Source organism: Acipenser ruthenus, chromosome 5 (genome assembly GCF_902713425.1).
Source record: "Acipenser ruthenus chromosome 5, fAciRut3.2 maternal haplotype, whole genome shotgun sequence".
NCBI classification, from domain to species: Eukaryota; Metazoa; Chordata; class Actinopteri; order Acipenseriformes; family Acipenseridae; genus Acipenser; species Acipenser ruthenus.
Window position 1 is genome coordinate 33,697,471 of NC_081193.1, and position 72,089 is coordinate 33,769,559.

General features: G+C 38.2%; 2 protein-coding genes across 9 annotated transcripts; one reads left to right on the forward strand and one right to left on the reverse strand.

Annotated features, from left to right (window-relative positions):
* Positions 1–10,877: 10,877 nt before the first annotated feature.
* Positions 10,878–15,097, forward strand: LOC117402809 (5'-deoxynucleotidase HDDC2-like). Of its 2 annotated transcripts, none has more exons than XM_034004286.3 (6): positions 10,878–11,073; positions 11,523–11,644; positions 12,038–12,140; positions 13,042–13,110; positions 13,405–13,543; positions 14,207–15,097. In XM_034004286.3, exons 1-6 carry the CDS (start codon positions 11,002–11,004, stop codon positions 14,347–14,349), a joined length of 648 nt encoding a protein of 215 aa, XP_033860177.1. In that variant the 5' UTR covers positions 10,878–11,001; the 3' UTR covers positions 14,350–15,097. The 2 variants fall into 2 exon arrangements, with proteins under 2 accessions (XP_033860177.1, XP_058880043.1); XM_059024060.1 differs by lacking the exon at positions 10,878–11,073 and adding an exon at positions 11,110–11,199.
* Positions 15,098–15,616: 519 nt separating this feature from the next.
* On the reverse strand, positions 15,617–55,687 carry LOC117402808 (tumor protein D53 homolog). 7 transcript variants are annotated; one of them, XM_034004278.3, is made up of 9 exons: positions 55,518–55,687; positions 43,601–43,716; positions 41,853–42,001; positions 27,701–27,802; positions 25,911–25,943; positions 23,129–23,143; positions 19,380–19,418; positions 18,642–18,702; positions 15,617–18,011 (listed from the first exon to the last, which is right to left on the reverse strand). In XM_034004278.3, exons 1-9 carry the CDS (start codon positions 55,534–55,536, stop codon positions 17,862–17,864), a joined length of 684 nt encoding a protein of 227 aa, XP_033860169.1. In that variant the 5' UTR covers positions 55,537–55,687; the 3' UTR covers positions 15,617–17,861. The 7 variants fall into 7 exon arrangements, 6 of the variants coding, with proteins under 6 accessions (XP_033860169.1, XP_033860171.1, XP_033860172.1 ...); XM_034004280.3 differs by lacking the exon at positions 19,380–19,418 and having other exon boundaries at positions 15,619–18,011; positions 55,518–55,685; XM_034004279.3 differs by lacking the exon at positions 25,911–25,943 and having other exon boundaries at positions 15,621–18,011; positions 55,518–55,684.
* Positions 55,688–72,089: the final 16,402 nt, after the last annotated feature.

Here is a 72,089-nt window from a genome sequence, read left to right on the forward strand (position 1 = left end):
TTTCAACCTACATATTGAACTGATGATCATTAGCACCTGTTTGGTATAATTGTTTAATCATACACCTGACTATATGCCTACAAAATCCCTGACTTTGTGCAAGTGTACCTAGAAGAATTGATGCTGTTTTGAAGGCAAAGGGTGGTCACACCAAATATGGATTTGATTTAGATTTTTCTTTTGTTCACTCACTTTGCATTTAGTTAATTGATAAATATAATCTATTAACATGTCTATTTTTGAAAGCATTCTTACTTTACAGCATTTTTTCACACCTGCCTAAAACTTTTGCACAGTACTGTGTATATATATATATATATATATATATATATATATATATATATATATATATATATAGTAAAACGATTAGACCCACTCGGGTTAGTTGCCCCTTTAAGAATACGACCCAGCACCCAGCTGACGCGCTCATTTTTAATAAACACAGAAATAAACAAAACACAAAACAAACACCTAACTCCGATTTGGAGCACTTACTACACAGGTATTTCCCTGACTAACTTGCAGGACGGCTAAGCCATTTACCTGGCACTACAAACACAAACAAACTTCGCAGGTCTCCAGCACTTACTTTTCAATGACTGCTTGGAAGCAGAGCACCTCTCTTCTGCTTCCTTCTACTCAGCAGCCCCGTGCAGCCTGGCTGCACGTCTTAAATACCCTGCACCCGGTTCTAATTTTTAATCACCCCCGGGTGCAGGGGATAATACATAATAACACAATTAAATTAAACAATAGAATAATTAACAAAAACTAATTAACAGAAAAGCAATACAATTAAACAATACAAAAGGTGCCATTTTTTTCTTCAGGGAGGTTTTAACCCCCTCCCTGCTGTCTCACATTCCCACTACCTTACAATATATATATATATATATATATATATATATATATATATATATATATATATATATATATATATATATAAAGAAATAACAAAGGGCACAATTCATACTATGACAACTACTGCTTATAATAATAATAATAATAATAATAATAATAATAATAATAATAATAATAATAATAATAATAATAATAAACATTATTAAAATTATAATCTAGTCTTTGAATCTTGTGTAGTTGTGCTGAATTCATATTAAATATGTTCATGATTCATGGGACACCCTATATAACCACCATATACCACAAACAGTACGTTTACATACAGGCCAATATTTTATTATTCAGAATCCTCAGTATTCCAAATAAGTACTAAGAAGTATAGTGTACAGTATTTGTAATAAGACCAGCAGTATTCTGAATATGAGTACTCCGAAAAAGACATGGGATTTTACGCTACATGGTTGCACACACTATAGGCTATAATTTGCAACGTATAATTGTACATTATGTATTTGGATTTATTTACAAAACATTTCCCATTTATAAATACTTTGTTAAACTACACAGCGCCCTGCACCAAGAACAAGGTTAAGTTTCTCATAATGTTATGTGAAGATACATCGGTAAACTAGATGATTCTTGTTATTTAACTGAAGATTAGGACCGACGTCTCTTCTTATTTTCTGCACCCACTCTTTTCTCATCTTTGCTTCTTTGGGAAAGCGATGAAAATATTTTTCTGTCTCGGGATCAGACACACAACAATGCAATGCCACATTTCTCTCAGACTACAACTCCACTGCAGTTTGACTCTGGTGGTCGGAAGCAGACACTGCACACCATGCCTTGTCTGCTGTGAATAAAGTCTATTGGATAAGTGGTTTTCCAAATACATAAAAAAATGTAAGTGTGACATACAGGATGGATGTACAAAGAAATACCATTTGCAATAAGCAATGTGTGAAGTGTGACTTATGTCCAGGCTACGTCCAAAGTACAAAGCCTCATAGCCTCACTTCACATGCTGCAATGGACCCAGGTCTGATTGACCAAAAGTGCAACTTTTCTGCCTTTACAAAGGCCCAGTTCTCGATGGAGCCTGGATAATTTTTATGAGCTCTGTGGTGGACTTCAAGTTGTGCAAGGCAGTAGCAAAGGTCCACAAAGGACAGTGTAGAGCACTGCAAGTTCAGTTGTGATTCATATCGTATTGTAACAAGGTACAACTGAACTTTTTTAAGATGGCCGTGACTGTGGCACAAAATTGCTGACGGAGTCGCTTCACCGTCGCCCCAAAAGAAACAAGCGTAGGGCACCAGAAATAAAAACACATAACAAGTTCAGTATTTCCTGTAGTCATGTAGTATACAGGAAATGTGTTGAAATAAATATGGATAGTACAGTACACCACCCCATAAAAAGATAACTAACAGCAGCAATAACAATAGAAATTTAGGTACAACCACTTTGCAGTGGTAGTATTGTTTTCCCAAGGCAAGCATCCAATTAATTAACACCATGCTAAACTGAACGATTTATCACCAACGTGGTGATGTCCTGCAGCGTATTCAAACATTTGCTTTCAGCAACCACACAGTACTGTAATTACAAAATATCACATGGTCATGCCTAACCACTGCATTAAGAAATTGAAGTAGTCATGCTCTGTGATTGTATTCTCCAAGTCACAAGTCTGACTCTTTTTTACCCAGACTAAAACTCTGAGGTACCAGTCCTCCGTCTTCTCACAAGGTCTGAAGTTCTTTTGTAGGGACATGCTCAGACGTGGACGTCTTTGTCCCCTGGTCTATTTCGGTTTTACCCAACCCCTCCTTTTCTATAAAAAAAAGCCTCCACATAGCCAACGCATTATGCAAACTGGTGGCCCAAGCCAGGAGGGTTGGCAAACAGTGGTGCTCTGTGCTACCTAGCAGAAAGCATGGGGCAGGCTCTTTCAGCGGTGCTGGGAGACTTGCGGCCTGGGGCTAGGTTTCAACCCTGTGGGCTGGCACCAAGCTGGGAACAGTGCGCTCTGTCAGGAATGAAGCCGTGGGAGCAGACCTTGAAAGGGTGATTGCCTGGTGAGACACTCCTTTTCTTCCCTTTATCTGTAAGTCAAAACTAAGAAGTGGGTCACTGACAACTGCCAAAGATAGAATTACAGTTAATTCCGCTAAGATGACTAACTGTTTTTGTTTATATCAAATATGTTATTTGAAAGGTTCAACAAAGATATATATCTATAAATAAAAAACAAACATTAACGAAAACAACCATATGTCTATCACTATGCGTTTGTTTTTGTTCTTATTTATTGGTGTATCAGATTTTCTTTTTACTAAAACAGTACAATCAAGTTACCTTTTAGGGATGAAAAATATAAGCTGTTGAACAGGTCTAGTACAGTACCATATCATACAAGAAAATAATGTTAAAACACATAATTAATATAATTAAATCAACTATAGAATTACTTGAACTATTTTAAAACACTTGGTAACACAATTTCAGGATACATCAGAACATGTGCATGATTAGCTGGAGGGCAATAAGCTCTGTCAATATCAGATGGTTTACCATATTTATGTAAATTTAAAATAACTGGATACTAACATGAATGTTTTTATTACAGTATTATTTTGAATTTCCCCTTTACTGTAAGGCAGACTTTAAAATTGAACTATTGAACTAAACACTATATATTTTAATAATAATAATAATAATAATAATAATAATAATAATAATAATAATAATAATAATAATAATAATAATAATAAAAAACGTGTTTCATTTGAATACATCAATGGTGACATTTCATTTCAAAATGTAAGCTTTCTTCATGTAATGGTGAATAGATTACATTGCATATTTTTTTGGTACATCACTGTAACAATTAGTTATGTAATACATGTAGCTTAGAAGTTCAGTTAGTGTAGTCTATGCAGTAATATTTGTTCAGTTCTATAATGTTTAAAATGCTGGGTAGCACTGTCACCCAACGTGTGGTAGGAAAGGCATACAGTCTTATAGCAGTGTAGGAAATAGGCTACATTGTCCTGTAGTAATTGTACAATACATTTACTTTAAATAATAAAATACATGTTTAGTTGGTTTAAGTTTTATTTAATGCAAGACAATACCAGTCTTCTTTCACTGGGACACATAGTGTGCAATGTCTGGGACTTTTCCAGAAAAGACATTTATAGTAAAAAAAAAAGACAAAAAAATGTTCTATCATGGATCATTTTGAGTGGTCTGAATATATTCAATTTTTTTCATCCAATTAGTGACTGATGAATAAAACAACTCATTTTCTAATTTGAAAGATTTTGAGCTGAAGTGTAACATTGCACAATTAGAAATACAATAAACATTTCATAACGCTGTGACAGTAACCGATTTCTTTTTGTGCATGCCTTCTCAAAAGCAGTAAAAACAACAAAAAACAAAACAAAAGGGGTCGTAAATTACAACCTTCATTGTTCTATTTTCATGTATCATTAACCCTAAAAAAGCTCCCTCTTTCCTGAGGAGTTAAATGCATCCTTTTCCACAGTGAACTGTCTTTAGCCCTGGCAAGGTCACACGCTTCAAGGTCCTGCTCCTTTGAGGTGCAGGGCACTCTACCACCAATCAGTGCCCCATGTTTCACCTGCCCTGGCCCTAACCTTCCTCCATTCACACGACCCACAGGAACAGAGGACTCTGCTGTTTGACAGCATCTCCACACAATGAGCTGACATGGGAGCGCAAGTGATGCCTATTTGTTTGCCACACATTCCACAGAATCAGCACTGAAACAAAGCTCCATTTGGCAAATAGTGTGCTACGGAACCAAGTGCATGCAGCTGGGCAGATTCCAGTGCAGTGGATCTATTACCTGTTGCTCAGGCAACCTACAAAATGGATGTATACTTTATTTACTTGTTGTTGCAATATTTGCCAAAAGTCTGTTTGACGCTGTTAAATTAGGAATATCACAGATAAGACGCCAAATGCCATATCAGCAACTTTATAGTGCAACAGACGCTACATGCATTTCTAACTTGCACATTCTTTAAAAATACGCAATCATTATTTTTACAGTATGAAACCAGAGACACACTAATAACAGAAGCCTTTTTATATCATGAATGCAGCAGATCACTGTTCGACAAGCTTGCATTATTTTTCATTTTGCCTTGACTAGAATAAACTTTGGAAGTGTGGTAAATAACTTTCAGAATAGACCATGCACAAAATTCTAGCCTTATATTTTGTCCGGAAAGGGTTTGATAAGAAATGTATTGTTAACTGTTACCATAACTACTTGCACTTTTCTGTCTGTTTATTCCGATACTACCAGCAGTGTAAGAGTTCAGCAGCATTGCACATGCAGAGTCTCCATGACAAACGGTGTGACCACTGACTGATGGGCTTAAATTGAAAACATCTTGAGATAACACATTTTACAACAAAATTCACAACAACGATCTTGCAAATTTTATGTGGTGGATGCAGGTTTCTGAGCAAAGGCATGGGCAAGGCAAACATACAGGAGAAAACCCATTATCTTGCGCTTCCCAACCTAGCGCACAAAAAGGGCACGTACAAAATGTGTTACTTCCTTCTCTCAGCATGGATTAGTCTCGTTCTGACTCTCAACTGTCCACCTCCAGCACATTATAATATTTTAACCATATTAAATTGATATTCCAAATTATCTGGTCCTCAACTGTATGTTCAAACCATTAACTAGTGATGACTTTTGCTTGTGGAATATTAAAAAAATAGGAACATGTCTTGTTGAGCTATATAGACAGCAGTCACAGACCTTTGATTGTATGGTTATAAGTGTTCGGCGGCTACCTCTGATCAAGTTGAGAGTCTATTTCTTGTGCACTCTTTGCTGTGCTGGGTCTGAGGGTGACATCTACACTCTCAGCGAAATGATATAGTTGCTGCTAATTGGTGCCAGTGGGGATGTGACTTATAATGACTGTTAGTGATGATTTGTACAGACATTGATCAGGCAGCAGTAAAGTAAAAGTTTGGTCTTCAGCGGCTGGTTAAGCACATCGACTGGTCATTACTTTGTTCATCTAGGCAGATCGAATCAATAAACAACATGATGAATAAGCAGGCAGTCCAGAGGACAAAAGGTTAGAATAACAACTAGCACATTATTGCCGGTCTGTGGTGCTCTATAAAACAGTAACTTAAGTGAAGTGAGCAAGATCTAGGCGATCACAATAAACATCCTCCACAAAAAACACAGGCGTTATTGGATTCTCATGAGAAACTGAGCAACATCAGACCATCAACGTCACACAAGTCTGCTGAAGCAGTCTCAAGATGGTTTGAGAACATAGACTACAAACGATTTCCCAGGCTGTTTGCAGTGCACACTTCCAATTTTAGAATAACTGGGGTCAGAGATGGGAGGTAAAGGTTGGACAGGGACAAAACAAGATGTTAAAAATAGGAAAGGACAATACTGTGACTTCCAGCCACGCTGCAAGATGAACAGCCAGCTACTATTCAGGGTTCCCTGGCTTGTCTATTTTCTGCCACAGGGAGACGATAGGAAGGAACAGCTTGTTTCCTGTAAATAGAGAGAAAATTACAGCTATCATTGTTTTGACAACGGAAGCTCAGTGGAGATTTTTTTTCTCTCACTTATGACTGCCGTCATATCTAACCTGCAGAGGAATATATCCTAAGGGTCCTTTGGAAGCCTTCACGCTTTTAAATTAAACGTCTCTTGGTGTCAGATGAAAATCTAAGTAGATGAATGGCACGCTGTTTTAAAGGAATGCAACTCATGTTTTGATAACTACTTAGAACAAGTATTTGCCGCAGCAAGAAACGTGCTGAATCTTGAAGTAGGAAATGTGTCAAATTGTTCATATGGAGAAATATTAATCATTTTTCCCTGAGTACAAATATGGTGGAGTTAGGTTTCATCAGATTTCACTATCTTCCATAACAGCAGCCTTTTTTGTGATTTTGGTGATGAAATGCTGACTGCTGCCCTCTCTTATTTAACCTCAGAGCAAATGTGGAAATGTGACTTTCGCTACAAGCTCCACAAATGTAACCCAGGTCTTTCCTAGAGAGGTCACCGTCTAAGGAGGTGAGAGAGCAGTTTAGTCTCCATGCCAACCCTATAAGACTGAAAATGGCACCTGGAGATAAAGTAGTGTACCAGGTCTAGAAACAGGCCATAAAGATGATCTCGGTAGGCTCTTTGCTATAGTTCAATTGTAAACAAATGCTACTTGTAAAAGGGAACCCTCACTGTTACACTGAAAACCTAAAGGTAAAACAATAGAACAAACTTCAGTGACCTCTTGCTAGATCACAATATCAGTACACACACATTTGCATCATTATTATGGGCTTCATTAATCTATAGTTTGCAAATTTGTATAAAAGTGTATTAGACTATAGCATACTGAGATGTAACCAGAAATGTCTATATGCTAGGCGTCTATAAAAGACTGTACAAGATCTGTGAACATTAAATTCAGTTATCGTCTTCACCGATGAACACATCAGTGCATAACAGTCCTCATTTTGAAAGAGGACTCTAATTTTTTTGTTGTAATAATTATAATGTGCATGCATGATCCTTTGAAAACAGGTATGATTTATGACATTATTTTGTTAGCTACAATTCCAACTTTAAATGTAGTATTATTTTGTAAAATTACTTTTTACACAGTTGTTTTATTCCTCTCAGTAAATTTGCAATTGTTTTTGCACATGCTTCAAAACAGGTTTGGTCGAGTATCTGCTTTGTTAGTTCATGAAATGCATTTTATCTGAACGTCAATCAGTATGTCAGGTAGACTTGAGGCTTCATACATTAAAATGGCTCTTTAAATATCTAAGGGTAATAAATCACATTACTCACACTTAAATTAGTTCATGAATCTATTTTAACAGTGCCTTAGAATTCTTAGTACAGTATTTGGACATGGACAGATTTTTAGTATTGGACATGGACAGATTTTGCAAATAAAGCTACGCCTTTTACTCAAATCACAGTATGCTTTGCACTTTTCTTTTAATTATACAGGACTGCCACCAATGGTCACCAAAATGTCTTTTATGTGTTATAACATCAGCTACCTGCAGTATATTTTAGTCAATAAAAATACGAGGTTGAATGAGACAAAACAAGATGTCAAAGCCTGTAATTTGGAAAATATTTACAGGAAGACCCTAGTTTCTTTGAAGGGTGTGCAGCACCCATTGCAGCGGATTACAGAGATAAGGTGGAAGAATGATGCTGAATACATTAGGAGGAAGAAGCTGACATCCAGGGTCGCCAACCGCAAATGAAATTAACCAGCCAGAGAGACACACAGCTAATTACACCACAAATAGCAGCACAGCTGAACTCATCCAGGAAGGAAGTTGTCTAAATCCATATCCACATTGAAGGGATGACACAAAGCTAAGGGTATGGGTAATGGACATGCAGCAAAAAAAATATATAAAAAGATTATGCAACAAAAGCAAACAATAAAATGATCTTACAATGAATATTGGAAACTGTTGCAGCTCACATTTTAGTTGTTATCATGCAGAGATAAGCAAACAGTTGATCGGTCAAAGATACACTTTTTTAAACTTGCCTCAAAAACTCTGAATAAACTAAAAGTAAAAACAGGTGTGACAACATGCATAAGCTGACAGAAGAAAACAAACAGTGTAACCAACTGGGGGACTCGATGGATTGAATTGGATATGAAGCCTTTGACCTCTAGGTTAGTGTACCATGCCAAGGTCTGTAGTGACAGAAAAAGTGCAATGATTTGTGATGGCCTCAGCCCAGGTGTCTTAGTGTCACCATCACAATAACCTCTATCACAATATCTAAACGTAATGCAGATCTATTAATCTACATACTGTATACTACCAGTTTTGACTTTCCACTTCCCATATACTGTAGTAGGAACCACATCTGTATCTTCGTGTCAAACACCTATTCTCTGCAACAGCACTTGAAATGTAACAATTCAGTCCAAACGTCTCTCTTCCCTCATCTATGTAATGTTCCAGAGTCTTAGTGTAGGGTGTTCATTTGTTTGGGGTCCAAAGCATGAGACTCACAATAAAAGAATTAAGGTCCATATAATCACTGCTGTTTATACAATAGAATAATATACAATATTCTACACATATTTAAGGAGAGCTTCGAACGCTGGGTATCTGTAATCTACAAAACAATGATACATTTTGTTCAGTTGAAATCAAGGACAAAGTGTGCTAAAACAGTGTCTTAGTGCTAAGGGGATGCAAAACAACATACCCAGTTACTGGAAGACTGCTGCTCAGTTTAGACAATGATAGTTCTTTACTTGTAAATTCACATTTAGATGCAAAAAGTTTTTGATTTGAGGGCTACTGGTCTTCAGCAACTGTTATCTTGAACAGTTACATGCATTAAAACATCAACATCAAAAGGGTCTTATCTAATGGACTCCACGTTCCTATTTAATTTGTATAATTAAAAAAATGTATGAGGTGTGGCTACGAGATAAAAATTCAAAGCAGTGAATAGTTTACAGTGTGTGATAGGTCAAAAGCTATCAGCTTCCCTAATATCATCACTGTTACTTGTTAGTACATGAGGGGCTTTGTGCTGTAGCAGAGAAAGTTTGCTCGTTGGTTTAGAAAAGAAAGCCTTGTGTTGTCGAGCACATTTGAGCGCAAAGCCTTGAATACTTTCAACCGTGGTCATTAAACATTTGATTTAATTGGTAAGAAAGGTCAAACAGTTTAAGGAATTCTTGTGCAATTCAAGGTTATTCTTACTCATTAAAACTGAGAATAGGGTATTCTGCCAAACATGTAACCTCAAACCCTGTGCCATCATAAAACAAAATGTCTCTCCATAATACGCCTGCCACACAGATACACTGTTGATAGCTAAACATGAGCATTTGTGATCTGACCAGTATTGAAATTGTAATCTAATTACAGGAACATTTCCACTTAGATGTTTTGAATTTGAGCTTTCTAACAGCAGAATAGTCCGTTTTTTTAAAATTACAACTAGAATGCAACTCAATTTGTTGATAAAAACATTGACACTATCTCACACTTAGCCCTTGAAATCAAATGATCACATCGGTTTTACACTGGTAAAATCATTAAGAATTACACCAGTATGGTTCATTATTTGTTTTGATCTGGTCACTTGGTACAAGTCTGAAATAGAAAGAATAAGGTAAAACAACAAAAACAAAAACAAACAAAAAACATATGTAGAACATTGCATAGGAACACTATGGTGGTTGCCCTTCATGTAATAATTGTAATCCAGACCCCTGTGCTGTACTGTCAACTAGAGTGGTACTCACGTGTGACTCTTCCAGTCCAAACCATTCCATTCCAGTCTTCCCCATGTCCTTAATTATTTAATTCAACAATCCCCACAGCCTTGTTGCAATCACACATTTGCATTTAAGGTAAACATGGCAATAGAAGACACATTCATTTCTAATTAGTCTTTTTTGTGTCAGTTATGTATTAGTACATAACAATAATAATTAAAAAGTGGACATATTACCAGGTCAGATTGACAGTTTGGAGCAAAATCTACTATACACTATTTGTTGTGTTCATTTAACTAAAACAAACTCTCTTTTGGCAGATTTGCATTGTGAAAGTATTGAAGTATGTTGTTAAATCCACTCTACAGTTTTATTTATTTATTTATTTATTTATTTATTTATTTATACATACTATGAATGCATATGCAGTATACCCAATATAAACATCAGCCACTCCCTGGCTTGTGCATAATGTGATAGGCACCGTGTCCAGCATTAATATATGTTGAAGATATTCTGATGATTTTTCTCTGCAGGGGAAAATTTGAAATGTGTAACGATTAGCATAGCATTAAAATTGATTATCTGTTACGTGTTTTTAAACAAAAGCCTACTATCGCTTTAAAAATAAACGTTCAAATACCACTACAAAACGTGTTAACTGTTATAGTCTATTGGACAGGTAGTTTCTATCGCTTTCTTCTTGGTATATTTTTGTCTGCAGCGCCATCTACTGTCCACCAGCTTTAATCCGTGCGAGTCTCTCGCTGTCTCAGGCTGCAAATGTTTACTTCCGGAGCATAGCAAAGACATGGCAGCCTCCACATCGAAAGCCAGCATGCAGAATTTACTACAGTTTATGAAACTTATAGGACAGCTAAAGGTGAATGATAAATAAAGAATCATACGTTAAACTTTTTCGGTGCATATAGATCAGTCGCTAAATTAGGCGAATTAGAGAAACGTTAGTTGTCTTATGAGGAAAGAATGAGTGAATTGGATGGATTGTGTACGTCCAGATTTGTAAAACGTAGTTTTAAAAACATTTTAAAAATTCGTTATATGTGTTGAACTTAAACTTATTTTGAAGTCTGACAGAGTAAACACTTCTTGTAAAATATGGGAGCCTTTGCTGAATAAATGAAAATCGTAGTCTCAAATGTAGTTCGTGATTACTAAAATGTTGTTAATGTTGTATATTTATAATTTACTATGTATAATCTATTTGTCTTTTGAATTATTCCTGTGTGTGGTTTCTTACGTGTGCTATAGTAAGCAGTGAAAATGTTAACATAATACGTTTTTTTTTTTTTTTTTCCTTTTCCATTTCAGAGAGTACCTCGGACAGGATGGGTGTATAGGAATGTGGAGAAACCAGAGAGTGTATCTGATCACATGTACAGGATGGCTATGATGGCCTTTTTAATTGGTGACACAAAGCTCAACAAAGACAGGTGTGCATGAATCATTGATTTGGTTTCTGTAGGTTGGGGTTGGTGTTGGTGTTGGTGATGACTTACTGCAGGTCTTTGAACCCAATTCAGGTATCGTCTTCCCCTCCAGCATCTACACGGTTATTGCATCTTATCTTTACAGAATAGGTTTGTGGTGTAAAAATAAGCAGCCCAGTCTTCAGTATATGCCTGTCTGAGTTTATTTAGGTCTCAGTAGCACTCAGGGTCACATACAGTAGTACCCTTTCAAAGATTTTCATTACAGTCATTGACTCATTTATGTTTGGTATTTTGTTATTATTTTACTCTTTTTTTTAAGACCAATATTATTTGCTGCTCTGAACATACTCTATATATAATACCTTGACAATTTATGTATGTGATATTTTTCAGATGTATAAAACTGGCTCTGGTTCATGATATGGCAGAATGTATTGTTGGTGATATAGCACCAGCAGATAATATCAGCAAAAATGAAAAACACAGAAGAGAAGAAGTAAGTGTTTATTATCCTGTGCTATGTATGTCACAGATAATTGTGTGTATGAGTGTTGCTGGGCTGCAAAGTGGTTTTGGTTCAGTACTTTTTTATATATAAATGTTGTACTAATCTACTGAAATAACCTCAATAATCATAAGGCCCTTTCACACTGGCATGCCCTACCCGGGTCGGAACCTGCCCGGTCAGGTCAGCTACGTGATTTCACACTGCTTTTGATAAAGCAGGGTTGACCAGGGTACACAATACACGTATCAATGCCTCGGAAGCAGCTTGTTACGGACGCGTCTATTCAAGCTTCTCTGGATTGAACCATCAGCCCAAATGTTGATTCGATCAAATGTTTCTTCATCCCTGCTGCAATCTGGCTTATGGTGGGTCTCAATCAACAAATATATGGCTATACAGAAATGTTCCTTGTGGAAGTGAAACCTTCACGCAGGCGTGGCTGTTTGTTACTGCTTTGGCTTATGAACGGCCGTCATGCATTTTGTCTCGCTCAACCTGGGTCAAAGTGTGTCGACCCACATCCTGAGGTGGGTCGCCGCGACCTGGGTTAACCCGGGTACGACCCAAGTACGTGGTTTCATACTACGCAGGATTGTGACCCGGGTAGGAGTGCCAGTGTGAAAGGGGCTTAACTATTAATTGATTTAAATGTTGATAAGCAATCAGATCATTTGTATCTAAATTATTATAATACTTATCTGAGTTCATGTAATCTACCTTGCTGGGAAATAGTGGAGTCACCCATACAGTATGTTCTTACATCACACACTTTAGAGTCTAGAGAACAGCTTATGCAATTGTTGGTTAGAACATTGTTTAGCACAAATTATCTGTATGTATGTCACACGTTTCTATTTGTTTATTGTGTACCGGTATTGCTAATTTTCAGGAAGCAATGAAACATTTGACTGGGCTGCTAAGTGAAGATGTAAAAAAAGAGATTTATGAGATATGGGAGGTGAGTGGTTGGTAAACAATTTGGGGTATAGTTAATGTCGATATTTTTCACAGACCTGTAAAATAGAAAGTTATAAACCATACTGAAAACTGAAGTTCAGCATTTGAACTTAATTGAAACGTAAGAGTTACATAGTACTGTTCAATTAGGATCTGTCTGGTCCTAATTCAAATTACAGGAGATATTTAGATGTTGATTGAAATAATCATTGCACGATTTATTTAGTATATACAAGTATTGGACTATTGAAACATACTAATGCTTTCTAGATTAATAACCTGCATCTTTTTACAGGAATATGAGTATCAATCCAGCCCAGAGGCCAAGTTAGTGAAGGAACTTGACCAGTTTGAAATGATTCTTCAAGCATATGAATATGAGGACCAGGAGAAGAAGCCAGGGCGAATGCAAGAGTTTTTCGATTCCACAAAAGGTCTACGTACAATCTAATCTTTTTATTATATCCACAGTATTTATAATGTGCTAATGTGGGACAGTGCAGAATGCTATGCCTTCATGATACCCACTCATCTCATGTAGGTCAACATACAGAGACTGGCCACAAAACTGGTGACCTACGACCAAAGCCCACAATGCACATTGTTGTTGAGGAAAACTGTGTGTCTTGTCCAGGCTTCTGTTATTTCGGCTACAATAGCATGTCTGTTGTTTGTCAAAATACACTGCACATATCTGTATGCTCAATCTGCCATAACCCGCATGCAAAATAAGGTTTTGAGCTAGTCAGTGTACTATCCTGATGTTGGGACGATCTTGCATGTTTAAAAAGTTTTTTTATATCTGAAAAAACGTACAGTGGGCAGTTCACAGGAAACTATGAGAAATGTATGTGCAAAGATGGATAAGTAAATTATGTAACATTTTTATTAAATATGTAATGGCATATATTTTACATTTTCAGAAAATCTCAAGTTCTGTATCCATTCACACTATAAATCTGTAGAAAGTCCAGCCAAAAGTAATCTTTCATTATGTATTGTGAAAATGAAGTCAAAATATGGATGTCATGGAAGAATTCCTGAAGGGAATAAATAGACGAGTCAATAAAAATAACCCAGTTGCTTTTCTTTTATAGGGAGATTTCATCACCCAGAAGTTGTCCAGCTAGTCAAAAGCTTAAATGAAGAAAGAAATTCCCAAATATCTGCTGCAGGCAGCAGTTCTGAGAGTTCCCTACCACAGGCAATACAGTCACAGCTGCCCAAAGAAACATTATGAGGAACATACACTTTTTAAATACATATGTAAAATACCTCACACTGCTTTTTGTCGTTCCATACACAACACCAGTTTCTGAGGTGCATAGGCATGGAATCATCTCGGCTTTTGCCATTTCAAGCATGTGTTTCAGCTGGGTTTTTATGCTCTTGCAGCTAGGACCTCCTGTAGCAAAGCATTTATTTTCCTGGAGATCGAAGCCCTGCTAATAAGAATAATGGTATGGTTCATTTGAAGAACCATCTTTGAGCTGATTGACCTTGCACATTGATTCTGGGGCCATGATAAAGCTACACTTGTATGCATCATTTCATTTGAATTACCTATTGAATTATTGTTAGTCATGATACACTGACTAAACAGCTATTCATAGAAACATTCCCCTCGTGCTCCCCCGCGAAGAGGATATAGTGGAGGCGGTCAAACGTACATATATCACACTTCACACATTTGTACTGGCGAACTGCCTATCCAATTGTCATTGTCATATTTAGTTTAAGAACATCAGATCCTGGTGATTTATGGAGGGGTTCTGCCAGTAAATCTGTCCATCTTTATGTCTCAGTTACATGTTTGCATTTATCTGAAGAACTTGTCCAGTTGTCAATTGTATTTAGCTTAAGTTATTAAGAATATCATATTCTGGAGATACATATGGATGTCTGTTCATCCATCCGTTTGTATGACATCTTTTTGCATTAATCTGGAGAATAGCTTATCAAATTGTGATTAAACATTTCCGTGCTAATTCTTATTAGAAGCATTCTGTAATACTGTTGTTTTATGTCATGGTCATCAACGTTTTAATAATACGATAGCTCTAGTTTTGAATTTACAGCTGTGACGGGGCATGTATGTTACTGACATACTTCTTCATATTAAACCCTTAAACAAGATTAACTCCATGCAGTAAATAAACACTTATTTTAAAATGTGACCACTTAATTTATAATGATGTTTTTCTGCAGTGCCTCTGCATAACCTTGCTAATTGTTTACTACATATTTTGGCATAGTTGCACGAACAAGGAGTCTCTTAAAAACAAAGAGGCCATAGTTCATGTTTTTATTTTGTCCTGGTGGCTCAGCAATTGCTGGAGCAACTGATTCTGTTTTTTTGTTTTTATTTTATTAACTGCCGAGCTATATTTATTATCGTACTTGGATGTAGGGTGTGAAGAGATTGAATTGCCTTTTTAATTATTAGTCAATACTTTTATAACATACAGTATATTTTAATAACATTATCATAACTGCATATTGTACATCTTATGCACAGGCATTGATATGGTTTGAGCTACAAGATGTTTTTTTTAAATAACACCACAACAATGTATTTTTTTTTTTTTTTTTGTGGTCACAAAGTCCATTGATCTTCACAATAAAATTCACAGGGCGGGAACCAGGGCTGTGAGAAGAAGGGAGTGTTTTGCAACTTGGGATTCGAGGCTCAGCTTCTAGAGCAAGGGAGAGAGAGAGAAGGACGGGCCGGACTCCAACCGAGAGAGCCTTCCCTATGGAGTTGAGGCTAGCCCTAATGGCCTCCGGGCCCCTGAAAAGACAGAGTCCTCTGACTTCTCAGAGAGTCGTTATAGGCTCGGCCTCGTGATTGGGTCCCAGTTAGCTTGATGTAAGGAAGAAAGAATCCGAAAGAACACAAATAAGTGTTAGTTATGGGACTCGAGCACTAAGATAAGGAGGGCCAGGTCCCAGAAGGGTAAAGGAGGAAGTAAAACAGCCTTCTTTTGTGAGGCAAGATATATAGTGCATGAGCTGCGAAAGAATAGTGTGGCCAGTGGTGTCCTCTGACCACATGAAGAACCTGCAGAGTTAATAGAACTCCAGGTCAAGGAAGTGAGACTCACCCCACCCCCAGAGGGGACCAACACAGAGGCCTGCAGCATATGAAAAAAGTGAGGAGGAGGAGGGAAAAGGGAAAAGGCAAAATGCAAGAGAAATAACTGAGCTGTGACTGTGATTAAATAGGGAGTCAGTAATGAGACAGGTGAAATTAGTCAATGATGATAGGCAGGTGAAATTAAGAAGGGGCAAAGCCCTGGTTCATGCCCCCCAAATTTTCACAAGTTAACATTAATAAGGACACGTGCAAACTTACTCTGCAATCCTAAAATAGATTATTGGTAAAAAAACTAACATTTAGAGGTAACCAGTGTTCAACCACATGTAAAACCACAACAAAACCTGAATGTTAAAATGACAGATTTATAACTATAACAATAAAATAATGTGAGCTAGTTTCAATATCCTTGGTAGACAGTAGTATTGGGACAGGTAACCTAGGTATAATATACAGAAATGTGTTGCTGACAAGTGAAAAAAAAACACATGAATTACTAACTTGTTGAACCCTATAAGGCTTGTCTGGAGATAATTACAGTGTGGCGTAGTGGTTAGGGCTCTGGACTCTTGACTGGAGGGTTGTGGGTTCAATTCCTGGTAGAGGACACTGCTGCTGTACCCTTGAGCAAGGTACTTTACCTAAATTGCTCCAGTAAAAACCCAACTGTATAAATGGGTAATTGTATGTAAAAATAATGTGATATCTTGTAACAATTATAAGTCGCCCTGGATAAGGGCGTCTGCTAAGAAATAAATAATAATAATAATAATAATAATAATAATTAGAGACCACTTGGACCACTCTCAAGCCCAGTTTAAGTGATCTGCAACCACAAGCTTCAAAATGCACATTTACACACTTTTAACAGTTTTTTTTGTTTGTTTTACCTGATTTGTTTCATTACCATAATGCATTGCTAGCTTTGACTCCTCTTCCCAGATTGGTTTAGCCACTTAACCATCCATAATCAATCTGTCAGAGTGATGTTGAGACATAGGTTATGGGCCAACAAATGCATAATTATGTGATTTTTTTCATGTTTTTATTACTTAATAATTTGTAGAAACACATTTTTTTTCTCTGCAGCAATTAGCATCCATAAATATGAAAAAAGTTACAATTCATATCTAAATACTTTAAGCATTAAATAGAAATCCTTTAATGATAGGAGCAATATAAAGCAACTGTAGCAGTAAATGTTCTTGTACATATTCTGGACAAAAATAAAAAAAATATCAGCAAAATTACATCACATGCTCAAAACTGGTTGTACAACACTTGATTTCTGACTGATAAATAATTACAATTAGATCATGAAGATTTGTTCCCGTTGTTTATTAAATAGGTATGTTTGCACTGAAAAAGGAATGTTTTTTTAAATATATTAATTTATACTGATAGGACCACTTAAGAAACATTTCATATTCAAAGTACTGCACAATTGTGTTTATAAATATATTAAGTAAAACTGCTTTTGCGGCCACTTTCTAAAGATATGTGTGAGCCTGATGCAAGCAATCTTTTTTTTCACTCTTATAGTCCTTTGTAAGTGACAACAGTGAGGTTTAAAAATACAGGCCTCTTAAAGTAGTTTTACTGTCAGTTGAACCCCTAGGCCTCGTCTCTCTTGGGATCCTCCACCCCCAGCATGTTCAGAATGAGTCAGTGTTCTGACACTGCTGCTCACTGCTCTCTATCAGCCTGGTAGCAGAAGCAGGGGTGTCCTGGGCACTGGCATGGGCAGTGGATGACAGGACCTCTTCAAAACTTCCTCCACTGTTGCTTGGAACTCCCACTTTGGACTGGTCATGGAAGAAACAAACAGAAATTGGATTGTACCTTTCCACGAAACTACCTTGTATATTACCACACTTGCCACATTATACAATGCACAGCCACAGTCGCCCCTTCAAACAGCTCCTCAAAAAAGTCAAAATAACTGCTTCATAATCCTTTTTGCTGCTGTTAATTTTTTAAAACACCAGTCCCCATGTCTCTAGAGGACTTTTACCATAAAAAAAAATAAAATAAAAAATGATAGCTATATATAAGAGTTAGGAAAACACAAAGCTACTTTTAATGTAGGCTTTTTTTAGACTTTTAATGTAGGTTTTTATTACTGACATATGATAAACTTTAGCTACTTTCTGAGGAGGAATATTCCTAAAGTGTGAAGTACTGGACTATACACTAGGGGGCACAATTGAGCCAAATTGTAAGACGTTAAAGTGCAATACCCAAGGCATTAATCATCATGGTGACAAGTGACAAGTCTTGAACACTAAAATATCAACAGCAAAATGGTCTTTAAAAGCATAGTGTATCTGTTACCTGAAATATTATTTAAATTATACTTATCTGTATTAAAATGTCATGTTATTTACATACCAGAAATATAAGACTATATAGACTGGTTCATGCTTTATACTTACCTTTAAAGTGGATACAGTGCTTTCAACCTTCTCTTCAAAGGACTTGAAACTAGGGGAGTTCCTGTGCAGACAAAATAGCATTCAGTCTCTCTGTCTATCTGTCTGTCTGTCTGTCTATCTATCTATCGGTTTTGCATAATTTAGTTTACTAAAGTATACCTTGACAGAAATATTTCTATATAACTGTAATCAACAAAGACTAGAGTGTTAAAGCTATAAATCAGATCCTTCTGAAAGATCCCCAAATACATTTAACAATGACACTTACACTTTCATTCTCTTTTATAAACAGAAAAAACCCAATTAGGAAAACCACTACCTCAATAGAATCTCTCTACTGGGCTGGATACATATCTCAATTTTGTCTACCGCTCCCTGAGGATCTATGTATGTTCTGAGTCCGTAGTGTGGTGCCTTCTCAACAAAATGCATGTGTATTATAGTGTTGTAGTGAGCCATGCATCTGGGGGGGGGGGGGGGGGTCTCTTTCCCTCAACATAATAAACACTAACCTCACCACAGAATAATATTCAGTCTAGAAATATATTGTACCTGAAAGTATAATGCAAGACACCGCAGCAGAATTCATATTTCTGAATAAGAGGAGGGCAGAGATGAAATGATGTGTGTACAGTATGTAGAAAGACACCACACACTCCACACATCAAAGGCAGAGTTTCACTATTAAGACAGTCTTACATGACTACACACTGGAAGATATGCATAGATGACTGTTACCTCATTGCCGGCATGCTCATTGAATGATGGACAGAGTAGCTGCCCCATGAATGCATTAACAGAGTAAAAGAGAATGTCAGCATTAATACAGTATAAAAAAGATGATGACTCGGGACAAGCATTATAATAAACATTAGCTTTGGTAATGCTTTACAAGATTCTCTTCGTTATGAACTAGGATTGGATGTCAAAGAAATGACTATGCACTTGTAAGACAGGCATTAGTACCATGTATTGTAGAATGTTGTTTGCAAGGAATCAGTGTGTGTTGCAGTTGGTACATAACTTACAATCTGCAATTCATATGGACACAAAAGGATTTCATTGTCTGGCACCATGACAGTCAGGTTTCTCACTAGAACTGAATATTTAACTAAGGTCTGAGAAATCCTTAGTCTACTCTGGTTAAACTGGAGGCTCTGGCTGTATAAAACTTTAAAGATTGTATGCCATATTATTACTGTACAGAAAAGTGTCAGTGATGGTGAATCAGTGAATCTATGACCCAGGATCAGTATTCCCATGTTTATCAATTCAGACCTGTATCAAGTCTATCCCATTTTCTTCCTCATTATCCACCCCTTTGCCCATAGCAATATGTAATTCCAAGCTCATCTTGAACCCACTACTGATGTGACAGAAGCATCACTTCTAGTGAAGTCTATACAGGAAGTCGCATTGTTTTGTACTGTATTACATTGCAATAATAATATTGCATCCCCAGAGTGAAGACTGTCATTCAGAGTGTGTATGTGATCATGTCCTACTGTAACAACACGAGCAAACCCATTTCACTTTTAAGCTAACCTCTTCAGATTAAAACTTTAGCTTAGCAAGTTCTGTGTGTTATATTGTGAATTTCTTTTCCGCTGTCAAGAAAAATGGGCATACAAGTGATTTTGGTAATTTTTGACAAAAACACAAGATTAAATATTTAGCTTTAGCATAACAATTTAATGAATTATTAAAACACTCAGGGTAGATGTACTAAGATGGGTCAATCGCAGCGCAACCATACTGCGATTTGCATTTTTCTTTGCGACAATTTGCATTTTGTTAACAGAACCTCGGTTTTATTTATACACAATATTTTGATTAAAATGCTGTTTTATTTTGACTTCAACATTGTAATAAGCAGCCTTACATTGCATCCTAGTCTACACCAGGTACATTTAGATGTCAGAGGATCAAATGACGTTCAAACGTCGCACATTGGTTCTCTGTTCACAAACACATTATCACCTGATTCTGTTGGCCAATCAAAGTCTGATTATTGTTTTAAGTGCTGGGCATAGTAACTAGCTTGAACAAAAACTAAACTGGATACACCACACTCAGTTACACGTCAGTCATGTTTCACCATCCTTGTATTAAGAAACAAATCAATTCCCATTTTATATATGTAACAAATGAATGTACTGACCCGTCACACGCGATTTCCGACTCCATCACCAGTTTTCTGATACAAAGCCCATCTCTTCAATGTTACAATTTATCCTTCACAAACCGTGTTTTTTTGGTGTACAATGCAAATGCAATATTATTTTAAATTGAAACTCAATGATTTTAGCAGGGTTTTTTTTATTATTATTATTTTTTTAACTTGGCCTACTTAGTAGCCTATACAATTAACACAAAATAGATCATGGTGCTGCATTGACAAGTTAAGATACTTACAGGAGGACAGTCAATTCTCGTTAATACGATTTTCTAGGGACCAGCAACAAATTTTGCATTATACCACTAATTAATATTATCATGAGTACATGTATACTGCCCGTTTTTATTTAAGTTAGTCAGTGGTGCAGTGTTAAATTGTGCACAATTGCAAACCAGCTGCACATTAATATAATAGGTGTGTTTCCTATTCATATACAGATGCTCAGAATGAGCTGGAGGGGTTAGCAGCACAGGTGTGCAGTTTATTGCTCCCAAAACACTGGGAAAACCAGAAATGTCATAGAAATGGTTTTCAAAGCTTGTAAGTATACCCTGCTTTTAGGGAAAAATAGGTATTTTGGGTGTTTGCCTCAAAAATGCATTGAGCACAACTGGCAATGCACGAGAAAAAGTGCACTGGGCAAAGGACCCAGAGGCAAGATAATGCAGGGTGGACAATAGTGTGACCACTGATGGGATAGCATTTTCTGGGTGAAAGGCTCCAGGTCATCTTTTAAATCAGACAGCAGCTCAAGAATTATGTGGCTGCCGAGCATGTACCTGTACTTAATTTGGTACGAAATACCCTTTCTCTTCTCATCCTACAAATCATTTGTTCTTGCTGAATACAATGTCTCTTTCTTGCTGCAATCACAGCGGCCATGGTTAGAGGATAGTGTTTTTTCATACTCCCTTTTAAAGGTTGCTAATTGTGACTGTTTAACAAATTGATGCAATTGTAAGTCTCGCATTTGCTGGCAGCTTTAATACATCTCATTATAATATCTGAGAACCTGCATTTGCATCTCCACCCCATTTTTGTGAATTTATGCAGGAACGCCCATAATTACATATGTATTTAAGGCAGAACCACAAAGAAAAACTGCTGCTACAAAGCATTCCCTAAAAAGTCAGTAAAACATTGTGCTTGTTTAGTACTTTTCACCCTAGACTTCCTACTCGTTTGCAACTGGTTTGCAACACTTTAGTACATCTACCCCTCATTCTTTAGAGACTGCAGCCTAATTATTAACTTGGTCTAAGAGGCTTCACTGTTTCTGATAGGGATAGGTAAATAATTAATCACAACTCCCAGAAAACATTTCTGCTCTTGTGCTGATTAAAAAATAAATACCTATTCACCAGCTGCTAAAGAAATATATTGTTGAAAAAGTCTTCTCTTTCTAGACAGTCACACAACTTTGAAACAGTACTTTTAAGATAAATGGCTGACTTTAGGTTTAGGCATCTGGTGTCAGCCTTCAACTAACGAAACAGAAAACAACAATCAAAATGAGGGCTCCTGGCCTAGAAGCCAGGAAGACTGGTTACAGCAGGAAAAAGTTTACTATTAGTGGAACTCAGTTTGGAACACAATCCACAATTGCAACATTATGATTGAAACACACATGTAACAGAGCTGGAAACCTCAAGGTCCACAAGAGAGTACAAAAGGGTCAGATCCATTTACATTGGGAGGTAAGAGTAATTATATCCCATTACCTCATCTTGCACAAAACAAGTGCACTGCCTAACACAGCACAGCCTAGTACTAGAGAGTGGCCTAGCCTCCTCAAGCAATAGAAAGTAGTTTGTACGCAGCTTCCACCTGTGGCAACCCACTTACAGATATTTGCTGTCTGACTGCTTTTCAAAAAAAACACACACACAAAAAAAACCCTTAACGTTGTTTAGTGACAAGGGTTTTGTGGGAAAATAAAACCTGAATTTCGGCATTATCAAAGGATGTCCTGAGCTACATAGAGAAGAGGATTCTATGGAAATAGTCCCAAATCGACACTGTCGACCTATTTACATAAGCATTTTGTTTAAATATTCCTGTCTTTTGTGTTTTTGCAATATTTGTTAAACAAGTGTTTCCAAAACTGCAGCTTATTTACTATACTTTGATAACACCCTGCTTTTAATGTACACCTCATTATAGAGATGCTGAAGTCTCTTAAATGATCAAGAGTATGGGATATTTTCCAACACTGTAAGGTATCAGACAACTTGCTTGAAAAATGTAGCATAACATCATAAAACTGAAAACATTACTTAACTCATTTAATTGAAAAATTGTAACTTACCCAATGGATTGTGATCTATGGCAGCAGGAGGAAAGACAGGTAGAAAAGCATCGAACACAACAGATATCAACAACTTGTACAGTTTTTGTTAACTTTACTCAAAGCAATAGGCCATATAAAGCATTGAAATACCAGTGTTTAGACCTTAAAGGCGTTTCCAGAAACTGCTATTCCTAGACATCTTTTGTTTAGAATAATAAAGATTACTGATGAAGTCAGGTATTTAAATTATTAATATATTTTGAACACATGTGTAAACCCTTTCACACTGAATTCACTTTTAACATAAACTTCTTCAGGGACTTTCCAGATATCTGGACATCTGCCCAATCCCATGCCCAGTCAGATTCAATTTGAAGTGTATTCAAACATTTCCCCCTGCAGAAAAATCAGACAAAAAGGAGTTCTACAGTTCTCTTTTAATTCAGAACGGAGAATCCGCAATGTGATGATATAATGAATTGCAATTGAACAGACAATTTAATGATGGGACCTTATCTATGGGTGCTTGACAGCTACCCGCACGCTGGCCAGCTAGGAGAAAACACGAACGATATCATGAATCCTAGTGCCGCAGATAGGAAGTGGCATGTAGGGCCACCTCCCCCCAAAAGATGAGGCCACCAAACCATGAATGGATAAAAATAATTATTGATGAATGATTGGTGGACTGCCACCTACCCCCAAAAAATATGGGAAAAGGATGAATGAAAGTGAAGCAGCTGAGATACGGGCCCGTCCCTAGAGCACGACTGCACTGGGGAACTAAATACGCCCTGCAGAACTAAATATGAATCGCTCAGCACTCAGGTAAGGGAAAAAACCCTACTCACATTATTTTTTTATTTTCTTTTTTTATGGTAGGGGGAAACCTCAGGGAATGCATGGCTGAGGATAGCCCTTCCTCCAGGCTCTAAGACAGTCATCTCCCGCTTTGGCCTCAGCACGCATGACTGAGAGGCCAAAACAAAAGAAGCGACATGATTGAAAGCCACATGGAGTTTTTTTGGCGCTTGGCGATGACGTGTTGGTTAGAGGCGGATTCTCCTTTCCAAAAAAGCAACCAAGTTTTCAATTCTACAAGTACAGGTACTGTAGGTCGTAGCAGGTCATGCATGTTTGGGTCAATGTCCCTGCAGCTGAAGATATCAAATTAAACCGACCAGGCTACTATGTGCTTGCAGGTGAAGCTCAGTCCACAGGAAGCTGGATTATGACCAAGGCTTCACAAGAAACAAACAAGTATGCCAGTAGCAGAAATCCCTTACAATGGGCGTAAATACAAAATGAGAATAATCAGCATTAAGACGAAGTAAATCAAAAGAATGTCCTTAGCAAGTTTCATAACACCTGGACAAGCTGCGCTCTATCACTATATGCACAGTGGAGGGTAATACAGTTACTTCTTGTAATAAGGAGCAAAATAAAAATGCAGTCTACACAGTCATCATAAAGGCTGAGTAAGAAACAAGTGACATTACTGAAGCACAAACTCTAGTTGGCTGCATTTAAAGTGATACATGGACTGACTAGTTTACAGGCTTTCACATGCATTCCAAACATAGCTTACTAATTTCAAACTGCACTCAATATATTAACTTAGAGTTCATTAGCTAGGCATTAGTAGGACAGAAATTAAATGTTAAATTTAAATGCGGACACTGAAGTCACTGGGCTGAAGTCAATACAGCCACTAGTACAGTTTTGATAGAGTTCAGGCAAATAATAAAGCTTTAATTTAATGAGTGTAACAAATAAGTTTACCTTAGCATTGCAACTATGATCTTAAATAATCACAAAAGCCAGTGCAACACGCCAAGATCGGCAACTGGGAGGGAATGCTGCTTTGGTCTTTAAATTCCTGCAGGCTTAGAGGGGAAACTGGAAAAGGTAAGTTCCAGCGACCACTACTGATCAGACTCCCAACAAGTCCATGAGGATCTATTCAGGCTGTGCCCTTGCCTTCAGGGTTTAGTAGCTTGGTAACATCCGTTGCTTAGGTTTGGTGAGTGAAAAGATGCGATTGGCTTGGCAGTGAAAACTGATGTCATTGATCTTCAGTTCTGATTCGTATGTGGGCTTCAGCAGTGAGGGAATTTTAGATTTGGTAGAAAAAACAGGAGTAAAACTGATCATTTTTTAAATAAAAAATAAAACTTAGTAGATAAAAGTTATTTGGCACTAGGAGTATATGCTTAAATAATCAACCAAACCACACAATTGCATGCCATTACAAACACATCAAACTCATGCAAGAAAAGAAACTTGGAGAATTTTGAAAGACTTTGATTTTGCAATGTAGCTATCTTTGAAGTTTATCTTAAAACCATGATTGCCACACAATAACTGAATACATTTATCTAAATGTTATTAAACAATAACTCTACCCATTACTTATCAGTTAGCCATTCCAAATTGAAAACTGCAGGGGGCAGTCCGCATTAATTAATTTCTATGCCATGTGTGGAATGTAAGATGCTTAGATATGAGCTCTGATCCCACCACTTCTGTACTGCAAAGCATCTCTAAGCTGAAAATGTCAAACTTCATAGAGACTACAGCATGAAAAATAACTCTCAAACTCAGAACGTGTATCTGTTACTTTCCTAGTAGTCTCTGTTACAGCAGAATGAACACTGATACCAGACCTCTTTTGAAATTGAAAGGTATCAGTTTCTCGTAGAACTGTATTGCTAGCATGCTCAGAAATAGGGATTCTTAGCCACAGCAAGCCTTTGAACTCCAAACCACACACATACATACACATTTGTTTCCACCTCACCTTTTAGGGAACAGAATATGAAGGCCATTTATGCTAGAGTAAAAAGAAAATGTTGACTTTCTTTAAGCTTTCATGATTGATTATGTCAATCAGACCCTTCACTGCATGACTGCACCAATAAAACATGACCATAACAGCCCCAAACCAGTTACTTTAACTAACCAGAATCAAGACTTGTCTGCACAAATAATCACGTAAGCATATATATATCAAATATACAGATGCCTCAGGGTGTTGTGAGGCATGAGACGAAGTCGAGTGCCTCCAACCCCTGAGAAGTCTGTATATTCAATGTATACGGATGCCCTGAAGGGCTTTATTGCATTTATAATCCAGGCCAAACAGTGGATTTGAAGACAAAAAAGCATAAATCATGTATAGGGCAAAAAAATAATTCGATTTTTTTTTTTTAATTAAATATTCTTACACCAATAAAGCAGTCCCATTTATAACTTTGAACTACACACTAAGTTAATCTGAGTAAATTCATTTTATTGGAACATGCAACAGAAAGTACATCTGTATTTTTGATATTGTGGACACTGTTTGAGCAGAACAGACAGGAGGAATAAAAATAAATACAACAACATCTCGGATTTCAATCATTTTCCAAGGTATGTGTCTGAGAGGGGTGGATATGGATGTGCAGACGTGTCTTTTTGTGTTTCTTTGTAGCGTTTACAAACCGCTAAAAATACATTATTTTATGTGACAAAGTCGGGGTGACTGAGTATAAAGACAGCGTTTTTTTTTGTTGGAATATATATATATATATATATATATATATATATATATATATTGCTATCTTCCAGTTCATTTAATTGTTCTTCATCCAAATCGGCTTGTCTACTTACTACTTTGGGATATTTTGCAGGTAATTGGTCAATCAGTTTCATAGCTGTAGATCTGTAACTGTAAAAGCAAGATGGCCACTGTCCGATACTTTAAATTCTGTGAGGCAGCACAGTGATTTAGAATATGTGACAAGGCTCCAACCGTCCATATCCATCCAATATACAGACAGCTGGAACCTTGCTCGACCAATCACATTGCTTGTTTGATGTCCCATTGCCAGCCCTGGATTATAATATATATATATATATATATATATATATATATATATATATATATATATATATATATATTCTGTAAAACTGCGGCATTTCATAATTTTGAGTTGATTGATGGGTTGTCAGGATTTGATTTATGGTTTACAGCCTTGTGGGGTTGTCAAAAATCTATTGTTCAAATAAATGTTCATAATGAATAATTTATATTTTCCTGAGGACTACTCTCGTACAGTAAAGCATTTTAATCCTTACTGTAATGACACATATGTCAGTAGTGGTAATTACATCACTGTGCATTTAGGATGACAGGACTACATTCGTTAAGCAGTTTTTATTTTGAGAGTAGGGATGAGAATAGGGATATAGAGTTGCAATTCACTTTAATGCATTAATCCTAGACTGCCGGGATCTGATTAAAATCAAGCCCACAGCAAGTCGATTAAACCTTCCAAGTTATGTAACAAAAATCATGACACTACCAGAAATCACATGTTTTTAGTACTTTCAATTTGTTTAATCAGTGGCTGGTGATTTAAATTAGAAACCTAGTACTGCTCCAATGGCACGTTTCTTCTAGACAAAACGTTTTTCTACTACTGTTAGCACATGTTACTAGATTAAGGCCTTCTACAAACAGATGAGAAATGTAAATAATTCTAAGAATATTACTGTGGTTTCATTTGTTCACAACAGAGTGTTGAATGCTTGAATTTTATGTACCTCATATCACCAAACTTCCTGCTGATTGCAGTGCCTACATTACTAAAAGCTGCTGAGGCCTTTTGTCCGGCAGTGCTTAGGGTCTCCTGTGTCTTCTTGTACCTGAAAAAAACAAAAGCAAATTAATACTAGTCAGTTATCAATATACATATTTTTTACTGTATTTAATGGTTTAATGAAAACTCAAAGGCAGTATTTATATCTACTGCTGTTTAGATCGTAGAGCCCTGTCACATTTTTGTCTCATTTTAGTTGGTAAATATTTCTACTAACAAGTTTATGTAGCTGTTTTGAACTTCTGCATTGCAGTTATGGGGTATAAAATAATCTATGCCACTGCCATTTGGTTTTTGCTGTTAAACATATGCCACAAAAGAAAAATAAGACAATAATGAATTTATATCAAAGGGAAATTGCTGGAGTCACAACACCCTTGGCACGCACATGGAACTAGCTTAACCAAGGGTAGTTTGAAAATTCCATGTTCATTTTTTATCCCATTTAACTGACTTCCTTCAAAATATACGTGTTTGTGAAAGTGCAGATCTGTTCACCTCTGACATCCAATGGTTTGTGTTTTGTAACACTGTTTTACTGATTCAACTACATGTGTTTAGAGCAACAAGAGGGATGCAAGGGTACTTCCAACTTTTATTTTAGTTGAAACCGCATTAACCTGTTCTAGAACTAGAAATACAATCTCTTGAATGAGACTAGTGCTGATGCTGATGCTGGGTTGTATATTGTTGTTTAGTTTCATAACCCCATAGAGAGCACCCCACCCACTGAGGGAGATGAGCCCTGCATCAATGGCTTTAAGCTCTAGCTTAGGTCCTCTGTGCCTAAGCTCGAGTGCAGGCGCCGGGTGCAGTGATGCACGGTACTTCTGCATGTTGAGCCACTGTGACTGCGTCAGAGTCAAAGGCTTTGGATGCAGAGCTTTTAGACACACACACACATGCGCGCACACACATCATCATCATCATCATCATCCCGGAAGCCATCTGCGTAAGGGATCTGCATGATATTTCTGTTCATTGTATATCTAATTTATCACTTCTGCAGAGAGACAACTAAACTTACAGTGGGAATGAAATTACCAGTATATATATATATATATATATATTTTTTTTTTCATATACATACTTTTTGCAAATAAAGTGCTTAACTTGTATCCCCCATACAAAATGTATCTTGATAAAATGCAAAATGTTACCACATGCTCAGTAGTTTGACACTTTACTGTACATTTGCCATGCTTATGCATTCAAAATGCTTTACTACAATTATCTGAGCTTTACCATGATTGCCTGTGCTTTCCTGTGCTTTATCTGTCCTTAATATGCATTTTCAGTTGTGAAAGCAATAATAGTGCTGAACAACACCCCTAGGAGTGTGGATATTGGACAATTCTTCTTCTTCTTCTTCTTCTTCTTCTTCTTCTTCTTAATAAATTATTTAGCACACGCTTCTATCCAAAATGACTTACAGAAATTAAACAAAATATAAAAGTACAGGGTGATTAGAAAGTAAGTTTACCATATCAACCTAATCACCCTGTATATAAGTTACAGCCAATAAAAATGCAAAACAAACACATATACAATATATACAAAATAAATATAAATAAAGGAAAATACAACAAGATATATAAATAGGAATTTACAAAGAAAGATTGAATAAGTGGGTTTTGAGAAGACGGTGGAAAGCAGTAACAGACTGAACAGTCCTGAGGATAACCGGTAGCGGGTTCCACCACAGAGGGACGAGGGAAGAGAAGGAGCGAGCACTGGAGGAAGGAGAGTGAAGAGAATGCATAACAAGTCGGCCAGTAGACGATGAACGGAGAGCGCAAGAGGGAATATAAGGAGACACGAGGGATTGGAGATCGGAAGGGGCAGTAGGCAAGAATAGCGCAAGTGTCTTAAATTGGATGCAAGCAGAGATAGGTAGCCAGTGGAGAGTGCAAAGCAGAGGGGTAGCGTGAGAGTAGGGGGGTTGGGAGAATACCAGGCCAGCAGCAGAATTTTGAATACGCTAAAGAGGGCAAATAGCTGAAGCAGGGAGACCAGTGAGGTGAGAGTTACAATACTCTAATCTAGAAAGAACAAGAGCTTGGACTAGGAGTTGAGTGGAATAAGTAGATAGAACAGGGCGTATTCCTTAGATGCTGATGAGAAAGAAACGACAAGTACGTGTTAGTGAAGAGATGTGTTGAGAATAGGAGAGGGAAGGGTCCAAAATAACACCTAGGTTTCTTACAGAAGGAGAAGAAGAAAGATTAAAAAGTGTGAGATATTTGCACAGGTTAGAACAATTGTAAGCCAATAAGAAGAGTGCTCCTTGCTATGTTATAAAACGCAACACTTGACTATTGATGTTAGTGATGTATGGCTGGCTGTATCCCCCTATTTTGCTCCGTTACTGGATTTTTCATATTGAGAGTAAAAGCTTCATAGCAACACGTGTCAGAGTACCAGAACATGCAGCCAAGAATGTAGAGAATCACAAGTGGCATGAAAAAAAGGAGAGTGTAGACAGCTGCAGCATTTCACAGTATCAACATAATACGTTAAAACATTTGCCACTTGAGTAACCCAGTTCCTCATTAGTTAGCCTCATTTAGTTATTTAATTACTTTGTTTCATATAAGAATCCGACACAAAGCACATTGCCGTCTCACATACATCATCATGGACTGCACAATACCTGGAAGGATGAAAATAATTGTCTCTTGGGAGCCAATTATTTCAGATTATGTGCTGACTTCTTTGTTTTTACTGTGACTGCTGATATTGAAAATCTTACTTCACGCTGGTGTTTAAGGTACCATTATGAAGGTCCAAAACGCAAACCTCTCAAGTAATCCAGAGAAAGTTCAGTTCTCCACTTAGAATCTACAGCTCCTTTGGGACACAGTAAACTAGGAAGCAAAGACTATACCAAACCACAGGACAGTATTTTATTTATGTTTACTGCTGATTTAGCTTAAAGACCTCAGCACATCTATTAATTTTTTTTATTAAGACCAAAAAAAGACTTAGTTGCCAGTAAAGGACCTCAAATGTTATCCTTTAAACTGTGTTCCATTTTCTATTTAAACAATAGGACTTCGGCTCGGGACATTTAACTGCACAAGGTAGGCCTTACCAGATGGTAAAGCCCCCTTTTTGGGGTCCTATTGCTTAAAAAGGGCTCTACCTAAATGTCGCTTTTACAATGACAAAAAGTGCTCATTGATGCATGTTGGAGATTGTTTTTTAGGTTAAGATTGTTTCATGGCATATCAAATACTGTATTTTTATTTTAGTGCTCTTGCAATTAAGTTGAAACACCAGCATTGCGAAGGAACACTTTACTGATAGTGAGTGTTAAACAAAGTGTATAATAATGTTCATAGTCTCAAAATGGATAGTGAGAAAACAAAATGATCTTAAGAGTAATAACTAAGAAAAACTGTAAGTATAAGTGGGTCTGTCTGTAAGAATAAGGTCTAAAACAAAGCTTATTGATTTCATGCTGGGTTTCCTCCCTCATCTCTCTGTCCTCAAGACTGTGGTTTAGATAACCTCAGCCCTGGAGTTTTTCACAATAAAATGCTTTTGAGTACAAACTGTATTGAAAGCAATACCCTGGCCTGTTCAGCACTAGCTTATTTTAATAAAACTAAAACTACATCTTGTCAATGTCTTTCATGCTATAGCCACTATTATTTTTTTATGGAATAATAAGGGCACACATTCTGTACTCACAGATGATTTTGTAATGTAATTGATACTGGCTCACATTCACTGATACCTAGAGACCTGTGCTGCTGTAATAAAATAAACAAACAAATAAAATGAACCTCAACTGCTTGTGTACCTGCAATGTCACTCAACAAATCCTTTAACTTGCAGATTTGTAAGTATAATCACTCTTCTGTGTGCCAGATTGGATTAGCCTGATAAGATGCTCAGTTAAATAATTCCGGGTTAAGTCTGCTTAAAGCATAGATAGAAAAAAGTATTTGAAATCAGAGTAAATGCTGATTTCAATGAAACTCGTTCCCTTCTGATAATGGTTCTAAGTGGGCAAATGTGTCCATTTCATATCACCTACCAGAGCTAGTTCAAACAAAGCACCTCACCTGACAGTTTTAGTTTAAAGCAGTGCTCAGTGATTAATTAACCCATTAATTCCCACTAGTATAATAATGCTCTGTAGTATATTGTTTTGTAAGCTTGCCAAACTCATAGCAGCAAGCTATTTTATGTGCTGCTAGCCGGATATGGTACTCGTTTTGTTTTATTCAGCTGGATTATTGTCTAGTTACATAAATATTAGTAATAGTTCTCCAAGGAAAAATAAAATCGAACCTAGCTGATAACAATCGAACATCACCTAGCAAGGTAATTAAACTAGGTGCTGGGGAGGGGAGGGAATCTAAAGAGGCATGTCAAATTCAGGTTAAAATATCCTGCCGTTCCCGCTACCCTGTGAGTAAACACAGAGGTGTATGCTACAGTAACCTTCATCAAATTCCTATTACCCGTGCTCAATCACATGCTCTTGATTGGACCAATTTACGCCTAGGTTTATTTAATGTCAGGTCCGTTAATTAGTGATTTTATTCAGGATTACAACATTGATATTCTCTCTGTAACTGAAACTTGGCTTGGACCGAATGACAATGTTTCCCTGATTGAGGCTTGTCCACCTAACTGTTCTTTTTTCCAGAAAGCTTGCTCTATTGGGCTGGACTTGCTACTGTTTTCTATAGTGAACTTAGAATCAAACAGGAAATTGTTGAAGATTATTCATCTTTTGAAGTTTTAACCTTGACATTAAACAGTCCATTACCTGTTCATATTGTAATTGTTTGCCAATCAAAACTCGGAGAGTGTCTTTTAAAAAAAAGTCCACTGTGGTTTAATGATACAACTCGTAAGATGAAATATGAGGCTCGTAAACTAGAACGCAGATGGCGGGAATCTAAACTGCATGTTTATTACATCGCATGGAAGGGCCACCTGGTTAAATATAGGAAGGCTCTGCCGTTGGCTAGATCATCATCATCAGAAATGAGATTCCAAGGGGCTCCCGAGTGGCGCATCAAGTAAATAGCGCTCCGCGTGGAGTGCAGGATGTGCCCTATAGCCTGGAGATCGCTGGTTCATATCCAGGCTATGTCATTTGCCGACCGTGACCAGGAGTTCCAGAAAAAAATATAAATGGTTCACTTTCCTCTGGTATAGTTCCCTCAGCACTTAAGGTAGCTGTGGTAAAGCCCATGGTTAAGAAACACAATTTGGACCCTAAAGTCCCCAATAACTATAGGCCAATCTCCAACCTACCATTCTTAGATAAGGTTCTAGAGAGAGTTGTTGCAATTCAATTACAACAAATTCTATTAATTGTATATTTGAGAAGTTTCAGTCTGGTTTTTGTGCTGCATATAGCACCGAGACAGACACTGTCAGCATTGTGAATGATCTGCTGATAAGCTCTGACTCTGGCTTTCCATCAGTTTTAATTCTTCTAGATCTAAGTGCTGCCTTTGATACTGTAGACCATTCCATCCTACTGAATCATCTTGAAAGCACAATAGGACTGTCTGGCCTTGTCCTATCCTGGTTCAAATCTTATCTGTCTGATAGGTTACAGTTTGTCTCTATTGGGGAGGTAAAATCGGCATTATCGGAAGTTGTCTGTGGTGTTCCACAGGGCTCCATTCTAGGTCCCTTGTTGTTTTCATTATATATGTTACCATTAGGTGACATTGTCCGCAGACATGGAATGAACTTCCATTGCTATGCTGATGATACCCAGCTATATTTGTCCCTAAAGTCAGGAATTTCTTCTGCCTGGGTGTTATTAGCTACTTGCCTTACAGACATCACGCATTGGATGTCACAGAATTTTCTAATGTTGAATTCAGATAAAACAGAGGTTATGCTAGTGGGCTCACAGAACCAACTAAAAGGAAATGTGGGATTACATGAGCTTGGCCCTTGTAGTCTCTCATCAAAACTTAAACTAGAAATTAAGACTCTGGTGGTCATCTTTGATCCTGATCTCTCACTTGAGAAGGGAAGTTACTAAAGTACCTTTTTACTGTTTGAGAAATATAGCCAAACTTAGACCAATTATTTCTGTATCTGATGCAGAGAGGCTAATGCACGCCTTTGTTTAATCTAGAATTGATTATTGTAATGCATTTTTTTTTCTGGTGTCGCAAAACGTATGGTATCCCGCTTGCAGCTTGTTCAGAATACCGCCACTAGAATTCTGACTAAAACCAGGAAAAGTGAACATATTACCTCTGTTTTGGCCTCTTTACACTGGCTCCTGTGCACTACAGAATTGATTTTAAGATTTGGCTGTTAACTTACAAGGCCCTGAATGGATTAGCACCTAGTTATTTGCAGGAGTTAATGACCCCGTATCTTCCAAACCTCACTCTGAGATCACAGGATGTGGGCTGCTGGTTATTCCTAGGGTCAACAAATTCAACACGCAAGGTAGGGCTTTTTCTTGTAGAAATCCAAAATTATGGAATGCTCTGCCTTTGTTAGTCAGGGAAGCTGGGACTGTTACAGTTTTTAAGTCAAGACTAAAAACACCCTTTTATAAAATGACTTTCTTATCTTAGTGCGTTTTAATGTAACTTTAAAATTGCTGCTTTTGTATTGTGTGTACTGTCATTTAAATACACTATTTAAATGGTCTGATTATGGCAGTTGTATGTGTGACATGCTATACAAATGTACTGTGGTTTGTTCTTTTTTTCTGATATGTACTGTACAGTGCTTTTTATAGTTTTGTATAAAAAGCACTATATAAATGCAATACATAAATAAATCAATAAAAACTGCTCATCCCATTATCATGAAATAACTCTTAGCACCAGTTATTTCAAGTCTTAGAATTTGAAGATAGCAGGAAGCACCTGTCTGTTTGTAAGTGACAGTACTGTACATACACTGGACATAAGTCATGATGACTTGTTCATGAAAATAATAGCTCTAATATTGTTTTTAATGTGGTGGCCGTTGACAAGCAGGTTACTGATAATAATTCCTGTGTTGGACCTGTTTTTTTTTTGTGGTGGACCTGTGGTGTGGGGACGGAGGACCTAGAATATTACAAATGAATGTCTGTGTACCCTTTTTGGAATACTAATTGGCACACAGCTTAAATGCTAGCATTGACATAATCTACGTCAGCTAATCAGCTACTGAATAAAGTACCGACAGCACTGGTGTTATTTATTACAACTAAAACCTTTCTCTGGGTCAGTGATCTGACAACTCAACCGGATTGACTTTGGCAGGCTGTTCTAGCATGTGGCAGCCTCTCCATGGCAACAGGGATCTCTCAAGGGAAAGGCTCATTAGAAGGTGCTGTGGAGGAATAAAGGGCCGTCCAGCCAAGGAACCTGACAACAAAGACAGTCCTACTTAGTCACACTGAGCTCTGCTATTAAGAGATGTCTGCCTTGCAGTAATTGCTCTGAGAAAAATGCACTCATGATGGTAAACAATGTTCTTGCCAGGACACTGTTGTAAAAGAGGCCTCGTCTCAATGGTTTTTTTTCCCAGTTAACCCTAAGCCGCCTACTAGGAATGACTATAAATTGTGCATGTATCCAACAACTTTCTATTTTAGCGCTTGTAAGTTTAATGACCATAAATCACAAATTAAAACCCAATATATCAACAGAAAGGTATTGAGGAGACCTTTCCAATGATATCATCTGTTTTGTTGTAGGGTGTTTTGTCTTATAAGCAACCTCTCCAGAAAAATATTGAAATATGAAATATGAATAATAATATTTCAAAAATTTGCACATTTTCATATTTTTCCAAACGATGTAGAAACAAGTTAGAGTTAGAGGATTTAGAATATTTAATCGGAATTGAAATTGCTTGTACAGTTGCAGAGCTACATAAGGTTTTGTAATGCAAAACAAATCCAAACAAAATTTGCATAAAAAAGCTGAAATGGCAGATGTAGAACTGAAAGTGAAACTGAAGAAACCTGGAAATATAATCCCATTTGTGATTAAAGTTAATTATTTATGTGTAGAGTTCTCAATATGTATGTGTGAGAGAGATCAAATGATTCTTGGTGTTAGATCTCCCTCCCGACCTGCGAGGCAGCTGCATAAAGGGAACAGAATACCCTGCATTAGATGGCACGACAGTTTATTCCCAGGGTTAGGTGGAAGTCGGCAATCCAGAAAGAGGTCAAAGCTATGGTATATGAACTCAATGACCCGGTTGGGAAACGGCGTGGCATCTGCGGATTGGAGGAGCGGATGCGCTCGTTGACTAAGGGGTCATGGGTGACATTATAAAAAGGGGACGTAGTGATGTGATCTGTTCCTTTGTGAATGGTTACGTTAAATGACCAGAAGGAGAACGTGTGAAACGTGAGTGTTTTGTTTGTTTTTGTTTGTCGTTAATAATACTGTTTGTAATTATTTGGACGGTGTGGCAATGTGCCCCGCCCCTGTGTGCATATTATGTGTTGTATGTTGCGTGCGTGTGTTAATGTTGGTGTATAGATTGGTACACGGGATATAAACGGGTCTGTGTTTAAAAAGGTAGATTTGTATTTAGGCACGAGGAGGGCACAAATCACTTCACGTGCTGGTTAAACGTAATATGTGAGCACGGGGTTGCACAGTATTAATTCACGTGCTGGGATTCAAGTGAATAATTAATTAGTAATTGAATCCCAGCACAACAGTATATATAGATGCAAGTTTCTTTCACTCAGGGTTGGGTGTTCGAGAGTGGAGAACGGGTGAGGAGAAGGAGGAAAGTAGTAAAGTGAAATAATCTAGAAGTGTTTGTACTCACCGTGTTTGTTTGTCTCTCCGTGCACCGTTTGTTAAGTGTTTAGTACGTTTTGTTTGTCTATTTATTTTGGCGCAAGTGCCGTGTCCTGTTTTGTGTTTAAAACCTTTTATTTTCTGTTCTGTTTAATTAAATGCTGAGCGAAAGCATTCGCTCAGCTTCACCAAACCACACCTCTCTGTCTGTTTATTTCCTGCTTCTGGTCTGACGCCACCCACTCTGGCCGTCTTTGTGACAACGGCTAACACGATCCGGAGCTGTCGCCAAACGCCAGCACTAAACCCGGATCAACAACACTGCACTTTGCTTGCACTAAAGAACGGTATTCACCACGAGCACTAGAGCACGCAGTGTGGACTGGTGTTTGTGTTTGTGTTACTTGTGGGTGAACTGAAACGGGACTGTTATTATTTCGGGGCTGCTGTATTGCTTCATTAAAATTGCTATTGTTTACTGCTGTTAGCCATCAGGCATTGGATTATACAATTAAACCTTCATTGCACCTGGATTATCGTTGTTTGTCTGATTATTGATCCCCTGCGCCTGCACATTGCTAACCACTTTGCCACAGTATGCCACACAAGATGTTGAGCATGTTTATTATTATTATTTTTAAAAGAAGAAACTTGCGAATACTGTATAGGGTAAAAAAAAAAACTACCAATAAACAAACAGCTAAAAAATAATAAAAGTAATGACTACAGCTAAATACGTATCCATCGTTTACACACACAGAAACGAAGTACACTAATAATGATCTACAAAATAATGATAAAACAACATTGACACAGCAAATATACTAAGTTAGCTAGCTAGAGATCAGACAGATGTCATATTTACTTTCGCCTCTGTCCAGAGAAACATTTTCAAAACAGGACACGAAATAAAAAATAAAACGTATATAATTAAAAATAACAGTAAAACATTTATAAGAGGGATGTTTTAGATGTCTTTTCAGTAATTCGTTTTTTGTCTCACTCGGCATCTGATGTGCCCTGAGCTGCACATAGAAACAGACACACAGCGGGGCGAAAAACATTCCGGAAGTAATTTTTTAAAAAGCATATGTAAAGTTATTGTTTAATAATACCATGAAAAAATAAAAAAAACAACAACTAGTTAGTCCCGGTTCTTAGCTTTCGGATGAGTTATAGATCAGCACTTTTGGGCTTATAGAACGGGAGAGTGTCAATATAATTTTCCATTGAAGTCAGAAAATTACGGATTAAAAAATGAAACACAAATAAAAAAAGCCACACCCATCGCAGCCCTAAACCAATTACATGCGGATATTCACTGTAGCCACGAGATAGTTTGGACGGCTGAGATATATCATGTTTCGTCATTGTAACAAAAGTTACGAAATTAGAGTGCTTTGGCAGCAAAGGGTTAAAGAATGAACAAATAAATATAATAAATAATGATCTGCTTATTATATCAAGTGAAGAGCAATCTGCATAGGCAATGAGGCTTCATGTCTTAATCTTTAACTCATTGGCTACTCTGAGAAAAAGATGACATCAGACCCGCGTTCCACATTTGGTCAACATGAAAGAACACAGAGAGACTGAGAACTGGAAAAGCAGCAATTGGTTACAGATGAGTTAGTTATTGCTGTTTTCATGAGCTCAAGACTCCTAGAAACCTCATGCCATGTCTCTCTTTTCCCAGTAACAAACTGCTGCTTTTCAAATGGCTCAGGTGTGAGCTTCTGAAGCAGAAAGGAAGGACACAAAGGAAATGCAGCATGGAAATATCCGGAAAAAGTGATCAGTCAATTTAGTTCATGAGTGAATTTGAAAACTAAAAAAAACAACCAACACATTTTCCATTATCTTTTAAATAGGATTATGTGGGACTGTAGCAGGGTTGAGGCGCTGCACATGAAAAGTGTGCTTTTATTTATTTTTTTATTTTTTTATTATTCATTTTTTATTTTTTATTTTTGTGAATTAGAATCAGGCGCTTCGTCTGGGACCTGCTGTGCTTTTCCCTTAGAGTGCCAAGTTATCATGCTTTTTTGTTTAATTCGAGAAAATGAAGACCTATGAACACTTGGCTAGAAAAAAAATTGAACCGGTATTAACCGGTATTTCATTTAGTTTGAACTGGATCGGAGCGAAATCAGCAGTTCGGAACTTTCAGAACTTTCGGAACTGGAGTCAAAATTTCCGGTTCGGTTTGAATCTCTGCTGCTGACAGATCTCTTGCTGCAGGCAAGGCCAGGATCGTCCATGCTACCCTGGACAACAAACCTGTCACAACAGAATCAAAGAAACGTAACCCTTCGACCACCGTGTGTGGAACTGGGGTTGGGGATTGTATTATGCTGATTTGGAGCAGGAATTAGTTTAGGGATTTTCAAATCCCACAAGTATAGCGAGGTCTCACAGCAACCTTTTGTTTGTAGTTTTGTTTTCACAGAATTTTTGTTTTGCATTTTTGTATTTAATTTTCTGTTGAGTTTACACTGAGTGTATTGTCACCCGTGCCTTACCATTGCTGGTATTGTCCAGGGTTGATTGTTTGTGTAAATAAATCCTGCGCTCATGTGATATGTGTCAACGCCACCTGTGTGTCTCTCCCATCTGTCAGCCTACCCTCCCCTTCTACAGGTACCGTTAGAAAAAATGGCAATACATGTAAGGTAAGATTTACTGAAAAGCTCTAAAAGAACAGCCTGTGCCCAAATACTTAAAGCAACAGCAGCATGGGGCAAACTTAACAGATAAAAACTGCAACCAACTCAACAGCTCCCTCAGGGGAGAAAAAGAATGGCACAGCTATTAAATAAAAAAAATGAGATCTCCTAAAAATTATGTTGATATAATGCTTACTGTGCTTTTCAGCAGACCTTCCTCTGTCCTCCACAAGTGCTATATAAAAGGTGATATCTTAAATGGGTTATTGTTGATCATTGCTGCTTAGTACTGAAATAGAATTCTGTCTAGTCTACCTTCTGAGAAAGCTGAGCTTTGTCAGGATTCTGTTTGACGACTGCAGTGCTGAAAGTGGCAGATTAAACATTTTAGTGTAGTTTTAAAACAGTAGTGAGAGGACTAGGGACGTCAATTAATTGTAGTTAACTTCTGCGATTAACGCGTTAATTTTTTTGGAGAATTTTTTTTTTTAACTCGCATTAATCGCACTGCTCTGTCTTGACCCTCTAGTACACCTCTGTCTTGACCCTCTTAACTCATTCCTTGTGTCACCATTTGAGTGCAGTCTGAGTTTGAATAGAAAGTCACATAACTGCATTACGGAGCAAAGTACTAAAAGTGAACGACTTGTTGTGAATGGGAAGTCTATTTTAAAAAAAAAAATCTGGTATATTTCCTGTCAAATTATAACTAGGCTAGGATAGGCTACATCTAATCTTTAGCATGTGTGCTAAACATGCTTTCACTTCTCAAAATACACTTTCTAGCAACAAACAACAACTAATGAAGCCCGTCAGTTTCGACAGAGTACACTTTTAGAAATTCAGGATCGCTGCAAGCTCATGAATCAAGCTATAATATATAACAATAATACAGTGACAATACAATACAAATTTCACTTCTATAGCGCTCTTCATGCAAGCATTCCAGAGCGCTTTACAAAATAAATATAAAAAGCCTGTGTCTAATATATAATCCAGCTACAAATAAACAGACCCAAACAAATATGTTTTCAAACAGGATTGAAAAGATTCAGTTGTGCTAACATTCTTGATATGAATCGGGAGCAAGTTCCAAAGACGAGGGGCTGGCTCTGACAGAGTTCAAACTAATTTTAGAGACACTCAGAAGATTAGCATTTTCCGATCTCAGGGAACGACCAGGGACATATGAGGTCAGCAGATCTTGAAGATAAGAAGGTCCAAGACCACGTAAGACCTTATAGGTAATAAGAACTTTAAAATAATAATAATAATAATAATAATAATAACAGCATCAGTAATAAAACAAACTTGAATGAGATGGATGCAGTAATTGTATCAATAAAATATGCAATTAAAACCAAGATTAACTAAGATTACATTTTTTAATTGCAAGATTAATCGCAATATATTTTTTAATCACTTGACAGCCCTAGCTTGGAAAATGTGTATAATGTGCTGCAGAAATGATGAAGTACTGAGGATTTTTGCCACAGCCAATGAATAGACCATGTAAGTGTTATTGACTGACTGCCTGATGCTTTTAGCAAAATGCCTCTTGTGACCATGCGGCAATTATATTTCTTGCTGCGTCACTTGTTTGTCTGAAATGCATCCCCAAAGTGGCGCCACTCATGCCGTGACTTTATTTTTTAGATGTCACAGGACACTAGAGAAGGGACCTGGGGAGAAGTGGACTAAGTGGTTTTGCAAAGACTGTACGAAGGGACCTTTGCTGAAATAAAGCTGAATAGAGTAAGAATTATGGGATTATACTGTATGTCAACGCTTACAAACCCAAGTTCACTGCAGTACAGGAATAAAAACCTCTGGGCTTTCATCGAGCAATCTCATCCTTCTTATATCTTTGCTGGACAGATGACAGATTTGACAGTTACATTCTCAGATTACCACACTTGCCAACATTACACAAGGGAGGGGTCATACGCAAAAAGGGACCATACAGGGACTGTTGGCATGTATGGATTACTGTTATTAAAAAAAAAAAAAATACTGTCAATCTAGTTGAATAGTTTCACAGATGGTTACAATAATATATAGAAAGATGTTTTCATTATACCCACTATATTATAGCATTGAGTTTGCAGAAGCATTTGAAAGAAAGACTATGTAAACGTGACCATAGTCCTAATGTAAGCTTTTATTTCTTTTTCCCCATCAATACAATCTCTGCCACTCTTGGTATTGTGCATATTTAATAAATGTTCATTATTGTTTTTTTATTTTTATTTCTTTAACTAATTGGTTTCTACTTTCATTTAACTATAGCACCTAAAAAAACGAGACATACTAAAACTCTCTAAATCACCAGTCAAACAGAATATGGTAGGTCAAGCTGGTAATTATCATACTCAACTCACTTTCCCTGCTGTACAGACAACTTGTCCTGCAGACTCTCTACAACCCCACTACCAGTGCCTCAGCAACTTGTCTTAGGGTGTAAAAGTCTTTCCACCCTTCCAATGACAATTGGCCTACAATCTGCCTTCTTGTTCTGACCTATTTCATCTTATTATTGAAATAACTAACCATTCGCAATAATTAATGCTCAATCAGCATTGGTATTTTAATATTTTAATATTTTGGTATTGTTTTTCATTTTGTTATCATGAAATCCTAAGAGATAATAATGTTCTGTACTTACGCTGTGGAGGTCTGCATTTCATGCCAGCTTTTATTAAAGTTGTGTCTGAATTCACTTAGTGGGTTAACTCCGAGCTTCTGTTTTAACTCGGCGTGGTGCTTCTCTTTGGCAGCCAGAACTTGTCTCAATGTGGAAATTTCCTCTTCTAGCTAGGAGGGAAAGAACAGGTGGGTTAAGCTGAAAAAATACAACCGACCCTTAAGACTACTAATTTATTGACATTAGCAATATTGAATAAGATACTGAACTGACCAAATATAGGGCTCGCCAGGAGAGTCAAATGAAAAAATATATTTCAGTTCTATAGACATCTGCCTCTTTAGCTTTTAATGCAAGCTATTTCACCAGAAAGTTGAATTAAACTGCATTGCCTACAGCACAGAAATACTGAAAAACATGAGACATATTGATAATATTGACATATTGTGCCCTTTAACAATACAGTGAGAACAGGGGTATACAATTTAATATAAAAAACAGGGTGAGGGGTATAAAATAGTCTCATTCATTCCACAAATGGAAATGTAGAGCAATTATACTGTAGTGATTGCATTTATTCTATACTTTTCTTAGCTATGTTCTTGTCAAAATAGCACTCACTTTTATAGACAGCTTGCACATTTAATTAAACCTGAAAATCAGAATACTGTACAAAGAGCTAAAAAATGTCGAATTGTGTTTTAATTCTACCTCCACTGTTAGAAATATCTTCGAAACACAAGTGAATTATGCAGTAATAGTTGTTTGGTTCTAGTTTTGTAAAATTAACAGGTGTACATTAAAAACTGGGGTAAATGCTTTGAAAATAGCCTTTTGTGAATGTAACAGGGGAGACCTGGACTGGCCGTCTGACATATGCACGATGCTGCAGGAAGAGGGCGGCAGTCCCGGGGAATCCGCCCGTCAGTCATGGCGGTGACACGGAGAGGTGGGGAAGAGGGTGTGTGGGCTTTCCCTCTCTCTGAGTGGCTGGGGGGCGGGCTCATGGGGATTGCTCGGCCTATAAACGGATACTTTGTTGTTCCCTCAGGTCTGCCCTTTTTAAATGAATGAGCCAGCAGAGGCGCTACGGACAAAGCGGGGCTGGAAGAGAGCCGCCAAATAATTACAAATAAGATACAAAGAAAAGAATATTGTGTAGTGGGGAAATGAATGGGCAGACCCCAGGGTTTGTATAGGAAAGTGAGGGAACACTGGTGAGTGTAGGACGGAGTCCTGGGCCGTGCGGGTAGCGACGGTTGGGGAATCAGCTGCAAAGTGCAGCACCTTTATTTTGTAGATTTTGGTTAACAGTTTTTATTTTTGTTTTTCTTTGTGCCTTCTGTTTTTGTCTATTATTTAATGCACCTGCGTGTGCGCTAGAGGTGAGCGGTGAAATACCTTTACCATCACTGGTAACAACGGTATCACAGTGCCACCTTGTGGCTGTAAATAAATCGTGCACCCGAGTGGCGTCTAGAAACCCAGTTTTCTGTCTCCTGTGTCAGTGATTTTCCCCCACCCTTCCACAGTGAAATATATCAGTTTTACAATGTGGATATACATGCATGCAATAAAGCGTATATGCATATTAAACCCAGTTAGTTTAGTCTTCTCTGTGGCTAGTGTTATTATTACACTAGAAATCTTTCTGATATCATTATGTCAATTTAAAAAAAAAAGAAAATCTAATTTTGACCATTTATAACAAAATCCTTCTTTTTCTCTCAATGCCCTCCCTGCACAGTATACCAAAGTTCACCAAATACCTTGTCTAGCTCTACTTGCATCTCTTCTCTTTCTTCATCAGAAACACTGTTGCTCAGGTCAACCTCTGCTACCATGTCTTCATCTACTTCTTGCAGAGGTTGTGTCTCCAGCAGACCTAAATATAAATATAAACACCTTTAACCTGTAACCCAAAACACTGAATCACAAAGTCACTCTTCCTCAGCAAATGTAATTCCTTAAAGAGATGCTACATACTGTATAACAGTTTTTTTTTTTTAATATAGCATGCACCCTGTGTATAGCATGCAAGACGGAGTTACATACAGTTAGAGAACATCTCTTGGATAATGTGTATCGCTTGCATACTACACTATAAACCAGTGCTGAAATTCTACCGGTACTCACTGGTACACCGTACCGGGACTTATTTTGATGCCAGTACTGGGTACTGGGACTTACTTAATCTGCTTTTCATCCAATGCGGATGCATTCCATCCACTCACACAGTCCTCTAGTGCAACGTTTCTCAAATGCGCTTTCATTCAGCACAGTTTGTGCTGTTTGCATTCTGTTTCCTCATACTGCTTCTGTTTATGTTAGCTGCTATGGCCACCATTAACATCAGTATAATCACTGCATGTTGATTGGCAGAGCTTTCATTCTGATCAGATTTCATTTTGGCAGGAGTCACAAATCTCCGCCCATTTCGTTTTGTGTCAATTTGTGCCATTGATCAATGAGAGAAGACCTTAGCAGTGCAACGTGAAAACAGCAGTGTGGAGTAATTTGGATTATTATGAAGTAATAATTATTTTCTTTAGTGCGGCGGACAAACTATCTGAAATATTTGAAACGAACATTGCTGCACATGAATTTGAAGGCAAAAAGCCACATCGGTGTTCTCCATAAATTACATTGTTGATAAATATTAGAAATAACACATTTGCCTGGCACCAATCTACCACATTGTCAGAATTTGCATGAACGTTTCCAAAATAGCAAGTGATGTGTGGGACAGTAGGGATTAACATTAAAAAAACAGGATCAAGAAAGTGCTTCTTCAGATTTTGGTAAGCGAGTCAGAATCGTGATACAGATAGAAGTGTGCTTCACGCTTTTCAAACATGGGTCCATCTTGCAAGGTACCTGTTAAGTATAGTGATCAACGTTTTGTAGTGATCCTAGTATTTTCTGTTATGAGGATTGTAATGAACAAAAAACAAAACAGTGAGGTGCTTTTTCTTTGTGCAATGCCCCCTTTTCTAAAACAGTTTGAAGAGTTTATTTAAATTAAACATGAGTTTTCACTTGCATGTACATTAAAAAAAGCAAAAGTAAACCATAGCAATGATATTACTTTTTGAAAATGTGTCTTTTGCCACTTTGTGCAGAAACTGTAATACCAGGGATACATTTTTTTTTTAAGTCTACTGTTTCTGCCTGGAAAATCTTTTTATGGAATAGATCATGGTAATTAATCTACGCAGAAACACAACAGAGAAACACACAGAATATATTACTGTAGGTAATGTAATAAGTAAAAAATACATAAAATATATGTTCTAATCCAAGGCAATTATTGTAGCATAGCCAGGTCCTGTTGTAGGTGAGTACCCAGGGTCTGGAAAGTATGGGGATGATTGCTGAGAATACTATGGAGTAGAGGTCCAAATTAATAAACCCGACCTGACCACGAACCAACAATGATTTACCTGACCCGACCCGACCCGATGTAAAATTCTTGTTATTAGACCCTGATCCGACCCGGCCCGAAAAAATGGAACACTTTTCCTTTCCCCAGCTTAGTATATGCACAGACTAGGTACAGTATTAAAGCAGTGTTCTTTTCCAGTCAACCAGGAAATCTGGCTGAACTACAGACTACAGTGTTTATTCCATCGTGAACCTACACAGAGGACTGTAAAATGAAATATATAATATGCTTGTGTAAAAGATACAAAGATAAATACATTATGTGAAAATCAAATGAACTGAAGTACGATCTCGTAAATGCATGATTTTATTACAAACTTAATAAAAGCGCAAATGGAATTGAGATGTAAAATTTGTGTTTTACAAAACTTGTTTTCCTTCTTTGTCCACAATAACAACAAATGATTCCCGCATTTTTCTGTGAGCTTTTGTTCATGGAATTTGTTTTTCTTTCACGTCCTTCATAAACAAATCCATTACTCTGACTTTTAAGAATGATCTGAAAGAAACACCCTCTATATAAATATTTCTTAATGCTTGCCATTTAATATTTAACTTAAGTGTTATATTACAGTACATGACTGAGTGATACAACGGATACAGAGGATACAACGCTTTCAGTATTTTCAGCGTCCTTGTTTATGGTGAATTGTTTATAATTTATCACATATTTAAGGCTTATTTTGTATTTATAAATGTATCGTGTACCGATATGTATACATTTTAAAAGTATTTATTCATTGGCACTCAAATTGTCTCCATTTTTTAAATGTTTACATCCGGCTGTGCATATTGTTTGTTGAGAATGCTATAGTGTATAATATCTAGAATACTATAACCCTAGATTACTGCACACCTTGTATATAACAAACTGTTATAGCAAACTGTGTGTAAAATGCAGAAATCCTAAATGTATAAAAGAGTGCATGCTACAGTACACTCAGAAATAGTATGGATTTACCCAGTTAAAAAAATGAACAGGGAAATAGTGAGAAAAAACAGTTTTATGTCCTCTTCAGACCTTCTGAAGAGCACATAAAACAAAGAAAAGCAAGGAAGCAGACATAAGAGAAAGAATAACAAGCAAGCAGACACAGAATATGGAAAACATGTGCATTGTGGCTGTAGTGAAGGCATCCATAGAATCACAAAAAGGAGTGTGTTTTTCTATAAGCGCTTGTGATCAGGTAGCGTTGGCAATGAGACTCAGAGACCAGAAAGCAGCAGTTTAAGCACTCATGCATGTTTTATTTACAATACAAATTACCGAACACAAAACAACACCGCACAGCACCGTACAGCACAGCACCGTCCCTTCACCATCACTATTTCTACACTAACAGCTGTGATCACCTGTTTATACACCTGTGGCTTCCGCCCTGCCACAGCATTTTTGTCAGCTGTTTTGTGCCATGTGCTCCTATATATTAGAAGCCTGCTGAAGCTGACTGAGATCAGTTCACAGCAAACAGACCTGATAACTACAATTATATCCAGACCAGAACAGATTTTAAACAAGAATCACATGTTAAAAGACAATAAATACACAGCAGTCTTTTCTTCTACATTTAGAGGGACAAGGTCAAGTAAAGACCAGACAGTATTAATAACAACAAAACAAGTTGTCTTTATTTTAATCTTCCAAGGATCTAATTCAAATACTTGCTAACATTATGGCCAAATGCATGTTTGACTGCACAGCAGTAGACAATCTTCTCAGTGTTTTAAAATGCTACTCTGTTGACAGAGTATTTATAAATGACAGGTTTACATTATAAGGAAAGGTACAAATGGCAGGTGTAATTGTGTATGTATATGCAGCAACAAGTTTACAGACAGATTTTCTAAAATCCTTCAAATCTGACTAATTCTTACAATTGCAAATACATGCAATACTGGCAGTTAGTTCAAATAATTTTAATACTTTGGGTTGACACAATATGCAAATGAATTCAATCTTTCTCTGTTCAACCTCTGCATATTCTGCCATGGACAATCAGGTTTCTCATTTGCATGGGCATTTAGCCTGCAATACATTATTATTATTATAAGTTGGTTTAATGTATTTAGTACTCATTTGTTGTACAAAGCCAACCTCATCTTTTGACAATGCAGATTTAGAGAAGGGGGATGAGAAATCATACAAACAAAAGATTCAGAACCACAAAAAGAGTATCTCATATTAAATTAACCATCACAGCACTGCTGCCCTGGTACACCACAATATGCCTAATCACAGTAGGCATGGTGCATATTGGAAGCAAGGTTTGGTACACAGACAGAGAAAGCTTGACTGTTGTCAATGGCTGCTTTGCATTGCTCTGTACCACACTTTACCAGCGATTCAAAGCAAATCTTCACAGATTTTGTTTACTGCCTCTATAACTTCTATAAAAATCAACTGTTTCTCCCTTTGTTGTATGGCTTCGGTCCACAAGCAACGCACTCAAACACCCTCCCTCCCACACACAGACAGAAAGCAGCAGCTCGCTGAAGCGCTCTCAATTTAAAAATACATTTAATTACAAGTCACGTCCCCAATGGATACTATTAGCAGCAAATACACTTATCATTTTGGTACCTCAGGACCATTAGAATCGTTGATTCCGTACTGGGAATCAGAGATTTGTTTTACTGGGGAGTACTGTGATATTTTTTACTCTACGTGGTGAGCACGATGTGAACGCAGTTTTGTTATTCATTTCCTTATTTATGTTATTATTTATTTTCTTATTCATTTCCTTATTCATTTTCTTATTCATTTGCATAGCTAAAAAGATCATTTAACTGAGAGTGTGGATCGTGCACTCAGAGGGGGTGATTTAAGGTTATGCGCAAAGTGATTTGCGGGTTCAAAACACCCATCATGTTTAGCAGCCGTAAACTCTGATTTTACCAGCTGCAAAAAATGTGGCATATGTAAAGAATGGTGTTCACCTGGTGTTCTGCACACACTATCAAATTTGCACTTTGCCATCATTAATCCATTAAAATTATATTGAAATGCATTGAAATAAAGACAAGAGCATGGAATTGGGCAGGACCTGGATACTAAGGAGGTGCAAACATTATAATATGATGTAAGGATTTGACCTTGCACAGTCATATGGTTAAGTGTATTAGTGACCTATAAAATGGTCTGTAAAATTATATATATATATATATATATATATATATATATATATATATATATATATATATATATATATATATATATACACACACAGTGGCGTAATCAGAATTAATTATTCAACGACGTGGGAGAGAAAAAATTGTCTGTCACCTGCAATGCCTGTCCCAACCAATGTAAGCTCTGACACTTAAAATATATATCAGTCAAACACATATCAACGATTGGACAGTCCTGTGATTTTTGATTCAGAAATAGAGCAGTTTACTATGAGAATATAGAATGTAGTGTGATGCAAAGTGTTATTAGTAATACAAAAAAAAGGATCCATGGTTTCTGGTTACATAAGCAATGGATTAATGGACTGTCATATGAAACATGTGATTAGAGAACTACTGTCAAGGCCAGATGGGGTAGAAACCCTGTCTTTAAAGTATACTACCTTCAGTCTCACTGGCACCAAAAATGCAGTTTAAGTAATTATACTGTAAGTGGGGAACACGCCACCGCATTAAAAAGATACGGTACATCATATTCCCAAGAACAATAGGCAGTGCCTTTCAGAAGTGTCCAGGAGATTAGATACTGTAGTTTTTCAGTTCTGCTAGGCTGGAGTTAGAACAGCAGCACTGTACGCTCATTTAATGAACTGAAAAATGATGCCTCCCTCAAGCAACTGTCTGAAATATTTGTGTCTTTCAGATTCAAAAAGGATTGATGTACTCTGGGCCTTTTAACTGATGCCCCCAAAGCATAAAAAAAAAAATTCTTCAGACTGCTTTGTGTTTCTTTTTCTTTTTCAGAAAGCTGACATCCCGTGATGAAAGAATAACCGTCTTTCCAGTGCACTGATTGCTTCAAATATACAGGGGATTATAAGATTAGATTTTTCTACTTTCCTACTTTTTCTATTTTCCACCCTCCCCCTTTCTTTTATACAGGGCTAACCATTAAACAACAATAAAGCATTCTACAGTATGGCAGGATGAAACTGTCCCAACTCGGAAATGAAGAAGAATGCATATAAAATGCCACATACCTATATGCCAGATTTAGTTTTTTATGTTTTTCTTTATTTTATTTTAATTAACAGTGACTTAAAGGGCACATAAGACCTTTTTTTATTTAATTGTGTTACATGTTCCCATGTGCTGCTACAACTGTTCACGTAAGGTGTTTGTATTGTTTTAATTTTTTTTTCTTTACATTCCCTGCCTCTCAGAACTACATTTCCCATCATCCTCCTGCGCACATATGTAACTGAGATAAATGTATCAGTGAGCAAGGGGGTGATGGGAAATGTAGTTCTGAGAGGTCCATGGGAAGCCATCCTGAGGCAGGAAATGCAATTTAAAAGTTTAAAAAAGTGGTCAAAATGTAAAAAAAATAAAATTAAAACAATACACACACCTTATGTGAACAGTTGTAACAACACATGGGAACATATAACACAATAAAATAAAAAAAGGTCCTTATGTGCCCTAAAAGTAATGTCTCAGAGATTGCCAGAGTGTGACAGATTTGTTGTACAGAATTTGTTTTTTGTGATAGGGTGACAAATACTAGGAACAAATACTAATTCTGTACAAAAAATAAGGGAGAGCAAAGCCCATGCTACAGGATTAACTGCTTTCCTGCACCTAACAAGTTAGCACAGGCTGGGGGGAAGCCTGACACAAACTGCCTTGCATGTTGATTTTTGATTCAATGGTGTAATTGTTTTATTACTTAAATGGATAAAATGTAATTGATACCAATTAAAATGTTAAATATGTATGGGGTTCCACGTGCGTCAATTGGAGGTATTTAATTAAATTACCCCATATTGTAATTATTAAGACGGTTTCAGACCTACAAGTAGAAGGTCTGGGACACACAGAGGACAAAGAGAGAGAAAACAGGAGTGTTATATGGGTAGCAAGAGGGTTGTCACTGCATACTGACTTGGCACTGAGATACGGGAGACTGTAAAGGTATCCTTGCATTGTGTACGTGTGTGGTGATTAGAGATGGCTTCAAGCTAGGGCTTAAGTTGAATACTGATACAGATGGTTTCACAGACCATACCTAAAATAACATTATGTAGCCTAATATTAGTGCTAATCTAGGTCTATGAAACCAGCCAATAAAAGTGACATACAAGCTTTGCTACCGATATACACATACCTGCAATTGTTGCTGACTTGATGCTATTATTGAAACAATATTGTCATTTTCAGGCTGTTTAATTGTAACATTATACTTACAGTACTCTAACTAGTGAGAGCATTATTTCAATTACAACCGATTTGCTTCCTACGGTTTATGGTAAACAGCACAACCCTCTCTTCATTGTGAGGTTGGATTCACAATAACGGACATATCTTATGTTCTATAGGATTTGATGGTGTCCTCCAAAATGGAAGCAAATAGCTGAAATTGCAACTGATATAGAGGCAAGAAAAAATATGATCAAGCCTATACATTTATATTCACTTCGATATTACTGTGTAATCTGAAGCCAACTGCATTCGCCATACCATTTACATCAGCAACAATGTAATTATCCCATCTTTCACATAAATGATTTACAATCATGACAAGGTTAAATGCCAGAGTTATTGTATGAGATTAGTGGAAAACATTTTGAAAACTGCTGGACTAGTTTACACAAAACAGCCAAGCAGTCAGACAAGCATCTACGAAACGTGTACAAAAGAATGAGTCGCTACATAGACAAAATGTGAAATCTCATGCTTTACTTGTATGGCTCTGGCTCATTACCCTGTTGTGCCCAAGCCCTTCTTGTAGAAGGCACAGGTGTCGTTGTCCATCCATCAACAGTCCAAAGCACCTTTGACCATTGTTCCATAGTCCAATTTCTGTGTCTCTGTGCATATTTTAGCCTTCTTCCCCTTTCTTAACAGAGGTATTCTTACTGCAACACATCCATTAAGTCCTGATGGACAACGAGACCTGTGCCTTCTGTCAGTTCTGTTGTCAATTCAATGCTTGTCTTCTTTCTATTCCTTAAGGATATTATCTTCAAGTATTGCTCATCCTTGTTAGACAGCTTTTTGGGTCTTCCAGTCCTAGGTTTGATAATTACAGATGATGTTTCTCTGTACTTGTTGATTATGCTTCGGATATAACACCCTGAAAATCCAGTGATGTAAGCTATTTCACTCAATGTTTTTCCTTCTTTATGCAAGTCAAGGTTGTTATAATAGTAGAAAACACTAGTGGAGGCTTTGAGTAAATTGTTGATGCTCATAATGCATCAGAGTAGAAAAATGCAACATGTCTAAGACTCTTGCACAGCAGTGCATCTATCTATCTATCTATCTATCTATCTTATATATATATATATATATATATATATATATATATATATATATATATATATACACACACACACACACACACACACATACATACATACATATATTTCCTACTAGGGGTGAAATCCCCTCAGAAGGGGATAAGTTGGAGGTGTCGTGCAGATATAAATGTGTTCATTGTATTTTATATTTTACTTTCATAATATGCTTGCAATGAAACTGCATTATTCAAATTTCTAACTATTCTAACTGCCTCTTTTGTACTGAATCATTCCATTGATGGGTTCTGATAGCGTGATAGCAGAAGCACTGGTCAATAAAACCTTTGTACAGGTAGCAAATAAGATGCTGTCTATCATATACATTAATCCTGAAGATTTATACCAATAAAGTGCCCTCACTGCCTTGGATCTGCAATTATGCTGCTAGGCAACCGATTTCTCAAAACATATAAGACCCATCATTTAGGGGAAAAATAATAAAATCCACTGACTATTTATAGAACATGCACAATTATGCATTCATTATTTATTTTTTTATCATGTAAAGGAAACCAGAAGCCAACACACACTGATGATATGCTGGACTACAACAGTCTCCTTATTAATCTTGCAGACTGACTCCCTCATAAGTCACATAATCAGACAAGGAATGGATAACTGTCTGCATACATTCATTAATTTGTTAAGAGAAGAAGCACGAATATAATTATAATTTAGCCACTCGATTATAGGAAACTGTACCCCCCTTCCCAAATCATAAAAAGAATGCTTTACTCAAGCAAATTCAAATAATGATGGATAAAGGTGGCTGTCCCATTGTTTGGTCAATGTTTAGGGTATTCCTCCTGCTTTTTCCAAGTAGACGGTTAGTCCAGATGGCGAAAGGGCCTAATTTTTATATATTTTTGTTAAATACTGACAGTGCTGGAAGGATTGTAAGGAGCTGCTCACGTCTCTAGAGGTAAATGTAAGGGATAACTAATTAACAGCAAGCTACCTGAATACCATGCCATTATGAATACCATGCCATTATATTTGTGGCATTTTCCTGGTGTGTCAATCAGCATAATTAAAAAGTTGCCTGGTGCTGACTGATACTCATAAAGCACAAAGGGGTGGGCTGGAGCACCCGTTTAGGGAGAAGGTTTTCCCAGTCTGAAACCAAGGCTGTATTAAAACATTGTTTCTTTTTGCATGTTTTTTCCAGCTTGCTTGATCTTGTGATTCCTGCCCACTTGAAGTCTTACCTCTCTGTGTTACAGTTGTTAAGCAGCATACCTGGGGAAACTTTGTAATGATAATTCAATTCGGTATCAGAGCAGTCAACTCCCCCTTACTTGCCTGGACTCTCCTGTTTTTTTTAACACTTTTCCCAGACAACCCTTGGGACAGATTTATCCCATATTTTGCTCAAAATTCTACTGTTAAACCACTTTATGTTAACAAACCTTTGATTTCTGCAAAAGTCATGTATGGTGTGTGGTTACTGCAATCACCATCTGTACCTAGCAGGGTTTAGGAGGCAAACTCACATACTTGACCACCTAAGATGGCTTTGCGTGCGATAAGTCCTCCCGGTAATTAAATATTGATGCAATTTTCAAGCTTCTTGGACAACAACATATTCTCACATATTCCTAAGTAACATTGAGAAAAGGCATATTTTCTGTAAACTATGCAGGACTGATTTTAATGGTGGGCCTTGGGAACAAGAATGATGATGTATGTGGTAAGCACGAGAGATCACACAAACACCAAAAAGCCAGTGACACTCAGAAAACCAGCACGTCAATTAATAACATCTTATACTCTGTGCATAGGTAACAAGTCTATGAGTGTCTCAGTAAGCTCATGAATGGAATGGATCAAATTACTATGCAAAACCAGTCTGCTTCCATCCCTGAACAACCAGTCCTAAGCAAATCATGCAAGACCAGCATGGAAGAGACTACAGAAGTGTGCTATGCTTGACAATGTAAAAGGCTGCTAATTTGACTAAAGTGAGCAAATGCTGTGCTGCCTACACATTTTCCTGAAACGTAGAGGCACAGATGGGATAGCTTCAGATGATAGGTGGCTAAGTCATCAGGTGGAATTGAGGGTTTCATAAGTGCAAACTGTCCAGAAGACAACTATTTATACGTATAACCCAATTGTCAAGTTCAATAATAGGAGACCTCACTAAAGTACGCTAGGTGGGTGAGAGATGGCAGGTGGAGAGGACAAATAGCCCAACACTGACCCATAATGGTTTCTGGGACCAACTGCAAAGGTAATGCAACTTTAGAACAACAAGTATAGAAAAAAAGGGTAAACTGTTTTAAAATACATAGAATTTCATATCCAGGCTGTGTCAAATTCAGCCAAGCTTGTCTTTTGCGTGCTGTTACTATGTTTCACAATTCAATCAATCAATTAATCAATCAATCTTTATTTATATAGCGCCTTTCATAGTGGACCACCATCACAAAGCGCTTTACAAGATAGTGAGGAACAATGCATAATACATGGCTAGGATGTGAATTCTAAACATTGTGGATGCGTGTGTCATATGAATAACATGAAGCGAAACACCTGAAATAGCAATTTAGACAACAGCTAATAACAGATATCAGGCTTAAAAAGCATTGAAAGCAAGAGAGAACAAGTGGGTCTTGAGAGTTGATTTGAAGCGAGCGACTGCTGCACGCACTGAAGCTGGGAGAGAGTTCCAGAGAGGATAAAAAGATATCGGATATCGAACTCCATCCTTTCTCTGTCAATCTTCAGGAATTTAAGGGTGTTCTTTGGAACATTTAGCAAAACCTGGGCCAAGGCATGGTATCTGATTGATTTAATGAACAGGTACCTGTATGCAAATACTCTTATTTCATCATTGGTCAATACTGGCTTATGCAAATATATTGCATCAGTCTATGATACAGTGTCATACAAAATGCAATACTTCTCTAATCACAAGATGGGATAAGTCACATGACATAACCTGACACCCACAGTTCCCTTGAATACCATGATCTGAGCCAGTGTCACAAAACAAACGATGGGGGAGGAAGTGGTCAAAAACAACCAAGTGACTTGAGGTTTTGTTTTTTTTGTTTTTTTTTTACAGCAGGAGAACATGATCACATGCCTACAGATTGAAGTTGCTTAATTGGTTAAAATGTCCTAATTTGTTTAAGATGAACATAACTGGATTTGTTTTCAGTATGTTCCCATTGCACGATACCTCTCCAATTAAAAAAAAAAGAAAAGAAAACGGAAAACAAAGCAAAAAAATCAGCTGAAACATTAGAACTCACACCACAGACTATATTAGGCAAATATCTTAAGCGTTTTTGCACGAATTTGTAAGAGAACAAAACGCCAATGGAAATGTATTGACTTACACAAGAAGAAACAACTGGCATCTATGTAATACAGTATATGGACAAGGTTGCACAAAAATACAATGCCATAATATACCAAATACTCATTTAAGTGAAATAATATAAACAAAGCAAAACAATGTGGTTTTAGCCTATAGGTTATAACAACCTACGACAAAGTAAATGAAATTCGCACACCGGTAACAGCAGGTAGAAAACAAGAACATGGCAACTTGTATATCACCATAATAATTTATCAAAGAAGACGATGTCAAAACTACACTAATGTCTAATTTACATTGAGGGTTGGAGCCAGCAAACAGGTAAGTGGTGGAATATGTTACTGTAAACTTGAAATGCTAACACAACAGCAATAAAAACAAAAAGTTTATTTTAAAAAATGTATAATTTGTAACGCATCTTACCCTGTTGCCTGGCCTCCATCTCAGTGTTTTCCCAGTGTATGGTTCCTGTATTTATTAGATCAATGCTGTTCCTTTTTCTGCAGATATATTATCACGAACCCCGCTAGCAGCTGTCCCTAGCCTCTTCCCCTGACTCCTGTTTACTTCTCTGAGCTGTCATTCACATGCCCGCCCCTAGTGGGCGGATCGACAGACTGCATCAACAAACCAGAGACGACGACCTCTAGATAGGTCCACAAACAAGCAATGCAAACAAGTGCACCCTCATGCAAGACAGGTTTGAATTAGGTACTCTACTTTATCAAATAAAAGTGTCCGCCTGGTGACTTCAGTGAAATAGATTTTTATCCTTGAGTTATTTATTTATTTATTTTTATGAAGTTTTAATTATTTATGAACATTATGTATTTAAAAGAGTTAAATTTGTTTTTTGTTTTTTAATCTATTGTATTGAATATTTTTTTTTACTTTAAAGTATTAGTACCCTACTCATTTCTATAAATATTGTATACATAAGAATAATTAACCCAGCAATCCACATAAATACAGTTTAATGTATATATAGTTCATGCTAAATGCTTAAATGATTATTTTAATTAATTTCCAGGCACGAGTGACGGATGAAGAACATGATAACTACAATACAGCCAGCGACTGTAATGCATAGTGTTTAATAATACCTGGTGCATACAGGTTTAACCTATTTTCAGTGTCATTCAAGCAGCTGAACCTTTCAACTGATACTATCTTGAGGTTTCATTATACAAACAAACAACATTAGCTGTTTTGGCATTTGCAATTAAACCTCCCAGACCGATAGACTTTCCATATAAGCTGTTTATGTACAAAACATACACTGTAGAATGCCATTTATGCTGGTGGATCAACAACAAAAAAACTTTACTGAACACTACACTACTGTAAGGCAGTGAAGGGCAACTGAAATGAATGGGAGGACAGCATGTGTGGCCCTAAACAGCCCTAAGCCAAGTTAATTTTGTTATAACAATCTTTTTTATGATGAAAGTACATTTATTGGGTCATTTTTATTAGACTGCCACTTATTAAAAATGATGGTGACTCTTACTATGTATTGCATATTATAAACCACACACAGAGAGAAAATAATGCATTGGGTAATGTGTGATATGAGAATTTAATGCACCCCCGAGGGTGAGATGCTACATAAATCCTTAGGGTCAATTCTTATTTATCATCTTTGTCGGTGGATGGGAGATTTTTCGGGTGGCCGATTTATAAATGTTTACAGTGACTCCCTCATTGAAAATGCAGTTTGGCCTGAAGATTGAAAGCAAAGAACCTGTTGACGAGGTAGTTTCGATGTTGGAAATATGAGTTTCTCTTGGATTTACCTGATTTTCACTAGATCTGAAGTGGAGGGATCTGAAGTGGTTTCTTTATCAAGTACAGACTAGAGAATTATGAAGATGTGTTGCTGTTTGACAGTTTGAAAGCCCTCTGTTGCTGGTATTAATGAGTGCATGTGATATGGGAAATATGAGATGTCGAAGTTGAAAATTAATATAGAAATTATGGCCTCAGGATCATGCTATATGAAATCAATCACCAAGAACCTGGACCTCCATTGATTTGGATAACAATTTCCATGCATGTTTGCCTTTGGGAGAAGGGGATCAAGTGTAAATTCTAGGCCACAGTGACATCCCGTTCATGAGATACAGCTGACCCATTTTAGACCCCCCACCCAACCTTTCCATGGTCATAACTTCCTCCATAATTGACACAGAAAGGTAGTTTTGGTGTCATTTTAAAGCTTTCAAATAGCACTATCTTCTCATTCTATGGAAGGTTCTGTGAAGTATAAGATGAAAAAAAAAGTTGCGTGATTCTGTGACCTTTGATCTCACCCAGGTCAAATTGTGTAATCTTGGATTTTTGTCACTGTTTGATAGATTGTAGCCTAGACCCTTATCTACATTTTGTGCCTGCCGTTGATTGAGGCACAGTACAGAGTTGAATGCAGAGTGTCAGGTGAATCTTCTAAGTGAAGCGATTACACACCTAATACAATTAAACCAAAATATTTAGTTGTAATCGAGTATACTCACCTGTTAAATTGACGCTGCAGTGAACTGGTGCAGCTGTAACAGATTCATGTTAATTAATTAACCAATTTGGCCTATTAACACATGTGACTAAAGTGTAGCACAGATTAATTAAATACAGATCAATACTGAAATGTACCCTTTATAAAGTGAAAAACAAGAGAACCCAACTATAACTCAACTAAGGTGTGTCCTTAAACCTGGTACTCGTCCAAAAAACATTTATATATTATACTTATCAGTTTAACATTCTGGACATTAAATGTTTGTAGCATAATTTATTGCAGTTTTGCAGTCTATTTGATATTGAAGACAATTTGTTGTGGCAAGTACTTCCAATGACTTTCTTGGCGTTAAAGACATCAAAGAATGCTGTGACCCATTTGCAAAGCATCATGGAGTGTGCTGCACTAAAGGTCATACCTTAACAAAGAAGCAGATCCAGGACCACCAGAAGCTGAACTTTGTGTATGGCCAGAAGTTATGTTACCCTTGTATGAAGTTGCTAGCCCATCGTCCTCATGACCAAGACCAAACTTCATCTTCAACGCAAAGTGACCCCAAGGAGTCTAGTTCAGAAAATCCAGCCCTCTTACCGTTCAAGACAAACAACCTGAAAGCAAAATTTAATTCAAATATCAGTCAGTAAATTCATATTTTGACAGCTGTCCCAATGTCTTGGTCTATACGGAGGACTGCTGCTTAATTTGGTGCTATCTACCACATGTCCAGGACAGCCAAGGCTTTACAGGAAGAGAAGGGATGCCTATCATACCCAAATCCAAAAATTGAGGGGAGAACGCTAACAGAGAAGATTGCTCAAATGGTAAAATTGTTCTACAAGAGGGAAGATTTTAGTCAACTCATGGCTGGAAAGAAAGATTTTGTTTCTGTTTACAATAAAGAGTCGGGAAGGAGGGAGCACCAACAAAAATGGCTTGTTCTATGCAATCTTTCAGAGGCCTATCGTTTCTTCAAATTACAGCATCCTGACATTAAGATTGGCTTCTCCAAGTTTGCAGAGCTGAAACCAAAGGAGTGTGTGTTGGCAGGCAGTAGTGTTGCACATGCTGTGTGTGTCTGCACAACACACCAGAATGTAAAACTGATGTTCATTTGTTCTAAGCTTCCACAACTGAGTGACAGTAGAGAGGTGCCTTTGAATCACTGTCGGCATTGCTTATCTTATCTCATGTGTTCCCCACCGAACGTCTATTGCCACTTAGGAACGTGTGAAAATTGTCCATCACTTGAAGATTTCAAGAGTCATCTACAAATGCTCTTTCAAGATAGCCCGGTGGACGCAGTGGAGTATTGGAAGTGGACTATAACTGACAGATCCACCCTTCAGACAATCAATTAACCTGTCGACATAATTTCATTGCAAAGATGCAGACTGCATATTATCAACAGCTGAGTGATGAACTTCAAAAAAATGAATTCCTAGTTGTCGGTGATTTTGCAGAAAACTTCACTTTCGTCATGCAAGATGAAGCACAATCACACCATTGGAACAACTCTCAGGCAACCATACATTCTTTTGTTTGCTATTGGCGAGACAGAGATGGGAATTCTCAGCACATCTCCTATGTTGCAATATCAGAATGCATGACTCATGACACAGTCGCTGTTCATCTCTTTCAAAAGCATCTTTTGAGGTTCTTGGAGAACAAATTTGGGAGGCGCCAGAGAAAAATCTATTACTTCTCTGACTGGTGTGCAGGGTAATATAAGAACTGTAAAAATGTCCTCAACATTTTGTTTTGGCCCTTGTGCTTTATATTTTGACCAGTGTGATTTTGTTTGTGTTTGTACCATATTGTTTTTGTTTATTTGTTGATTAAAAAGCGCATTCGCACAATTTAACCATGCAGCTTTCTGGGCTGGGAGGCTACCGTGCCATGGGTGAATGTTCTCATGTATTTCAAGTCTGTTATTCCATAGAATACAGCTGTTATTCCATGTATTAGGGTTTTTAAGATTTCTGTTAGCCTTCGCAATAAACCATAATATAATATTAAAATTGGTACGATCTGTCCTAAGATTCTACAGTTCAGTAAAACACAACGATTGGGCATAACATAAACATCTAAACACCAGGTAAGGTAGGTTATTTTTTCTGTTATTTAATTTGTATGTTTGAAAACTGCATAGTAGTGATAAATGTGATTGTGAGGTGAAATATCATGGTTCTTAGGGTTCAAAGGATTGTTTTATAATCTGTGTACTTTTTTCTACTGAGATATGTTTATGTAGACATCTTGTACTGTTAACATCCTGAGCTGATAAGAAACAGATTGTTATTTTTATAACTTAAACATTCAGTCAGATAGCTTTTATAACTTTGTGAAGTTGCACAAAAAATATCCCTCTTTGGCTATACCCATTTAATGCTTGTTTGTGGTAAACTCAATACAATGCCTCAAAACGGTATTTTCATTTTCCTGATACTGCCCTCTGCTGTTCAACTTGCTATTAACAGCAACTTTCAATAGTACTGTAACTTTATTGCATAAAATGAATTGGCAACCCCAAAATACTGAGGACCTGTTCTAGAAAACATGCTACAATAATAATAGTTCCCTTTCAATTCGAAAACAGCCACCAACCAATACCTTTGGGATATGCCGGCACAGGTCAGGTATTCACTGAACATTTTATATCAAAGCTGCCTATAGGCCCCTCCGTGGAGTGACATCCTCGGTCCCGCCTCACCGAGGTAATAGTCACCACATGGAGAACTCATTCTCTTTTGCACTGAACCCGCGAATGCAAGTGATGCGACTTCACAAGGTTTGGTGGTCGTCTTTTCTTTCAGGGAACCGGGGTTATATCTGTAACCTATAGTTCCCTTTCAAATCAGAGATGACCACCAACCAATACCTTTGGTAAGGTACACAAAGCCGTTGCGAGGGAGTAGAGCAGACAGCATACGAGGGATGTCTTGCTACCACCAACTAGTGTTGGTGATGTGAGCGTGCAACCTCAGGGACCCTTGTGCCTAATGAAGGCATAGAGGGATTGTGGCAGAATGAGGGTACTGGCCTGTGTATATGTGTGTTTTGTAGTGGTGGTGGGTAATTAAAGGGTTAATTCACTAGCACTTTAAAAACATGTGAGAATGTGGTGGAGGGTTTAATTGATTAAGTGGGTGTAAATTGCTGCACAGGTGTGTGTATATAAGGGAGCACTGAGAGCACAGGTTTAGTTGGTGTTAGGATTCTGGAGAGTGTAGATCTCTGATCCTGTGTGTGTGTGCGTGAGATCTGTTTTTGTTTAAACTGTTTATTTTGTTTGTTTTATTTAATAAATACGTGCCGGAGCGCTTTTCCCTGCACATCCTGACTCTGAGTCTCCTTACCCCGGTCAGCCTGTCACATTTGGTGTCAGAAGAGGGATAGCGCCTCTGGAGACTTGGAGCAGGAGTGCAGGATTTTTTTGTTTTGTTTAAAAAAAAAAAAAAAAAAAAAGGAAAAAAAGGAAGAGAGTATAAGGTGGAAGAATGACCGGGAAGCAAGGGACAGGGAGGAGGAGGAGTACATCAGGGCCAGGTACCCGAGGAGCTGTAGGTCACCACTGTTGTGCCCCCTCTGTAACCAGCAACATCAGTTTGCCGCCTGTCCCTTCTGGTACTATGAGGAGCCCGAACATCCACAGCCCGAGTGGGAGGAGCCCGAACGTCCACGGCCCGAGAGGGAGGAGCCCGAACGTCCACGGCCCGAGAGGGAGGAGCCCGAACGTCCACGGCCCGAGAGGGAGGAGTCGGTGCGTCCATGGCCCGAGAGGGAGGAGTCAGTGCATCCACGGCCCGAGAGGAAGGAGTCGGTGCGTCCACGGCCCGAGAGGGAGGAGTCGGTGCCACCTCCACCAGCAGGGGAAGATTACCTGCTGTCTCTTCCTCCATCGCCGCCACCAGCAGAGGGAGCATGCCTGCTGGTTCACCTGCTGCTGCCGTCCCGAGAGCTAGAGGGGGAGGAGCCATTACTGCCGTCTCCAGGGCCAGAAGGGGAGGAGTTACAGGCTCAACCCCCTGAATTTTTCTGGGGGGGAGAAGGGCAGGATGCTGGTGTCCCCCAGCAGCCTCTATTTATGCTGCTGAAGGGAGCACGGCGCACACCAGCCCAGCCACCACGACAGAGGGAGCCAGCACCGCCACAGCCTCCCTCTGAGTGGCCAGCATCAGCCCCATCACCACTGCCGAAGGAGTCGGCAGCCTTTCCGCCACCTCCACTGCCAGTAGCAGAGCAGCAGGAGCTGCCTCTGTCTCCGACACCACCACCGCTAGGAGCAGAGCAGCAGGAGCTGCCTCTGTCTCCACCACCACCAGGAGCAGAGCAGCAGGAGCTGCCTCTGTCTCCACCACCGCCTGGAGCAGAGCAGCAGGAGCTGCCTCTGTCTCCACCACCGCTAGGAGCAGAGCAGCAGGAGCTGTATCTGTCTCCATCACCGCTAGGAACAGAGCAGCAGGAGCTGTTCCCGCCTCCTCCACCAGAGGGAGACGAGCTGCTGTTCCCGCCTCCTCCACCAGAGGGAGACGAGCTGCTGTTCCCGCCTCCGCCACCAGAGGGAGACGAGCTGCTGTTCCCGCCTCCGCCTCCGCCACCAGAGGGAGACGAGCTGCTGTTCCCGCCTCCGCCACCAGAGGGAGACGAGCTGCTGTTCCCGCCTCCGCCACCAGAGGGAGACGAGCTGCTGTTCCCGCCTCCGCCACCAGAGGGAGATGTACTGCTGTTCCCGCTTCCGCCATCAGAGGAGCTGGCGCGGGCTCTACCTCCTGTTGCCAACAGGGAAGAGGAACTCTGGCCGCTGCCACCCTGGCCGGAGGTTCCTGCACTGTTGGCCACGCCCGAGGTTGCCGTGCTGTCTGCTGCTCCACCTGAGGTTGCCGTGCTGTCTGCTGCTCCACCGGAGGGTCCAGTGCCAGTGGTTCCGGAGGGTCCAGCGCCAGTGGTTCAGGAGGATCCAGTGCCAGTGGTTCCGGAGGGTCCAGTGCCAGTGGTTCAGGAGGATCCAGTGCCAGTGGTTCCGGAGGGTCCAGTGCCAGTGGTTCCGGAGGGTCCAGCGCCAGTGGTTCCGGAGGGTCCAGTGCCAGTGGTTCAGGAGGATCCAGCATCAGCGCCAGTAATTCCAGCGCCAGCGGAGGGACACAATCCAGTGCCTATGCCGCTAGGGGCGGCCAAACTGCCTGGGCCAGCTGACGGGTATCCAGGAGGGACCCGAGAAGGGACAATAAAGACGTTGGGTTTATGGGGTAGGCCGGGGGTTAAACGGGCACCCCCTTACATAAGCCCAGGGGTAGTCATGGGGGTTAAACGGGCACCCCCTTACAAAAGCCCCATGGAGGTGAAGGAGTGCTGGAGAGTGTTGGGGCCAGCGGACTCCAGACGGCAGGGTGCACAAGGGGGCCCTGCATGTCTGGTGTTTGACAGGGGTCGGCTGGTCCCCAACATTTCCTCCCACCCTCCCTCCCAAATCTGGTGGAATGGGGGGGGGGAGGTGGCCCGTTGAGGGCCTGTATGTGCTACGCACATAAGGGGGGAGGAATGTGGCAGAATGAGGGTACTGGCCTGTGTATATGTGTGTTTTGTAGTGGTGGTGGGTAATTAAAGGGTTAATTCACTAGCACTTTAAAAACATGTGAGAATGTGGTGGAGGGTTTAATTGATTAAGTGGGTGTAAATTGCTGCACAGGTGTGTGTATATAAGGGAGCACTGAGAGCACAGGTTTAGTTAGTGTTAGGATTCTGGAGAGTGTAGATCTCTAATCGTGTGTGTGTGTGTGTGTGTGTGTGTGTGTGTGTGTGTGTGTGTGTGTGTGTGTGTGTGTGTGTGTGTGTGTGTGTGTGTGTGTGTGTGTGTGTGTGTGTGTGTGTGTGTGTGTGTGTGTGTGTGTGTGTGTGTGTGTGTGCGTGTGCGTGTGCGTGTGCGTGTGCGTGTGCGTGTGCGTGTGCGTGTGCGTGTGCGCGCGATCTGTTTTTGTTTAAACTGTTTATTTTGTTTGTTTTATTTAATAAATACGTGCCGGAGCGCTTTTCCCTGCACATCCTGACTCTGAGTCTCCTTACCCCGATCAGCCTGTCACAGGGATCTACCACATTAAGTCGGTAGAATCTGGTGAATGTATGTGCAGTAGCCCAGCTAGCTGCAGTACAAATGTCAGTCAATGAAGCTGTTCTAAAAAGGGCCCAGTCGTCTGGTTAAGCAGGAGAGGTGTACATCATACAGTCTTATTTAGCAGAAATATATTTCACATTCATAAATTCCTTTTAATTAATAATGTCCCTATTTACAAAAAAAAAAAAAACTCTGAGTCTGTCAATTTGATATCTCTCAGTAACACCTTGACTGGAACAGACCCAAACAGTACACCATGTCAGGCAATATTACCTTTAATAAACTTTGCTGATTCAGTAGACAGGAGCTCATCCCAGTTCTGAAAAAGTCGATAATTGCGGCAAGATTTATACTGAATGCCGATTACAACCAGCATCAGTGTACTCTTTATGAAACTTTAGGGTGGCTCAGTCTGGAGAATAGAAGGCTCTGTTAGAAACTCTATTTATTTTATTTATTAGCAGACGCCCTTATCCAGGGTGACTTACCATTGTTACAAGATATCACATTATTTTTACATACAATTACCCATTTATACAGTTGGGTTTTTACTGGAGCAATCTAGGTAAAGTACCTTGCTCAAGGGTGCACTAAGACCAAATGATGTGGCTACTTTTAAAATCCCCAAATCATAGACCGTCTGCATTATAATTCAGTGTATCATACTGCAAACACGAAACGGCATATAAACGAGAGGCTTCTCTTCTCATCCTTTCTAACTGTTTGTGCAGCTCCATGAGCTGGGAGCGGAGTAGCCCATTCTCCTTTGCCAGGGCTACATTTTGTTTCTCAGAAGTCTGTGCTGCTCAGCCTTTAGCACTCTCTCTCTCTCTTTCGCTGCTGCTGGTGGAACAGACCAACTTCATCTCTGTTTATTAAAAAAAAAGAAATCAATATAACCTAGCTCTCTATTATATGCTTCAAAATCAGGCCCATAGTTATAATTTCTAAGAAACATATTGCCCAGTAGTTGTAAGTTGAACCATGTACAGAAATACTAATTTGATGTCCTATATGTTAAATGTAGTACTTTAAAGCATTTCCAAGGGAAACCAAATGCTGTATTTATAACGTAAATATTATTAAACAGCAGGAATAAATTAGATTAATTCAATCATATTTTTTGTGGCAGTCAAAAAAATCAAGAAATGTCATTTTTTAATTTTTTTTTTAAACTTTCAATGTTATACTAGTTATTTATTTATATGTAACAGGAAAAACGATGACAAGTCACAGGACAATGGGACCCTCATCACAAAACTGAAACCCATAAATTAGAATATTATTTCAAAATCTTCTTTTATGAAGAAGAAAAAAATGAAGTTTGATATTCTTGATAACTGTTCTAGACTGTTGTTGCGGTTTCTTTAACCTTTTAAAAGTATAATCCCATTCAATAACAGTAATTAGCTGTCAGAGTAACAACAAAAAAAAAAAGTGCAAATTGCGTTTTGGTGTAAATACCTTTATTAATAAGGCACAATCTGTTTTGTATAGAACCTTCATGATGTGGTCATGCATAGCAGCTGTTTAGTAGTATTTCTCTACGCAGGGCTGAGTGCACCTTCAGCCGGTCCTTTTCTGCGAGATGCATCGCCACTATTTTGTATTGCTCTTCTCTCTGCTGCAGCTGGAGCAGGGCATATAACAACACTTAAAACTGAATTACTGACCAGCATATTATCTGGACTTTTTTAAATGTATAGCTCTTGCATAATAGTTACTTCCAAACGGTACTAATTAAAATGCAATTTCTAGAAATGTTGCCATTTATGGACAGACATTTGCAAAATGTCAAAGGTGTATTTGCTAAACACAAGTTTAGCCTGGTACCTCCTGCTGTAGTGTTGTGATTTTGTGCTCATCGTTTTTCAGGTTCATTAGCTGTCGCTCCAGCTCCTGCCTGGTCTGTAGTATTTCCATTTCCTTATGCGAGACCTGTCTGTCTGTGTGCTCCTTCAGTTTCTTTAGCTGTATGATCTCCTCAATTATAGACTGCTTCTCCTAGAACAATAGTATACATAGAGACTAGTACTGTTGAGTTCTAAAATTTGTGAAACGACTGCCATTACAGTGCAGTACTATATGGTTTTGTAGTTTTTACAGTATAGTCACAGAGCAACAATGTGGATTTTGTCACAACATTTCAACACAATGACATGCTTTGGGTACTTTTGCACCCTCTGTTGTCTGTTTGACAGAACAAAATATCAAAGGAGTCCTGTAAAAAAAACATGTTTATAGTCTTTGAAATGGTTTGGCAGCTGCTGGCTATTTTTTTGCTTACATTTGTTTAGGCTCGGAATTCGTTTAGGAAAGGGTTTTGACACCTCCAGAGCCGTATGATAGGAAGACATCCTGGGAGAGAGGGAAGGCAGACTGGGAGAGATCCTCCTTATCATATAATAAAAGACCAATATCTTGCAGTTAAAAGTTATTCAGTCTATGAAATGCACTGTACAGTCATAATGCTGATACCAACCTTGTTTCTCCAGTGAGGGGATAGTATGGAGCAGCATCTGTTGAGCTTGCATCAAGAGAAACATACAAATAATAAAAAAAAACGCCATTTTAATAATATCAACATTGGAATAAGATGAACATCATAGTAATTCTATGTAATTAAAATATAAGCTTTTCATTGCATTTAGTTGTTTAGCAGCTGTCTGAATAGGTGCAGACCTGTCAACTGTCCATTATTTGCCAGGACTCTCCCATTTTTTGAACACCTCTCCTGAACAACTGGGACTGATTTCCTCCTGTATTTTGCTCCTCTGTTAAACCCCCTTATGTCAGCAAACCTTTAATGTCTGCAAAAGTGATGGCCGGTGTGTGGTTACTGCAATCCCCGTGTGTACCTAGCAGGGGAGTCCTGTGCAGGCATGCATTTAGTGCGCGAGGCAAGCTCACATACTTAGCCATGCACCTGCAGCGCCCCCCCCCCCCCCCACCCTCTAGAGGGGAAACAGTAAAAAAGGTATCACAGATTGCACCCCCCACTCCTGATTTTGCATTTTCAAAAGTTGACAGGTATGTAGGAGATAAAAATAAATATGATTCAGCTTAACATCTAAACTACATAGACTAGTTCATACAGTGCCATGTTCTTGTTTCTGTTTAAAGACATTTATAATAATGTCTTAAATACATAAATATTGCCTTCATATTAAGTCATGTCAAGGCCATTGAGATGCTTACATAAGGAATGCTAAATAAATCTATGTAAATATATGTATTGATATCACCCCCTCCCCAATAAAATGATGTCCACTCTGTTATTGTGGGCTTCATGATGTCATTCCATCTAGGCCTAAAATTGAGGGCACTGCAATCCCTTGATAGCTTGACTTCCATATCTCTAGCTGTTAATGCCTTATCGCTTTCAATAAAATGTAAAAATTCCAACAGCACTCTATTGGCTCATGTAGGCAAGCATCGCAGATGTACGAATCATACAGTGCACCTGAGATGGGCCGCTGATTGATTACTCTGCGACTGCAGGTTAAAAGGAGAGCACATGACAGAAGCTGGGCAAGTAATCAACTGCATGGCTCTGCCGGAGAGTGACTCATTCCAGAGGTACCTTCTGGTAACATAGCAGCCCTGGGGAGTAAACATCGCCTCCGTCAGCGAAGAAGAAAACAAGGCTTTTTTCATCACTATATTTTTAAGCTGACATTCAGTGTCCAGGATGTTAACCCATCTTCTGTATTGCAGAGTGGCACATGAATGTACAGTAGAACCTTGTTTATCAACGGGGTCAGCCATATTGGGCATAAACTCTCTATTTTATACCAACAATTGCCATGTTTTTCATGACTGAAGGTAATAAACACACTAAATTGTTTAGTCCTACCTGCTAGGCCTTATAATCATACATTTGTTTAACTGCCAGGGGCTTTGCTTTTTAAATCCACATATTCTGTACATTTTACTCCACCACCACATCTCTACAAACTGAAGTCTTGTTCTGAGCTGCTAACTCTTGCCCTCTGTTCACCTCTTACCCACTTCAACCTCTATGACATCATCAAGGAAATCACTTTTAATATAATTTAATATAATATAATTTTAAGATTATACACTTTATAGGCACCATACTGTACCACATTTTGTTTCTCATGTGTGGCTGAGTGTATATTTTCAGCATTTACATTAAACTTTTCGTGATGTATATAATTGAAGGGACACTGAAAAGCAAGCACATTCTTTTGCATGAAGTATGACAGTGTGTGTGATACAACAAAGCTGTTGCAAGTTTTTAGAAAGGCAAGTATTGGACATGCACAGAAGGGACAAGCTTCCCTTTACTGTGTGCTTGGTAATTTTGCAGTTTATCACAATTATCCTATACTGTGTATACATTTACAGCACAATGCATTAATATGTTTTTTTTTTACATTGTCTTAGCATACTCTTCTGGGTTTCTATGCTTTTACTAATGATACCACTTTTTACTAGCTTGAGGTTATAGGTCCTGAGTCAGCAGATTCAGCTGAATCGCCATTACTTTGGCAGACATTTTCAAGACACACAAATAGAATTGTTTTAAAAGCTGAAAGACTGTTTTATGCATGGCACCATTCCATGTTCAATAAAAGCATCCATCAAGGATAGCTCTATGTGGCATTAATGCCTTCATAAAGTGGACCTTGGGTTTAATCACTGAATGGCACCTTCTTGGCTGCACTGTTATTGATTTACTATATGAATACTTCCTGTGATTAATTTTTAAACACGCAAAAGAAAATATCCTTAACAACCTTTATTACAAATGTTTAAAATGCACGTACGGTATTATTCATGGTATAGCAGCTTCTGACACTATACTCCAGTGTTGGAAATTGACAAGTTCTGGGAGACTACAGCATACTACGTTGGAGTTTTTTCTTTTTGTGTTTTTAGTTGTCGCCAATGGTTTTTACTCCGGTTTTCTCCCCAGTTTGGAATGCCCAATAATTATTTTTACCGCGGTTCACCGCTGCAACTCCCGCGCCGACGGGAAACGGCAGCAGACACACGTGTCCTCCAAAACGTGTCCTGCCAAGCCATCTTTTTTCACGCTACAGGTCTACTGTGAAGCCACCAGACCCATAGTGCCAGAGGACAACGTAGATCTGAGTGGCTTCTACAGCAGACCCGCAGGCGCCCTATCGGCCACAGGAGTCGCTGGTGCTAATATATATATATATATATATATTTTATATTCAAAAGTAATGCTCCACATCTGTCTAGGACTCTAGCACAAAATAGCACAATTTGACCCCAAAGATCCTCAACTCCAGTGTTCTCTCAGGAACCCAGATCCAAGGATTCACTTTGCACTTGTAAATAAAACAGTACATAAAACCATTCCTTTAGGAGACCATTTGTCCATTGCGCTATATTTAACATTAACCCTGATAAGGTAACCTGGGGTCCATTCGGACTCCACAGTGCTTTAGTATCAGTTATTATGTGGATCTAGTGACTTGATTTTTGTTTGCTTTTAGGTAGTTGTCAGGAACCCATCCTGTTACACTATGGAAAGGATAATTCTAGTCCAGGCAGTCTGGTTGAATTTCCCAAATTGTTTTAGGTTTGGGGTCTGTATGGACCCAAGGCGTAGTGTATCGGCGGCCCAACCTTCTCGTGTGAATATCGCAGGCACCGTAATAGCTAGCTTCCTGGTTTGTTTGAAAGTATAGACTTGGAGCTTTCCAATGATGTATCGTATGTCTTGAACACACGTTCCTAAGCGAAACTACAGCAAACCGAAACTAAGGCTTGAGTCACGTGACATGAGTCAGCTCCTAAGTTTTGTTTGTTGCCTATTACTCGGTCGCTTCAAAAGATAGTGTTCAGGTTTCAATGTCATTTAAAAGCACAGGCTTTGCGCTTTCCATTGATGTCAGGCATGCCCGTATGCATAGTTTCTACCACCCCCCCATTCAGTGCTCCAGTGCTGTGACGCGCAGCAAATCGGTAGGTTTGTTCAAGTGCATGTAACTCGAAAACGGAAAGAGCTAGGAACACATTCAACATACCAATGATATCTCACATGCCTGTGACATGTTCCTAGAATAAACTACAGCATCCAGAATACAGTGGTGCCGTCACTTGCTAGGAGACAGCTATGCGCATTGGGCATCTTATCCATTTTGCATAGCATAAACAACACATTATACCAAACGATGACTAGAAGTAAAGGAAAAGCAAAATGAAGTGTTCATATACACATTTTCATTAATTCATTTACTCCAGTTGTTAGTTCTATGTTGTTTTATTGCTGGGGTCCGGTTGGACTCCAGGTTACCAGGAAAGTCAGTTTTCCGACGTGTCCTTATGAGGGTTAAAAGCAGACATTCATGTTGTTATAAAAACAGGTATACAAAAATAAAACATTAAGTAACATCAGATATTTAAAACAGGTGTTGTTTTTTCCTCAGTCCTGTCCTGCATTTAATGTCGATACCACTGAGAATTTGGAAAGGGTGATATATTCTATTAAGGAGGCTTGTTACAGTATTACCTATTAGTGCCTCTAAGGCTACTATGGAGGTCTTTTCTTTCAAGAGCTGACAGCTCTGATTCAGCACATGAGAACTAGAGCATGTTCTTTTGACCCCATTCCTACAAAATTATTAAAAAACACCCTTGGAGTTATTATTACCCACATTTTAAAAATTATAAATATTTCTCTTTCTTCTGGTATTTTTCCCTCAGCACTTAAGGTAGCTATAGTAAAGCCAATGCTCAAGAAACACAACTTGGATCCTAAACTCATTAATAACTACAGGCCCATTCTTAGACAAGGTTTTAGAGAGGATTGTTGCATTTCAGATTTTTTAACTCTTAATGGTGTATCTGAGAAATTTCAGTCCGGATTTCATGCTGCACATAGTACAGAGACAGCCCTTGTCAAAGTTGTAAATGACCTACTGATAAGCTCTGACTTGGGCTTTCCATCAGTTCTAATTCTTCTTGATCTAAGTGCTGCTTTTGACACCGTAGACCACTCCATCTTATTAAATCAGCTCAAATACTTAGCGGGACTTTCTGGCCTTGTCTTATCCTGGTTTCAATCTTACCTATCTGATAGGTATCAATTTGTCTCTATTGGGGAGGAAAAATCAGCATTGACCAAAGTTGATTGGGGTGTTCGACAAGGTTCTATTCTGGCTCCATTGCTATTTTCATTATATATTTTACCACTGGTTGATATCGTCAGGAAACATGGTGTGAACTTCCACTGTTATGCGGATGACACCCAGCTGTATTTGTCTTTAAAACCTGCTGATACTTCTGTCAGGGTGTTATTTGCTGCTTGCCTTGCTGATATCAAATGCTGGATGTCTCAAAACTTCGTGATGTTGAATTCAGGTAAAACATAAGTTATGTTTGTTGGCTCCCATAACCGACTAAAAAATGTAAGGTTGCATGAGTTTGACCCTAGCAGTCTTTTATCAAATCCTAAAACTGAAATAAAAAATGTGGGGGTTCTCTTTGATCCTGATTTATCATTTGAGTCTCATATTAGGGAAGTTTCTAAAGTATTCTTCTATCACTTGAGAAACAGCCAAACTGAGACCTATTATCTCCTTATCTGATGCCGAGAGACTAACACATGCCTTTGTTTCTTCAAGAATTTCACCTAGCTATTTGCAAGAGCTACTGACCGTGTATCTCCCAAATCGCACTCTTAGATGACAGGAAGTGGGGCTGCTTGTTGTTCCCAGGGTCAGTAAAATCAATACGGGAGGTAGGGCTTTTTCTTTTAGAGCCCCTAAACTATGGACTGCTCTACCTCCATGTGTTAGGGAGCCTCGGTCTGAGGGTATTTTTAAGTCTAAACTTAAAACACATTTTTATCTTAGTGGTTTTAATGCAACATAATTGCTAGCTTTTAAGGATTATTTTTATTATTATTATTATTTGTATATTTTGTATTTTTATGTATTTATGTACAGTGCCTTGTGATACTTTGGTATGAAAGGTGCTATATAAATGCAATGGAATGAAATAAATAAATAAATAAATAATAACTACAGTGGATCAACAGTTCTTACAAGTACAATACAAAATAATTTGAGATGGGGAGTAGGGACCAGTTGTCCATTTGATGTGGAATTACCCCATTGTAAATAAAAGTACAGATATCTATCTTAGTTGAGGTTTAGGAGGTTTATTTTGGATAGAGACAACCTTGTTAAAATAAAGTAATAACAAAGAAAATGATACTGGGGGAACTAAATTACCTATAATGATTTTGCCACATATCAATTGAAGAGGAGTAGCAAGTGGAGCTGAACAGAATAATAGGGAGTCAAACGTGGGGATGAAAAGGACAGTTTCATTTTGTGTGCTTCACATCTTTTTTGATGACCAAGTC

Excerpts from the sequence above, each read along its gene's own strand:
- LOC117402809 (XM_034004286.3), top strand. The coding sequence starts at position 11,002 with ATGGCAGCCTCCACATCGAAAGCCAGCATGCAGAATTTACTACAGTTT. Across the intron at positions 11,074-11,522 it reads AACTTATAGGACAGCTAAAG|AGAGTACCTCGGACAGGATG; the intron begins GTGAATGATAAA and ends TTTCCATTTCAG. Across the intron at positions 13,544-14,206 it reads GTTTTTCGATTCCACAAAAG|GGAGATTTCATCACCCAGAA; the intron begins GTCTACGTACAA and ends TTTCTTTTATAG.
- LOC117402808 (XM_034004278.3), bottom strand. Across the intron at positions 42,002-43,600 it reads TGCAAGTAGAGCTAGACAAG|CTAGAAGAGGAAATTTCCAC; the intron begins GTATTTGGTGAA and ends TTTCCCTCCTAG. Across the intron at positions 27,803-41,852 it reads GAAATGCAGACCTCCACAGC|GTACAAGAAGACACAGGAGA; the intron begins GTAAGTACAGAA and ends TGTTTTTTTCAG.